Raw genomic sequence first — 72089 nt, forward strand, 5'->3', positions numbered from 1 at the left:
CTGTAAGGGAAAAAGTATTAAAGGGGAAGAGATCATTTTAATCAGATAGGCCTTGCCCACAAAGGACAGTTGAAATGATTTCCAGGATTGTATTTCCTGTACAACCGCAGTGATGAAGGGTCGAACATTCAGTTTATAAATGTCAGTGGGGTTTGAGTGTAGGTAGACCTCAAGATAATGCAGGGAGTCTCTCCTCCACTGAAAGGGTAGACCACCGATTCTGAGGAGCTTTGAAGATAGCTAAACCATGAGATTTGTTGTAATTTATGCAAAATCCCGAAACTGCTCCAATCACGTTAAAGGCATCCATTATAGAAGGAATGGATTCCTTAGGGTTGGCTATCATGAGTAAAACATCATCAGCAGATGCCAATGTTTTAAGTGTATGGTGACCGATCCCAATACCCCCAAAAGGAAGGGATCATCTCCAGGTATCTCAGCAAAGGGTCCAGGGCAATATTAAATAACAGAGGTGACAGGGGACATCCCTGCCTCGTACCCCCAAAGATGGAAAAAGAGGTTGACTGAATACCATTAAGCCAAATTGAAGATTGGGGATTGGTGTAAATTGTCCTTACAAAGTTAAAAAAGGTAAAGCCAAACAATCTATACTTTAGGTTTCGAATGACGTGAAACCAAGACACTCGATTGAAGACTTTATCAGCATTAAGGCTGACCAGTATATGCTGCTTGGCCTTAGCCTGATGACTATGTGTAATGGCAGCCAATGTCGTTCTAATATTATAAGTGATAGACCGACCATGGACAAAACCCGTTTAAGATGAGGTGAGAATATCAGGAAGTATAGACTGAAGTCTATTAGCCATGATTTTGAGAAGCAATTTAAAATTAACGTTTAGGAGGGAGATCAGATGGTACGAGGCAGGGAGGAGCTGGTCCCTGCCTAGCTTTAGCAACAAAGATAAACAAGCTTCATTGAATCAGTCAGGCATAGAACCCGAATAATATGATTAAAAAGAAAAGTAAGGTGGGGAATGAGTAAAGGTTGTAACATTTTATAAAATTCAACTGAAAAACCCATCCGGGCCATGTTTTTTAAGCAACTTTGAAGACTTGATGACTGATCCCACCTCCCCAGGAGAAATTAGCTGATTTAAAATGTCATTTGAAGCATTTTTAATGTGGATTTGCAGTAAAATCTGCATTGAAAACCTTGTTAAAAATGTGTAAATAGGCCCTAAGTAAGAAAAGGTCATGCATACACATGTATCTCAACAATAGATCATGAGTTTTTTCCTTACTGTCTGTTATTTCAGAACTCCCATAAACTACAGTGGAGCCACAGGCTTAGCCACCTGTCTAATTCATATACTACTTTCAGAAGTACCAAATGTGTTAGGAGACCCCATTCTCCTGATGTATGAGACATCCACAGATGTCTACACTGGGCACCATGAGTACTTGGCATTCCCTGCTTCTCAGCTGCTGCCACTGGTCCTCTGTGTGTGGCTGCTCACATATTGTAAATCTGTCAGACAAGCATTTTTTGGTCCATATGATTGGCGGCTGCACAAAATGGCATCACGGGCCACATATTGCCCCAGGATCAGATGTTGTGCACCCCAGAGATAGATGATACACAACACATTTCCATATCAGGGATGTCCAGTGTAGGAAGACCCTTGTTTATGAAAGGTCTGTCAGAGACCGTCAACCCAAAAAGGATACTGTGATGCTAGTCACTACTCACGAACAAGCAGCCAGACTGCATAGTCAAGAGGTCCAAAGTCAAAAGCCAGGAGGGTATGTCATAGAAAGAGGGGTGAGACAAAGGCAAGGTTAGGTCACAGTCCGGGGTCACAATGCTAAGAAGGTAGCAAATTACGACAAAAGGGCTAAGCAAATACAAGGTCAAAGGCAAATTCTAGGTCATGCAACAAAGATCAGAATACAAGTAGACAAACACCTCTTGAGCAAAACTACAAGTGGCAGTAATCTAAGGCAGAGAGCTGGCTAAATAACTAGGTAATTACTACAAACATGAGACATGGATGGATCCCTGGCCCTGATTGGATGGCTAAACTGTCACTCAAGACTCTGACAACTCAGCATGCCCCAGCATCCGATTGGACAGCTGAGATGTCAATCACCATACTGACAGCTCTGCACGCCTCTGCTCTGCCTAGATTGAATGACAGAACTTGTAATTCACTTTGTCCAGAAACAATGATAGTTAGAATTGTAACAGATACCTTGGAAATACTTGAAGCTATCCACTCCATGTATTAGGTACCAGAGAAACCCCAGACTTATACCTTATAACTCCTATACAGAGATCTGGACTTATAGCGGGTCTCAGAATGCAGGAAGTTTAGGAGGGTGCAGTACCACCTCACTGGTCACAGAAGGGAGTTGAATACTCCTGATGAGCTGCTGGACAACACACACTCATTGTGCTTGCATGGGCGGCACCACAGGTCCCAGCCATTCTAGTATCCAGAACATACTAGTATCCCTTGCTGTCTCCTCCAGCGCTCGCATGATGACCTTGTTGAAGGAAGAACTTGATCCAGCTTCTGATCCACACTTCAAAGACACGTGGTTTAAAATCCTGAAGTTTTTATTTCCGGAAGAGTTAAAAATCAATAGAGAAAATAAAAAATACAAATATAGGAAAGAAAATCCTCTGTGATTGAGGAGCATTAGGGGGGACAAAAAAAAAATGAGGCCACCAGACGCGTTTCGAACGCAAGTGGGTTCTTAGACTTGCTTTAAACCAATATTTTTAATGGTATGTCACTATGATGGAGAAGGACAAGAGCCGGGTAAAAGTCAGAAATGAGGTCTATGGCTTTTACGAATCACATCTACTTTCTCCCAAAAAGGTGAGAGTAGCCTACATGACCAAAAAATGTGTATCAGGTCACCTCCTCCGCGCATCTCTAACACATGGGGCTTGCATTTGGGATAATAGAATGTAATCGAGTAGTGGCTCTATACTATCAAGATAGTCATTTATATCCGGCTTCATGGAAGCGGGAGCTGATAGAGGATTTGTGCTGCCACTGGTCCTTTTACTACATTTTACATATTATTTTTAACCTAACAACTTAATTTTACCTTTAATGCAGTACTATTATAATAGAAATAAGACTCCATCACCTTTTTTATTCTTTATTTGTTCCTTGACCTCCTTTACATTACTTATACACAGTGTAAAGAATACATCATAGCTTATTTTTGATATATTTATACTAAAAGGTTGGCTTACCGTAATTGATCCACTTAAAATATATGTGTCACATAGCACAGTACAGCATAAACACATAGTACATATTGGATATTACACTTGATATTGCACAATAACATCTTGTGATTTTATAGTTATACATCTTTTCCTAATTGAATTATAAAGTTACATATTATTGGTTTATGATGGTTGTATTCATGGTTATGTTTGACTTGACAACAATGGCCATGACAAAGAACAAGGTAAAGTACTAAATAACAGTATCACGTATGCTATATTTATGCAAAAAATTTACAGCGCTGCTATATAGTCAAAAAGAGTATAAAGTTAAAAGTACTAAAGAATAACCCCTTCAAACAACTGGCAGGTTTAAGAGTTTAGGTGGTGAACAATCCGCATGGGATCAATTACATTTCTGTAGTTCCCCATTAACAATAATAATAATAAATTAAGATACAAAGTACACACATATACTGAAAACAGAATACTCCAACTAGCAATCCCCATGTTACTAAATTTCATCTCCTGGATGTAGTAAATATAAGTGACCTATCACACATTCGTCTGAGGACATCTGACCTATCTGGTCATCAATATCAGATCTGGGGGAGTTCAATAACCCCCCCATCACCACCGATCAGCTATTACCAGCTCCTGCAGCTGTTTCCTGTAAGCAATGTATGAAGCAGTACACCACAGTTCCATCACATTTTATAGTGGCAAGTACTCCTGATTAGCTACTATTCAAATGAATAGCTTCATACACTGTATACACTGCTGCCGTGACTGGTAACAACTGATGGGTAAGAATCAGGCCCTCACCAATCTTATACTGCCGACCTATCCCAAGGGTAGGTTATTAATATTATACTAGTTGAAAAACCCTTTCAGAATATTACTTTTAGTAAATTTTCATTACATAAATGTGGCAAATAAACTGACTGTACAATTATTCATACAAAATTAACCCCACATAATAAAACTGACTGTAAAGGTTTGTGCTTTAAATTATAAATTTAAAATACAATTCCCAAATGTCCCAAGATATCATTTTCATAATTATAGTGAAATCTCAAAAAAATGGCTATATATTTCGGTAAATCAAACTTGAATTTTTTTCTTATTTAATTATTGTATTATATTCAAAATGTGATTTGTATCTCTATTCGTTTGGCTAACATGGATTTGTCCACTTTTATTTTTTTTTAATACGGCACTTCAATTGTTGTTGTTTTGGTTGTTTTGGGTTTTTTTTTTTGTTAGATTGTTTGTTATTCAGGCACAAAAATGTAAATCTATGTGAGCGATATTATGAAGTGCTTAGACGTGGAGGTGACAAATCAAAGCCAACATCAGGTAATGAAAATGTATCATTGAGAAAAGAAGAGAATTTTGATTGAGAAATGTCCCTTCTCTTTGGTGAGTTAAGGTCTATGTCAATATTCGCAGGAGGCACACTAACGTTTATGTCATCTCCTGGTTCTTCTGTTTGACCATGAAAAGGCTTTTTCCACTTAGGAGCATTCATTTGTACAGAAGGCAAATTTACATCATAAGAAGCGTCATCATTTTGGTACATTTGCAGCCTAGGTGGTGAAGCGTTAATGTCACCTCTTACTTGTGGAATGTCAACATCAAAACCTGGCCCTTCTGTTTTGCCAGGGAAAGGCTTCTTCCACTTTGGTTCATTCATATGTACAGAAGGAAGATCGACATCTATGTCCACATCATCTAGCCCATCACTATTCAACCTTGGAGCAGACATACTCACATCTGGCATGGTCGGGGTTTTTATTTTTGGTGCTTTGATGTTTGCCGATGGTAAGCCTGTGCTGAATTTTGGTGCCTTTATTTGTGGTTGAGATATCTCAAGACCGGGTACTTTCACTTGGCCATCAGGTATGTCAAATTTCGGACCTGATATTTTAGCAGAAGGTAATGAAATATTTCCTTCTGAGGGTTCTAAGCTAATTTTTGGTGCCTTTGCTTGAACATTGGGCATAGTAACTCCACTTTCCAGCTCTGGTACTCTAATTTTAAAATCTGCATCTTTTCCTTTAAATTTTGGAGGTTGGATGCTGGCACTTGGTAAGTTTGCATTCAATTCTGGAGTTTTTAGCTGAACACTACCCCCTGGCAAAGAGGCATCAGGTTTCTTCATTTTGAAATCAATATCTTCTCTAGATTTTCCAAATGTTGGCATTTTAAACTTTGGCATAGTCATCTTCTTCTCAGATGACTTAAGAGTGACATTTGGTACACTAGCATTCATGTTTGGCAAAGTTGCTCTTCCTTGGAAATTTGGAGGTGAAACATCATACTTAGCAGACTCTAGGCCTAAATCAACATCAGGAAAACTTGGTTTAGTGTGAAAGATACGCAAAGTTGGAAACTTAAATTTTGATTCTTTGGTTTCAAAGCGTGGTGCCTGTAACTGTGGACCATCACCTGACATATTAACTGAGGGCATTTTAAATTTGGGTGGGTTAATTTTTTGCTCAGTTCCCTTCAAATTAATTTGAGGAGCATTTATTTCTGCTTGAGGAGCCTGAAATGACCCATCTACTTGAACCTCTGGAGTTTTTACATTTGGTCCTTTCATTTGGAAGGTAGGCATTTTAAGTTTGTGGTCAGGTCCTTTTACATCAATCTGTGGAACATTTATATCCATTTTTGGTACATTGAAAGATCCACTAGTGTCTACATCAGGTGTTTGCAAATGTGGACCTGTCATTTGGATTGAAGGCATTTTAAATTTTGGAGCTTTTACTTGTAGTTCTGGGCCTTTAGCATCAATATTTGGTGCCTTTATATCCATATTTGGAGGCTTTAAAGACCCACCAACTTCTAAATCAGGCGATTCAAAATTTGGACCAGATGATTGAAATGAAGGTAATTGAATTGATGGCATTTTGAATTTTGGAGCATTAATCTTTGTGTCAGGGCCTTTCACATCAAGTTTGGGACCATCAAAATCTACTTTTGGTGTGTTTAAGGAGCCACCAATGTCTACATCAGGTGCTTGTACATTTGGGCCTGACATTTTAATATTTGGCATTTTAAATGTTGGGGATTTTACTTGTGCATCTAAACCTTTAACATTAATGTTGGGGGCATTCAGATCAACTTTTGGAGGTTTTAGGGATCCATCAACTTCTATTTCAGGGGCTTCAATCTTAGGACCAGACATCTGGAATGAGGGCATTTGAAATTTAGGTGTATTTATATTTGCATCTGGAGCTTTAACATTAATGTCAGGTGAATTAATATCTACCTGTGGACCCTTCAATGATCCATCCATCTTTAAATCAGGCATTTTTAAGTTTGGGCTTTTCATCTGAAAAGAGGGAAAATTAAATGTGGGTTTTTTAAACTTTGGAACACTTAAATCTGCTTCAGGGCCTTTTAAGTTTACTTGTGGTGCATTTAAATCTACTTTTGGAGCAGACAAAGATGCATCGATACCTACATCAGGAGTCCGAATGTTTGGCCCAGATATTTCAGGTCCCTTAACATTGAATGAGGGCAACTTGAATTTGGGACCCTTTATATCTGGAAGGTCAATATCTACATCTGGGCCTGTAAGATCTCCCTTTATTTTTGGAACTGACACATTTACATTAGGGGCATTTAGATCTGCATTTAAAGCTCCAGTTTTGACTTGCGGAGTTTTCAAATTTAGCTCAGCATCAGGTAGACTTTTTTTGCTGCTGAATAGGTTAAAAGAAGGCATCTTAAATTTTGATTTTGTTTCTAGTTTTGGGACCTCGAGATTAACATCTGGAGTATTTAATGTTGGCATTTTTATGGCACCTTCTGGGCTCTTAAGCTGAGGAGTCTTTACATCCAATTTAGGAAGATCAATATTAACATCTGGAGTCTTTAATTTGGGCATCTTTAAGTCTGCTCTTGGAAGGTCCACATTAACTTCTGGACCTTTTAATTCTGGAAGATTTAAATCTGCTTTGGGAATATCAACATTTATACCTGGGGATTTAAGTTTGGGAGCTTTTATGTCTAATTTGGGCAAATCAAAATTTACATCTGGAATTTTCATTTTTGGAGGTTTTATATCAGCAGTTGGTAGGTCAACACTGACATCTGGACCCTGAAGCTTGGGAATGTTTAAATCTGCTTTTGGAACTTTTATGTCTACTTCTGGACCTTTTAGTTTTGGGATTTTGATATCAGCTTTTGGAAGATCAACATTGATTTCTGGTTTCTTGAGTTTGAGACTTTGAGGCATTTCAAGATCAACATCAGGAAGTCCCATATTTACATTGGGAAATTTAAGATGAGGAGCTTTTATATCAGCATTGGGAAGATCAACATCAACATTTGGACCTTTGAAGTTTGGTGCTTTGATATCAGCTTTAGGAAGGTCAATGTTAACATCTTGACCCTTCAACTTTGGCAATTGTAAATCTGCTTTTGGAAGATCAACATTTAACTCTGGGAATTTCATCTTTGGCAAGTTTATGTTGGGTTTTGGCATGTCAAACTTCATATCTGGAAATTTAGGACCTCTAAAATTACCTTTTGGTAGGTCAACATTAATTCCAGGCCCTTTAACCTGAGGGCTATTTAAGCTAACATCAGGGAGGTCAGCACTGAGATCTGGGCCATTTAATTTGGGAATTTTGACATCTGTTTTAGGAAGGTCAATATTCACGTCTGGACCTTTCAGTTTTGGAATGTTTATGTCTGCTTTAGGGACATCAAAGCTGACGTCAGGCAACTTTCCTACTTTCATATCCATTTTTGGAAGATCTACATTAAAGTCTGGTGCCTTGATTTTAGGAGCCTCTAGGTTAATTTTGGGAACGTTCATATTCATGTCTGGACTTCTGAGGTTTGGAAGGTCAACATTTACCTGTGGACTTTTGAATTTTGGGCCTTGTATATCTGCTTTAGGGAGAGACATATTCAAACTAGGGCCTTGGACATTTGGCAGATCAGCATCAAGGTCAGGAACATTGACAGATCCAGATAGTTTTGGAACATTAAAGTCCCCATCTCGATCAGACTTTTTAGAACTGAAAATGTTTAGTGAAGGAGCTTTAAACTTTGGCCCTTTGATGTTCATGGGATTAATGTTTACATCAGGACTATTCCATTTGCCTGAAGCACTTGGTGTTGTAAGATCCATTTCTGGAAAATTTGTTCTACCATCTACCTCTATATTAGGAAACTCCACATTTGGAGCTCTCAGATCCACATCAACATCTGGAACACCATTTTGTCTCATATTAAATGAAGGTGCTTTCAAGTCTGCTTCTATATTAGGGGCATTTATTTTTGGTCCTGAAACATGAACAGATGGCATTTGATAGCCTGGAAAACTCCCTTTAGCATTGATTCTTGGTGCTTTGATCTGTACATCATGGTTTTGGTTTACATTTGGAGCATTGAAATCTGGATATGGAATTTCAGAAATCTGTGATGATGAACCAAATGCACTCAATTTGTAGTCTGTCATTGATGGTTTATATTGTCCTTCTCTAATGCCTGGTTTGGACAAATCTTGCATAGAGACTGAACCTTTAAGGTATCTGCGAATCTTGCTGTTGAAGAGTTCATCATATGCTGAAGTATTCACAGCCTATAAAAATTAAAATAAATGTTAATGTTACGCTGGTGGAATTTGTGTATTATGTCAGATTAGTTTGAGGCTTACTCACCACGTTATCTGTTCTTAGAGATTGTGCACTGACTTGAGGCAGTGTTTCGTTTTTTGTATGCAGCTGCAGACTAGTTTTGTAGGGCTCTGTAGCTTTCAAAATATCTAGAACTTCTCCTTTGTGAAGGTTATCAAAATATATGGTGGCCCCAAGAAGCTCATCTCCTGAATAAAAATATGGATGCTCGGTTAAAACTTGAACTGAGTTATTATATCTATGTAGGTAATTATATAACACCTTCATTCAACTATATAAAGCATGTAATGCAGGATCAAGATACTGATCCATGGCATAACATCTTGCTATATGCACATAGTCCTTCCACATTCCCTTCCATTCTTTGTTGTAGAGAAGGGTAGTAATAAACTGTAAGGGTATGTTCACATGGATGCGCTTTTGGTGCGTTTTATTTTATTTGTAAATTTTAGCTGCGTTTTGCAGTACCAGTATGTCTATGAGATTCCAGAAATCTCATGCACACAACTGGGTTTTTTCATGACCTCTACAGACTGGATGTACTATACATCTTGTAGAAAACTTGGCACTCAGGTAGACGTTGTACACAGATAATGTGCATGTGCTGCTAATCCTGAGCGCTCGCTTCTGCCTGTAACCCTGTGCACACTGCAATTTTTTGACTGATGAACGTCATTGTAGGACCGAAACGTCTTCTTTATTTCTGGATTGCCTGCACACAATAAAATTATCTGCTTACAACATTTACCTGAGTGCCTAGTTTTCTACAAGATTTACATGGGATGGGATCCTCCCTGGGCACCATCCACTGGAGTGCCGTAATTACCAATTTGGATGTACTACACATTGAAATTCTATTTAATGGGAAGCTGTCACCAGGTCTTTATATGTAATCCGAGAGCAGTATGACGGAGAGGTAGATACCCTGATTCCAGCGATGTGTCACTTACTAAACTGCTTGCTGCTGAGTCGCCCACCAGGGCAATGGAGATACTTAGCACCGGGTCCGGTCGCTTAAAGGGGATGTCGCGGGGGCTGCGACCCAGTCCGTGGCCCTTGGACTCACTGTAAAAAGGGGAAGGGTCTTTAAAGGGAATTGTGATAAAGTCTGTCATGACGCCACCTGTGGTGTTCGGTCAATAGGGGGACCGACACTGCTTTAAAGGGGTCCTTTGAGGGATGTTGTCGCAGCAATGATGGCAACGCTTCCCACAGGTGAAGCGGGGTCCCCAAGGGTCCTAAGGTGTGTGGCAAGGTGGTGAATGCCGACGAATAAGTGGAGGACACAAGTTGTAAAGTCTTTACCTGGTTTACTGTAGATGTAGCAGGCCTCAGTACCAGGTACAGGTGTAGTTAGGGTCCGGCCAGCTTGGAGGCAATTGGGGAATCCCTCTCCCAGGTTAGGTCCGTAAGCCTTTCCAACTAGGGCTGTCCTATGAGGTCCCTGCTGCTTGAAGCTGTTTAGCAAAGTCCTCTTTTCCTCCTGTCCTAATACAGGTACCTGCATGACGGGCAACTTGAGCCGTTTTATAGGGACTCTATCATGCCCCAGGCTCTTCAGGTGCTGCTGCGTCTCAGGTGTGGTGTGGGCCAATCACATAAAGTTCTTAGTCCTCCGGCTCTGCCAAGTGTCCTACAGTTCCACTAAGGCCTCGGGCTCCCGGTACCCGGCTTCTGCGCTCTGGCTCTGAGGGTGTCCTGCCACTGTTCCATTGCTGAACCCTATTCCACTCCTGTGCGCCTTTCCTCTGTGCTCCACTGCACTTCACCCTTCAGGTTCTCTATCCTTTCCTGGAGCTGCAGCACTTCACTGCCTGCACGGCTCCGCATCTCTCCTAGACGGCTGCTCTCCTTGGTCTCCCTGGACCAACTCTCTAACTCCTCCTCCAGGCCAGAACACATAAAGTTGGGGGACGCTCCCCTGAATCCGGGTTCAGAGCTCCCCCTTCTGGCCTGGATTCAGAATGTGGTGCATGTGTGTGCTTACCTGGTAAAGAGAACCCCATTGCCTCCAAGCATGATATCGCCCTCCCAAAAAGGAAGGCAGCATCACTGTAACAACCGGTCCCCTGGGGTGTTACACTGCCACTTTAATAAAATTACTTTTTTCTCTGGTGCAGACCTTCTAATTCTCTGAATGCTGAGCTCTGTAAAACCCAGTGTACTCCACTAATTAGCAGCTTTCTGTGAACATTTTACATTGACAGAAAACGTCTATTCACTGCTGGGGGGGGGGGGGTTACACAGAACAGGAGGACTTCATGACATGAGACAACTAGTCCTCTACTGATAATCTCATACTGATAAAACACTGATTTTATGGAAACTTCAACAAGCAGCCCAGTAAGTGACACATCACTGCTCTCAGATTACATAGCAACAATCTGCTGGCAGATTCATTTTCAATTAAACCTGTTACAAAAATGATTTTTAGCTTATTTTATAAATAATATAATAAAAGTTCCAAACTCTGGCATTTTGTATGGCGTGAAAAACTATCCTAGCCCTATATAAGGATGTGACATACTCCCATGTGATCTATTCATTCCCTATAGGGCTGCTATAGGGCTGCAGAGCGCTGCATACTTAAATTCCATAAAGAATAAATAGAGTGGCAGCCTGGCATCCAACCTGCCATCCCATTTTGTTACGGGGATAAAAGTTTCCCGCTGGGGGTAAAAATTCCTCATTTTGTTAATCGGTGCAGTATATGTCTCAGTTGTGAAATACACATGGATCAGCAAGTCAAGATCTATCCTGTGGATAGGTAATAACTTGTTTTCACTGGACAACCCCTTTAAGATATTGCCCTCCTGGGTGCACTTCCAGGGACCAATGGAATACTTATAGGTTTTTACAAACAAAGTAATGGTCAATGTTTAATTGTAGTATTTTATAAACTATATTTAATTATTGCTATAAGTATAGAAATGTACATACTATATATTTTTTTTTAGTCGGCCACAAAATACTTACTAAGGCCTGTTTCACACGTCAGTGACTCCGGTACGTGTGGTGACAGTTTCCTCATGTACCGGAGACACTGACACACATAGACACATTAAAATTAATGTGTCTCTGCACATGTCAGTGATTTTTCGCAGACCGTGTGTCCGTGTGCAAAACACGGAGACATGTCTACGTTTCTCCAGCAGCACGGCCCGCAAAGCGTCCCGCACACGTGCACACAGAGAACAGTGTGCACTCTCCTCCGTGTGCACGTACCGCCGCAGGAGAAACAGCACTAGAGTTAAGCGCTGTCCCCTGCTTTTGGTGCTGAAGCTGGCATTCATTCCTTCTCCCCAGTAGCGTTCGCTGGAGAGAAGGAATGAAAAATCAAGGTTTTTTTATTTTTTTATGTTTAAAATAAAGTTCGTGGTCACCTCCCGCCTCCCACCCCCTGTGCGCCCGCCCGCTAGGGGTGGAGCCGCATATTCATCACTGTAATGAGAGGTACCACGTGACCGCTCACACAGGACAAGTTGCCGGCGCTGAGAGGAGGCATCGCGGGAGCTGGGTGAGTATTTTAATGCAAGCGGGCGGGCGCACAGGGGGTGGGAGGCAGGAGGTGACCACGAACTTTATTTTAAACATAAATTTATTTTTTTTTAAAAACTTGATTTTTCATTCCTTCTCTCCAGCGAACGCTGCTGGGGAGAAGGAATGAATGCCGGCTTCAGCACCAAAAGCAGGGGACAGCGCTTAACTCTAGCGCTGTCTCCTGCACGGTCCGTGTGGTCCTCAGTCGGCACATGGGCGGCACACGGCTGCCGCATGTGTGCCACACTGATGTGCCACGTGAGCACACAGACACATGGACACGGATAACTCTGGTACCGATTTTTCCGGTACCGGAATTATCTGGACGTGTGAGACTGGCCTAAGAAACTAGAGAATTTTACATACCTTCTTTGAGTCCCAGACTACTAGCAACGGGGTCACTATGTTTAATCCCTGCAACAACAACGCTCCCATTATCATCATCCAATGTCAACACATCAGAAATGCTCCCTGGGCGTCCGGTGAGGAGCACCTTATTGTTTTCCATCGAGTAGCTCTGAAAAAAATAATAGAGTAGTATAGAAATCGGCATATGTTGTTTATATTTATAGTATCTTTTAGAAAATGAATACTATACTATGAGTACTATACTATACAATTTATTATTTCTTATAGGATAGTCTACTAATATGTTAGTGCCAGTAGCAGTTGTTACTCTGGAAAGTATTTGGAGCAAGTAAAAGTCCATCCAACAGATGTAAAATCTGAAGTATTGAACAGTAACATATAATTTATAATAGATCATTGAAAGAGATTCTCAGAGAACGAGATAAAATGGCATGCTTGATATAATTCAGCCCGTCCTAGTCTCATCCTAGTCAGGTGCCAGTATGAGCTACAAACTGAAGACCTACAGATCCTGAAACCAGCATCTCAGCTGAGAAGGCACACATACCTCAGTAGGCGGTTGGGAACACCTTTGTTATATGTTTATATGTGAAGAAATATATCTGTTCCTCGCTGAGCAAAAAGGAGGTCTTCTCCAGCCTCATCCTCTTCAATGTCAATTTGTTTTGGCAGGTTTGGCGGTGCTCAGTTGTGCGGGTGGCTCCACTGACATTTTGTGAAACCCCGGAGCCCCCTGCACATCCATTGCTGCAATGCGGGAAAATGGCCTCTGGGAAAATGGCTGCCGGAGATTCCACATGCGCAGACTGAGCTCTTGGCACCAAGATCTCATCTCCCAGGCTTTCACAAAATGTCCGAGGAGCCCCTGCACCACCGAGCACCCCCAAACCTGCCGCACCAGCCTGGGATGGGAGTAAGATAATCATCACGTCACTTAATGACTAACTGCCTTGTACTGCCACCAGAAATTTCCTGGAAATGACTGGAGTACATTTCTGGCATTATTTCCGATTAGTAGCATAATGTGTGACGAATTTGACACCCCTTCTCGCCCATACTATGCCAAAATTGGTGTAGCTGGCTGAGACTGGCATATAAATGACAAAAATCACAATATTTATGTGCAACCTTCGAGTTGCACTAAAATATTGTGACTTATTAAGATGTGTTACTCCAGAGTTCTGGTTAACGTGCCATAAACAGGTTGTCTGGTCTTGGAAAAAGTGTTTATGTGACTTAAAAGTTCTGAATCCTTACAGCGCGTGCACCACACGCTGTCAGGATTATTTGGTGTTGCTGTTGAGACTGGGTAGATCACATGACCGCAAGTATGCGATTTGTATACTTTTGGCCACATTTCGACTAGACGTGCTCGGCCTTACTCAATACACTTGTATTGAACAAGGCTAAGCACGTCTAGTACAGTAGGTGAGTGACTGCATGTAAGCAAATTGTATACTTGCAGTCATGTGACTGCCAATCTCGGCAACGACTCCGTAGAATCCTGACAGTGTGTGGTGTGTGCGCTATAAGGATTAAGAAGTCTTCTATCACATAGCGTGACTTCAGACTTTCATCACAAGACCGGACAAAACCATTAATGAATCGGGGCTTTATTGTCCTTTAACACATGTACAGCACAATGTTTAGCATACTCTTCTTTCACCAGTAGCATTCAGGTTTTACACTATTGTCATGTTAGCCAAGAGCATATTTTCCAATATGATCACACAAGATAATATGCGTGTAATGAGTCAAAATAAGGCCTCAGGCACAACATACCAGTCACCTTTTCTAAGGTTTTGTTTTAGTAGTATTTACATACTCACCATTTTCTGTACAATGTCACAATTTCATAGTACGCTGGATCTTCTTACATATCTATCAAAACAAACAAGAGAACCTTAAATCAATACATCAGCTATATCCTGAAATGTCATAGTTATGGTATGTGTTTATGACTATGAGATATTCAGACTTTCAACAATGAGCTCTGCAGTAAGTTGCTCACAGAGAAAGTAAGAAAAAGCCAAAAACTGCAATGATTTCATGGCCTGGATACGTCAAAATCTATTCAATGGGATTGTTTACCTCAACCGATTCGTGGCGTTAAATGATCAGTGGTCATTTAATAGCCTGTCAGACTGCTCTTTATGATGCAACCTAAACAATCTGTATTAGCGCGCTCACTGTGCTTGGGTTGCCATTGGTGTCAGCAGCACAAGTCTTGTTTACACAGGACGATGCACCATTGAAAATGGTGATCTGTTGTGCAGCTTAAAAGAATGATTCACCGCCTTTTGCTCCTTCATCGGTGATCAATGGCCTGTTTGCGCTGTAAGATTATTGCGAAACGACTCTTCCTAAAAAAGCTCCTTCCCAAAATTCTTTCAGTGTAAATGCACCTAAAGACTTCCATGAGATAATAGAGATGAGAACCGGGTCAGACTGGCTCACTGGAGTAGAAAAGGATCTTCTGGTGGACCTAGTGTTTGATACCATGAGGAGCCCTAAAGGTTATGCAGAAGACAAATCTATCTAAAGCTAACTTTGAAGCCAGTCAATTAACACTAAGATTTTCTCCTTATTTATTAGACGACAAGATCCATCTGGTTGATGGGGTTGAAAAAAGCCCACTCAACAGTGGTGGCTAAATTTTACAATTTTCTGGCTAAAACCTTACAAATATCACAATACAATACAAATATCTCTCCGAGGATCTGTTTATACCAAGGAAGGTGATGGTCACAAGGGTGTATTCTCTGCGTCTGGAAGAAAGAAGGTTTTTCCACCAACATAGAAGAGGATTCTTTACTGTTAGGGCAGTGAGAATCTGGAATTCCTTGCCTGAGGAGGTGGTGATGGCGAACTCAATCGAGGGGTTCAAAAGAGGCCTAGATGTCTTCCCGGAGCGTAACAATATTGTATCTTACAGTTATTAGGTTCATTAGAAGGATGTAAATCCTGTCGGAATATAGGCTGAACTGGATGGAGAAATGTCTTATTTCGGCCTTGCTAGCTATGTTACTATGTTACCTTCAAAATCACCCCAGCCTTTGACTATTGCAAGTGTGCGGGTGGGGTTTCAGCTGTGTGTGGTCGATAGACTGAGGTTTTGACCACGTAATATTAGCCTCAGTTTTGTAATGATAATATATCATGTGGGTAATAATAGATATATGTTGTGTGGGTGCAATGATAAAATTACACCCTAAAGTGGAAAAGCACTATGCAATATTCTATATATAGATGAAGGGCTTTCAGAATCATTTACTCTGAAAGGTCATGTTCCCAGGGTTGGGCTGAGATGTTGTCCTAAATAGTCATTAGGGGACAACTATATTAGGTGCAGGAAAAACTTACAGTCTCACCAAGACTTGAGAACATAGGTTGTCCCAAGATGCCTATATGAGAAGACCAACTGTGTTAAAGTCCCTTTGGAAAATTTGAATTGGGGCCAATGAGCTTCAAGTCTTGTATCTGCTTCCCATCCTGCTAAAGTGTCATTCCTTGTATGAGATCCTTATAAAATAAAGATGATTTATGTTAGGGCACATTTCAGACTATAATATCTACTAGTGACTGCTTGAAAGCAGTAATCAGAAATGACCACTATACTTTGTCAGCTTTCAGACACTATGATCTTTGTGATGTAATTGCCTCATATAAACATAATTGATGCTCTTATAACAAAGGATGTATTTTAATCTGTGAATAAGAGGGTGTAAGTAAATTATCCCTCCAAGATGAAATAGCGCACTTCTCACCTGCTCTAATTTACAGCACCAATCCAGGGTTCTTTTTTATTTCAGCGCTAGAGTGATGTTACTAATCTTAGCTCCCTACTTAGAAATTGCACTTCCCAGGGCAGCTCCAGTCCCATGGCCCTATTTCATGAGCTGAACTACCTACTGACCAGGAGTCAGAGGTAACAGTCACAAGCTCACAATTTAAGTCTGTGGGAGCGACGTTCTAGCTCTCAGATTTACCCTGAGTTGTGACTTCTGGATCTCCCAGCAGACACTGAAGCAATCCACAGGTCACGGACTGCTGGAGACCGACTGGAGCGGTGCTGGTAAAAGATCAAGATGGTGGCTGGTAAATGTAAGACTATGGGTAGGGAACTTAGACTAGTAACACCACTTTAGCACTGCAATAAATAAAATGCTGACGTGGTGCTTTAATTTCTATAAAACTGATTATATTCATTGTTTGGCCCATCACTAAACAATGTCATTGTTCTGGCTGGTCTGTGCAAAACAACAGAACGTCCGGAAGGCATTCCTGGAAATCTGTGATGTGTTTACGCAAGAAAAATGGAGTACAAGCCTTGATCAACTTACCCCAACAACACAGGGGTCAGGATTTTTTAATACTCTTGTAACATGGTGCGGGGCGGTAGCTGTGGCGATGATGTCGGTGACTTTAGCTGGTCAGGACCAGATGGTGTAAAGTTCAATGAGGGAGACCACCACTCGAAAATAGTCTTTTACTTAACATTAACTTAGTGGGATAACTTCTCAAATGTTTCCTTTCCAATACGGAGCATCATCACACACATTCTCTCTATGTATTCTAAGCGTACTTGTTTCTGCATAAAGTTACTGTTTTCAGCACACAACCCAGCTCAGTACTGCAGTCCAGTAAATCAGAATCCTATACTTTAGCCCGCGATTCCACATCCTTATTTCCTCTCAGGGGAACTACTTTGCCACTATGGGTAATACTTAGCTTCTCTGCTGGATGAAGTCTTGGATCTCCCGCCTGGGGCATTCTCTTCATCTCGTTTACCCTGCTCCATCCTAGTTCATTGCCTCTCTGAATTTTAAACTCAGGGCCGTAAGGTGCAAAGTGCCCTATCCCAGGACCCATCTCTGTCCTTCAGTCACTTTCCTTCCTCTACTCTGGATCTGACTATAAACTGTCACTGTGACACTAGTCACTATTCACAGACAAACTGAAACTTGGGTAGTCAAAGAGTCCGGGGTCAGATACCAAGAGGAATAGTTGTATACAAAGGGGTAAATCAAAGGGTGTAGCGTAGTAAGGTCACAGTCCAGAGTCAGATTTCCAAGGTCAGGGTGCATCAAGACAAAAGGGGTAATACAAACGGGTATTCAATCCAGAGTACAGCAACAAAAGGTCAGAAGTCAGAGCACAAGCCACACAGAGCTGTACCAGATGGCTGCCAGTTGTAGCAGAGTTCAGCAGCTGGGCAGTGACCTGGAACAAGGAACACTTTATGGAAGCTCAGCACCTCCCAGTACCAGATTGGACTGCTGAGCTGTCATTAAAAATACCAACAGCTCAGCACGCCCCTGCACTACATTGGGCGACTGAGCTGTCACTGCGTCTCTACTCACGTGGGGGACATCCACGCCATGCAGCTCTGCTCACTATTCAGACCATAGGTCTGCTTCTGGTTCACATTGGGCCCTATCTGTCTTCTTGACAGGAAACTGTCTCTGTCCCTTCAACTTAGCCCTTCCCACTCTGGGCTAGTCCCAAACATTAACCCTAACTTTCCCTATTGTCGGGTGGAATGCAGCACTTTCACTACTACTAGTGCATGTCCCAATACACATTACAAGTCATAACAGTACTCGTGTTTTCAAGCGGGAGCGTGAGCAGTATGTCAATCTCCTTACACCCTCTTCCTTATTGGAGATACAATATTCTTCCAGGAGTATAGTGATGGCAGTCACACCCAGGCTTAAAGACCCCTCTGTAATATAAGATGACTTCTGACAAGCTTCTAAAGGATGTACCCCTGTATTGCTTTGTACTCTCTTGTGACAGTGACACAGTGCATTCTTTAGTATTTACAGTACAAAATTCTTTATGGGATACACCTCAGCTTGAGGACATTTCTTGGCCCGCTTATATATTTAAAGTAAATCCTGGCTTTAAATGTAACCATGCCACATTCCTGAACCTTCACGAAATGGACCCTGTGATTACACATAAATGAACACACCTCACTGTAGCAAGTATAAGGGCATTATTATCTGTTGCTGTCACTTACATTGCATGGGAGTTCAGTCTTCTTAAAAGTCCAGCAAGGACTGAACTCCATTATAATCCCCAAGACATACTGCCATTGATAAGTGCACCTTGTTATGTTTCAACTCATAATTCCAGAGGAACAACTATCTAAATCACAGAATATTATTACCTCTTAAGGACACAGCTAATTTTAGCTTTTGCGTTTTTTTCAAATAGCCATAGCCATTTTTTTAAAATTTTTCCGCTGACATAGACACTGGAAGGTTTGTATTTTTTGTGTATTAGTTGTTTTGAATTACACCATTCATTTTACCATATAGAGAAGGGAAAATTCCAAGTGAGCTGAAACCATGAAATAAAATAAACACATTTCCATCCCTATTTTTCAGGTTAAATTATTCAGATATTAATCGTGCAGTAAAAATTACTTGACAAAATTATTTTCCAGGTCATGTTGATGCCAAAAGTGTTAGGTTTCTTTATCTATTTTAGTGGCTTGAAAAAATTCTGAACTTTATAAAAAAAAGAATTTGGGTTAAGCCACCATTTTCGGAGATAAATTTGTTTCATTGTGTGACATGCTGGCGTTTATATTGCTACCATTTTCGGAGGCATAGTGAGTTTTGATAGCCTCTTCTTAAATTTTTTTACTGTGTTGATGCGACCTAACAATTACAATTCTAATGTTTCGATTTTTTTTCGAGATTACATTGTTTGCTAATCAGATTAATTGATTTTGTATTTTGATAGATTGAACACTTCCGAACATTGTGATATCAAATATCTATATTTTTTACTTTTTACCTCTCTACCGCTAATTATGGAAAAGTGGAGCATGATTTGATTTTTTTATTTTTTTCTATATTTTTAAAAACTATTTTTTTTTCACTTTATTTGTTAGTCCTCTTAGGTACTTGAACCTGTCCATACTGGGATATTGCTGTATTTAATAAAGACTAGTGTCTCCTATGACAGCCAGCCTATCGCCTATTGCTGGACGTCAAAGGTGAAATTGCCTGACTTACACGGAGGCCTAATGGTGGCCGTCATAGCAACCCTTTGGCTTCCAGCAATTACTGATGGAAAGCAACATTTACGAGGTTAACAGCAGTAATCAGCAGTATCACAGATCTCTTCTATTAAAGGCAGATGACGGCTATCTAATATTGCCGGCATCTGCCCTGTCTGTAGCGGTCTCAGCTTCTGAGCCTGCTCAAAACACCCTGATGCACTACATGATGTAAGAGGACATTAAAGGGTGAAAGAATATTTCAGAAATATTTCAGTTTCTGCTGCCCCTTAATATTTGTGCCTTTGCCACCAGGGAAACAATAGTGTAGTGTTATGATTTTCACATGTACACTTAGCTAATGTTCTCAGCAAATTGATATGTGAGAAATCTTACAGACAATTCGTTCTTTGTTGCTTTGTTGAAGAGAACTGGACGACTTATGAAACATAAGACATAAAGAAGATCACAATGACCCATGTGACTCTTTAAAGCGACCCTCTGACAACCTTTTTTTTTTAAGGGAAAATGTTTCATGTAAAGTTAAAATACTTGTTGCCCTAATTTTGAATCTTCATTGGGCAGTTGCCTCAATTACTAATCCCTTCTTAGTTTTTGCACAATTGTTTCCAGCTTCTCAGGCTATTCTGTGTACATTATTCTTTGGTTTCTCACCTCCTCCCTGATCCATCTTGGATGGACCAGCTGAAAGCTGAGGGTTCTAGGTAAATAAACTATTTGTATTGCATTTTTGGTGCAATACACCTCAGGATTTTCCATTTTTGTATTTTCAGTTTTTTCGCTCCCCTTCTTCCCAAAGCCATAACTTTTTTATTTTTCAGTCAATATGGCCATGTGAGGGATTGTTTCTTGCAGGACGAGTTATACTTTTGAATAACACCATTGGTTTTATCATATAGTGTACTGCAAAACAGGATAAAATTGCGAGTGCGATGAAATTCCAAAAAAAAGTGCAATTCAACAATTGTTTTTTTCTTTTTTTACCATGTTCACTAAATGTTCGATCTGACCTGACAATATGGTTCTCCAAGTCACTAGTAGTTTGTATATACCAAACATGTGTAGGTTCTTTTTTACTTAAGTGGTGAAAAATAAATCTAAAGTCTGTCAAAATAAAAAAAAAAGGCGCTATTTTCGAGACCCATAGCATCTCCATTTTTCAGAATCTGCCGCTGGGTGAGGGCTTATTTTTTGCGTGTCAAGCTGTTATTGCATTTTATTGCGATGTTGCAGCGACCAAAAAAAACATTATTTCTTGCGGTTTTATTCTTTTTGTCTTTATGCTGTTTACTGATCGGATTAATTATTTTTAAATTTTAATAGATCGGACGTTTCTAAACCCGGCGATACCAAATATGTGTATTTTTTGTTATTATTTTATTTTGAATGGGGCAAAAAGGGGGTAATTTGACCTTTTCTATTTTTAAAAAACTTTTTTTTAACTTTGCACTTGCTTCAATAATATCCTCAGGAGACTTGAAGGTGTGATCTTCTAATCGAAACCCTCCTATTTGTGGCAGAAATGATCATCTGCTTTGAATGCTGGCCACGGGGTGGCACTCACAGCAGTTCGGCAATGACAACCACAAGGGTCTCCTGCAAACCCCTGGTTGTCATGTCAACCCATCAATGCCCTGCAATCATGTTACATGGGTGCCAATGGGTGGGGATAGAGACGATCTTCCAGCACGTGCATGTTAAATGCTGCTGTCAAAGATTAACAGTGACATTTGACATGTTAACGGCCTTGGGTGGATCGCAATTCCACCCACGGCTGTTATGGGCAAATGACAGCTGAGCAGATCAGCTGTTATGTGCCTGGAAAGATGTGGGCTCAGTGTCGAAGTCCGTATCATAGTGGGGGTGGCGACCTATGAAGTACCTATACATCATAGGTCGTAAGTGGTTAAAGTGTAACTGCTATTTTATTTTTTTTAAATAAATAGTACACATGGAAATAAGAAACTTTGTAATATATCTTATCAGAATAGTTTGCTTTTTTCCCTGCCAAAATTGATCAGTCGTTATTAAAATTCTGAATTCTGAGGTTGATCTGTATTCAGTGAACCCAAACGTTTCCATTACTGAGCTAGGAGATGGCAGCTGCTACTGATAAGACTCTATGTTGCTAGAATGGGGAGGAGTGAAAGGAGATGGACATACTGCCATTGTTCCCCCCTGAAGACACAAGTACTGTATTGGTGTATGTGAATTATGATCTGCATTATTAGTGTTGGTGTTGTGTTGTTCTGTTAGGCTACTTTCACACATCAGTTTTTTGCCTTCAGGCATAATCCGTCTATTTTTGAAAAAAAACAGATCTGGTGCAAATTGTGAAAAACTGATGCGCTGGATCAGTTTTTTTGCTGGATCCATTTAGGTTTTTCAGGCATACAATTCTGACTTCCTGTTCCGGGGACGAAAGAGAGAGAGGGAGAGAGACTCTCCAGAATTGAAAATGAAGGAATGGGGCATGCTCAGTGCGAAAAAAATGGAATCGCTAGGCGGATCCAGTCAATACACCACACGTTTTGTCCGTTTATCGCTGGGACCGTCGCTGGGCGTTTTTTCGCCGGACAGAAAAAATGTTCATATGGACGTTTTCTCCGTCCGCCGGAAAATTAATTTTGGACGGATCCGGCAAAAAACGGATGAAACGTGTGGCTATCAGGCACAATCTGGCGCTAATACAACTCTATGAGACAAAAATGGATCCGGCGGAAAAAAACGGATCCGTTTTATTCAAAACTCGCCGGATTGTGCCTGACGGCAAAAACTTGATGTGTGAAAGTAGCCTTAGAGTTAATGATTGGACTGGCCTACAGCGGGAGGGAGGAAGGTGAAGGGACAGAGACAGTTTCCTGTCAGGAAGTTAAACAGGACCTAGCTTACAGCTAGAGAAGACCTAGGGTCTGGATGGTGAGCAGAATTACATGAAGTGGGTGCCCCAAAGTGAGAGGAGACAGAGACAGTGGATAGCGTGATCCAAAGTAAAGAGGAAGGAAAACTTCCCACCCTCACCTTCATGTAGTGTGCAACGGCATAAAAGACAAGTACCTTGCTCATGACTACCACACTGCGTCACGTTACAGGTCTGCATAGAATTGTATCTGTAGGAATTGCCATCTCCTATCTCAGTAATAGGAAAGTCTGTCTTCACTGAAAACAAATTTTGGCTACGTATCCACCTTCATTATTTGATCGGTATTTTACATCAGTATTTGTAAGCAAAACCAGGAGTGGGACAATCAGAGGAAAAGTATAATAGAAACATATGCACCACTTCTGTATTTTTCAGCCACTCCTGGTTTTGGCTTATAAATACTGATGTAAAATACTAATCAAATACTGGAGGTGGGAACGTGTCCTATACCTCAGAATTGAGAATTTTGATAATCACTGATCAATTTTGGCAGAAAAAGAAGCTATTTTTTTTATAAGATATACTACAAAGTTGTTTATTTTCATGTGTACTATGGAAAAATGTAAACGACGTTTACTCTTTAAGGGTCTTAAATGCCCTACCGCCACTTATGGGAAGTCTAGCGCTATAACTTATAATTGATAATTAGGGGTCCTGTCACAGATTTTGCATTGTGATGGGATACACCTCCGTTCTAACTGCATCTTTTTCCTTGTATAATTCCTGTCTGACCTCTGTGATGTTTAACTTTACTCCAACGGTAAAACTGTCAGAATAAAAACCATAAAACTGGAATCCGAGGACCCTAAACTTAGCTTATAAACATTTACTAAATATTGTACAGTTATCCTCTACATACAAGCCAGGATAACTTTAGACGGAGGTGTAGCTAAGCTTCCCATTCACCAGGGTAAATCCTAAGTGTGCGGTCTCGTGTCTGGATACCCTGGTCAAGGCTGAGTGGCTTGCGGGTGCCTCCCTTGCAGCTATTAGCCAGGACACATACTCTACCTCGCTTCTACCTGCTCTGCAAAGATTTTCTGTTATTCTAATAATGTAGAAGCTTTTATGAAAAGAGGATAAAAGAAGGAAACTCAAAGTCTGGACAAAACAATACAGCAAAGGCTTGGGAAATTTCATAATTTTTACTGATTCAAAGTTTTTAAAGATGGAAACATGTTTTAAAGTTGTAAGGGACGATGCTCCAACATTGTTATTTCAGGTAAAATGCTAATTTTGATCTCTCGATATTCTGATTCTATTAGGGTTTTACAAGCATTGTGTCCAGCAGGAAAACTTCTCATATCACAGAAAGGTACAAAATCAGATTAAATGTACTGTATGAGATCATGGGGTCCATGGACACATATAATACTGCAATTATTTGCAGGCAAAACACCATCAAAAGAACACTTAAAAGGGTTATAATTATATTATTATAATTAATAGATCATAGAATAAAAATGATTTCCACAAATGGATGTGTTAAAAAAATGTTCCTGTGCTGAGATAACCTTATAAATGTGCCCCTGCTGTGTACTGTGTAATGGCTGTGTCTGATGTTGTGAATTCTGTTCTCGGACTCCCTCCTGTGGTCGTGAATGGTACTTCGGCGAGTTCGGCCCATGGACTCCCTCTGGTGGCTGTGAGTGGAGCTGCTGGTTCTGAGGTTCCTTCCTCAGCTGACCTCGTTTAGTCCCAGGCTGGCTGCTCTATTTAACTCCACTCAGATCGTTACTTGATGCCAACTGTCAATGTTCTAGTACTGGTTCAGATCTCTCCTGGATCTTTCTAAGAACCTGTCTACTCCAGCGAAGCTAAGTTCCTGCTTGTTCATTTGTTACATATGTTTTTTTCTTGCTAAGTTCTAGTCCAGCTTGCTATCATGAAACTGCCTGGCTAGCTGGAAGCTCTGGGGGTGCAGAGTGGCACCACCGCACCGTGAGTCGGTGCGGGGGTATTTTTTGCACACTCTGCGTGGTTTTGTAGTTTTTTGTGTTGACCGCAAAGATCCCTTTTTCTATCCTCAATCTGTTTAGTTAGACTGGTCTCCCTTTGCTAAAGCCTATTTCATCCTGTGTTTGTGATTTCCTCTTAACTCACAGTCAATACTTGTGGGGGGCTGCTTTTACCTTTGGGGAAATTTCTCTGAGGCAAGTGAGGCTTTGTTTCCTTTCTTTAGGGGTAGTTAGCTCTTAGTCTGTGAAGAGGCGTCTAGGCAGAGTCAGGCACGCTCCACGGCTATTTATAGTTGTGTTGATAGGAGTAGGGTTTGCGGTCAGCAGAGTTCCCATTTCCCCAGAGCTCGTCCCGATTCCGTGTTTAACTATCAGGTCATTCCTGGTGCACCTAACCACCAGGTCCATAACAGTACAGCTGGCCCTTAAAGTGTTAATGCATCTCAATAGAGGGATAAGAGAAGTTCTGAGACCATTTTTTTTTTTCTGCAGTGTGTTTTGTCTTTCTTTTCCCCTTAATCTCTGGGTGGTTCAGGACACAGGTCCATGGACATTCAAGGTCTGTCCTCTTGTATGGATCAACTCACTGCTAGGGTACAAAGCATTCAAGATTATGTAGTTCAGAATCCGATGTTAGAGCCTAGAATTCCAATTCCTGATTTGTTTTCTGGGGACAGATCTAAGTTCCTGAATTTCAAAAATAATTGTAGACTGTTTCTTGCTTTGAAACCCCGCTCCTCTGGTGACCCCATTCAGCAAGTAAAAATCATTATTTCTTTGTTACGTGGCGACCCTCAAGACTGGGCATTTTCCCTTGCGCCAGGAGATCCTGCATTGCGTAATGTGGATGCGTTTTTTCTGGCGCTTGGATTGCTTTATGATGAACCAAATTCAGTGGATCAGGCAGAGAAAATCTTGCTGGCTTTGTGTCAGGGTCAGGATGAAGCGGAGGTATATTGTCAGAAGTTTAGAAAGTGGTCTGTGCTTACTCAGTGGAATTTTCAGAAAGGGTCTTTCTGAAGCCCTTAACCCCTTCCCGACATTTGACGTACTATCCCGTCGAGGTGGGGTGGGCCCGTATGACCGCCGACGGGATAGTACGTCATAGCCGATCGGCCGCGCTCACGGGGGGAGCGCGGCCGATCGCGGCCGGGTGTCGGCTGCATATCGCAGCTGACATCCGGCACTATGTGCCAGGAGCGGTCACGGACCGCCCCCGGCACATTAACCCCCGGCACACCGCGATCAAACATGATCACGATGTGCCGGCGATGCAGGGAAGCATCGCGCAGGGAGAGGGCTCCCTGCGGGCTTCCCTGAGCCCCCCGCAGCAACGCGATGTGATCGCGTTGCTGCGAGGGTCTTACCTCCCTCCCTGCCTGCTCCAGACCCGGATCCAAGATGGCCGCGGATCCGGGTCCTGCAGGGAGGGAGGTGGCTTCACAGAAGCCTGCTCAGAGCAGGCACTGTGAAGCAGCCTGCACTTCTCGCAGATCGGTGATCTGTCAGAGTGCTATGCAAACTGGCAGATCACCGATCTGTATTGTCCCCCCCTGGGGCAAAGTAAAAAAGTAAAAAAAAAAATTTCCAAATGTGTAAAAAAAAATAAAAAAAAATATTCCAAAATAATGAAAAAAAAAAAAAATATTATTCCCATAAATACATTTCTTTATCTAAATTTAAAAAAAAAAACAATAAAAGTACACATATTTAGTATCGCCACGTCCGTAACGACCCAACCTATAAAACTGCCACACTAGTTAACCCCTTCAGTAAACACCGTAAGAAAAAAAAAAAAAAAACGAGGCAAAAAACAACGCTTTATTACCATACCGCCGAACAAAAAGTGGAATAACACGCGATCAAAAAGACTGATATAAATATCCATGGTACCGCTGAAAACGTCATCTTGTCCCACAAAAAACAAGCCACCATACAGCATCATCAGCAAAAAAATAAAAAAGTTATAGTCCTGAGAATAAAGCGATACCAAAATAATTATTTTTTCTATAAAATAGTTTTTATCGTATAAAAGCGCCAAAACATAAAAAAAATGATATAAATGAGATATCGCTGTAATCATACTGACCCGACGAATAAAACTGCTTTATCAATTTTACCAAACCCGGAACGGTATAAACGCCTCTCCCAAAAGAAATTCATGAATAGCAGGTTTTTGGTCATTCTGCCTCACAAAAATCGGAATAAAAAGCGATCAAAAACGGTCACGTGTCCGAAAATTTTACCAATAAAAACGTCAACTCGTCCCGCAAAAAACAAGACATCACATGACTCTGTGGAGCAAATGTGGAAAAATTATAGGTCTCAAAATGTGGAGACGCAAAAACTTTTTTGCTATAAAAAGCGTCGCTGGTTTCACACTTGCGTTTTTGTCTGCAGCGTTTTTTGCACAAAAAAACGCATGCGTTTTTTCCCTATATTTAACATTGAAAACGCATGCGGTTTTTTTGTACGCGTTTGGTCGCGTTTTCAAACGCATGCGGTTTTTTTCTGCATGCGTTCATTTTCAGAAATACAACCTGCAGTATTTTCTTGCGTTTTTAAGCACATGCGTTTGTTTGCGTTAAAAACGCATGCATTTTTATCGAAAAAAACAGAAAACACACTGAAAAGCCACCCACCACCATCAAGGTGATAGAGATCCAAACCCTAACCCTAACTCTACCCCTAACCTCACCCCTAACTGTTTAATGAACATTTTCTGACAGTCATAGTGCCACGTATTTCAGTGCCACGTATTTCAGTGCCACGTATTTCAGTGCCACGTATCACGTATTTCAGTGCCACGTGTTTCAGTGCCACGTATTTCAGTGCCACGTATCACGTATTTCAGTGCCACATATTTTAGTACCACGTATTTCAGTTGCACGTATTTCAGTGCCACGTATTTCAGTGCCACGTATTTCAGTGCCACGTATTTAAGTGCCACGTATCACGTATTTCAGTGCCACGTATTTCAGTGCCACGTATTTCAGTGCCACGTATTTCAGTGCCACGTATTTCAGTGCCACGTATTTCAGTGCCACGTATTTAAGTGCCACATATCACATATTTCAGTGCCACTTATTTCAGTGCCACGTATTTCAGTGCCACGTATTTCAGTGCCACGTATTTCAGTGCCACGTGTTTCAGTGCCACGTATTTAAGTGCCACGTATCACGTATTTCAGTGCCACGTATTTCAGTGCCACGTATTTCAGTGCCACGTATTTCAGTGCCACGTATTTCAGTGCCACGTATTTCAGTGCCACGTATTTAAGTGCCACATATCACATATTTCAGTGCCACTTATTTCAGTGCCACATATTTCAGTGCCACGTATTTCAGTGCCACGTGTTTCAGTGCCACGTATTTAAGTGCCACGTATCACGTATTTCAGTGCCACGTATTTCAGTGCCACGTATTTCAGTGCCACGTATTTCAGTGCCACGTATTTCAGTGCCACGTGTTTCAGTGCCACGTATTTAAGTGCCACGTATCACGTATTTCAGTGCCACGTATTTCAGTGCCACGTATTTCAGTGCCACGTATTTCAGTGCCACGTATTTCAGTGCCACGTATTTCAGTCACGTTTAGGGTTAGGGTTAGGGGTAGGGTTAGGGTTAGGGCTAGGGTTGGAGGTAAAGTTAGGGTTGGGGCTAAAGTTAGGGTTGGGGCTAAAGTTAGGGTTAGGGTTTGGATTACATTTACGTTTGGATTAGGGTTGGGATTAGAATTATGGGTGTGTCAGGGCTAGGGGTGTGGTTAGGGTTACCGTTGGGATTAGGGTTAGGGGTGTGTTTGGGTTAGGGTTTCAGGTAGAATTGGGGGGTTTCCACTGTCCAGGCACATCAGGGGCTCTCCAAGCGCGACATGGCGTCCAATCTCAATTCCAGCCAATTCTGCGTTGAAAAAGTAAAACAGTGCTCCTTCCCTTCCGAGCTCTCCCGTGCGCCCAAAAAGGGGTTTACCCCAACATATGTGTTATCAGCGTACTCGGGACAAATTGAACAACAACTTCTGGGGTCCAAGTTCTCTTGTTATCCTTAGGAAAATAAAAATTTGGGGGGCTAAAAATCATTTTTGTGGGAAAAAAAAGATGTTTTATTTTCACGGCTCTGCATTATAAACTGTAGTGAAACACTTGGGGGTTCAAAGTTCTCACAACACATCTAGATAAGTTCCTTGGGAGGTCTAGTTTCCAATATGGGGTCACTTGTGGGGGGTTTGTACTGTTTGGGTACATCAGGGGCTCTGCAAATGCAACGTGACGCCTGCAGACCAATCCATTTAAGGCTGCATTCCAAATGGCGCTCCTTCCCTTCCGAGCTCTGTCATGCGCCCAAACAGTGGTTCCCCCCGACATATGGGGTATCAGCGTACTCAGGACAAATTGGACAACAACTTTTGGGGTCTAATTTATCCTGTTACCCTTGTGAAAATACAAAACTGGGGGCTAAAAAATCATTTTTGTGAAAAAAAAAAAAGAATTTTTATTTTCACGGCTTTGCGCTATAAACTTTAGTGAAACACTTGAGGGTTCAAAGTTCTCAAAACACATCTAGATAAGTTCCTTGGGAGGTCTAGTTTCCAATATGGGGTCACTTGTGGGGGGTTTGTACTGTTTGGGTACATCAGGGGCTCTGCAAATGCAACGTGACGGCTGCTGACCAATCCATTTAAGTCTGCATTCCAAATGGCGCTCCTTCCCTTCCGAGCTCTGTCATGCGCCCAAACAGTGGTTCCCCCCCACATATGGGGTATCAGCGTACTCAGGACAAATTGGAAAACAAATTTTGGGGTCCAATTTATTCTGTTACCCTTGTAAAAATACAAAGCTGGGGGCTAAAAAATCATTTTTGAGAAAAAAAAAAAAAATTATTTTCACGGCTCTGCGTTATAATCTGTAGTGAAACACTTGGGGGTTCAAAGCTCTCAAAACACATCTAGATAAGTTCCTTAGGGGGTCTACTTTCCAAAATGGTGTCACTTGTAGGGAGTTTCAATGTTTAGGCACATCAGGGGCTCTCCAAACGCAACATGGCGTCCCATCTCAATTCCAGTCAATTTTGCATTGAAAAGTCAAATGGCGCTCCTTCCCTTCCAAGCTCTGCCATGCGCCCAAACAATGGTTTACACCCACATATGGGGTATCAGCGTACTCAGGACAAATTGCACAACATTTTTTGGGGTCCAATTTCTTCTCTTACCCTTGGGAAAATAAAAAATTGGGGGCAAAAAGATCATTTTTGTGAAAAAATATGATTTTTTATTTTTACGGCTCTGCATTATAAACTTCTGTGAAGCACTTGGTGGGTCAAAGTGCTCACCACACATCTAGATAAGTTCCTTAGGGGGTCTACTTTCCAAAATGGTGTCACTTGTAGGGAGTTTCAATGTTTAGGCACATCAGGGGCTCTCCAAACGCAACATGGCGTCCCATCTCAATTCCAGTCAATTTTGCATTGAAAAGTCAAATGGCGCTCCTTCCCTTCCAAGCTCTGCCATGCGCCCAAACAATGGTTTACACCCACATATGGGGTATCAGCGTACTCAGGACAAATTGCACAACATTTTTTGGGGTCCAATTTCTTCTCTTACCCTTGGGAAAATAAAAAATTGGGGGCGAAAAGATCATTTTTGTGAAAAAATATGATTTTTTATTTTTACGGCTCTGCATTATAAACTTCTGTGAAGCACTTGGTGGGTCAAAGTGCTCACCACACATCTAGATAAGTTCCTTAGGGGGTCTACTTTCCAAAATGGTGTCACTTGTAGGGAGTTTCAATGTTTAGGCACATCAGGGGCTCTCCAAACGCAACATGGCGTCCCATCTCAATTCCAGTCAATTTTGCATTGAAAAGTCAAATGGCGCTCCTTCCCTTCCAAGCTCTGCCATGCGCCCAAACAATGGTTTACACCCACATATGGGGTATCAGCGTACTCAGGACAAATTGCACAACATTTTTTGGGGTCCAATTTCTTCTCTTACCCTTGGGAAAATAAAAAATTGGGGGCGAAAAGATCATTTTTGTGAAAAAATATGATTTTTTATTTTTACGGCTCTGCATTATAAACTTCTGTGAAGCACTTGGTGGGTCAAAGTGCTCACCACACATCTAGATAAGTTCCTTAGGGGGTCTACTTTCCAAAATGGTGTCACTTGTAGGGAGTTTCAATGTTTAGGCACATCAGGGGCTCTCCAAACGCAACATGGCGTCCCATCTCAATTCCAGTCAATTTTGCATTGAAAAGTCAAATGGCGCTCCTTCCCTTCCAAGCTCTGCCATGCGCCCAAACAATGGTTTACACCCACATATGGGGTATCAGCGTACTCAGGACAAATTGCACAACATTTTTTGGGGTCCAATTTCTTCTCTTACCCTTGGGAAAATAAAAAATTGGGGGCAAAAAGATCATTTTTGTGAAAAAATATGATTTTTTATTTTTACGGCTCTGCATTATAAACTTCTGTGAAGCACTTGGTGGGTCAAAGTGCTCACCACACATCTAGATAAGTTCCTTAGGGGGTCTACTTTCCAAAATGGTGTCACTTGTAGGGAGTTTCAATGTTTAGGCACATCAGGGGCTCTCCAAACGCAACATGGCGTCCCATCTCAATTCCAGTCAATTTTGCATTGAAAAGTCAAATGGCGCTCCTTCCCTTCCAAGCTCTGCCATGCGCCCAAACAATGGTTTACACCCACATATGGGGTATCAGCGTACTCAGGACAAATTGCACAACATTTTTTGGGGTCCAATTTCTTCTCTTACCCTTGGGAAAATAAAAAATTGGGGGCAAAAAGATCATTTTTGTGAAAAAATATGATTTTTTATTTTTACGGCTCTGCATTATAAACTTCTGTGAAGCACTTGGTGGGTCAAAGTGCTCACCACACATCTAGATAAGTTCCTTAGGGGGTCTACTTTCCAAAATGGTGTCACTTGTAGGGAGTTTCAATGTTTAGGCACATCAGGGGCTCTCCAAACGCAACATGGCGTCCCATCTCAATTCCAGTCAATTTTGCATTGAAAAGTCAAATGGCGCTCCTTCCCTTCCAAGCTCTGCCATGCGCCTAAACAATGGTTTACACCCACATATGGGGTATCATCGTACTCAGGACAAATTGTACAACAACTTTGGGGGTCCATTTTCTCCTGTTACCCTTGGTAAAATAAAACAAATTGGAGCTGAAATAAATTTTGTGTGAAAAAAAGTTAAATGTTCATTTTTATTTAAACATTCCAAAAATTCCTGTGAAACACCTGAAGGGTTAATAAACTTCTTGAATGTGGTTTTGAGCACCTTGAGGGGTGCAGTTTTTAGAATGGTGTCACACTTGAGTATTTTCTATCATATAGACCCCTCAAAATGACTTCAAATGAGATGTGGTCCCTAAAAAAAAATGGTGTTGTAAAAATGAGAAATTGCTGGTCAACTTTTAACCCTTATAACTCCGTCACAAAAAAAAATTTTGGTTCCAAAATTGTACTGATGTAAAGTAGACATGTGGGAAATGTTACTTATTAAGTATTTTGCGTGACATATGTCTGTGATTTAAGGGCACAAAAATTCAAAGTTGGAAAATTGCAAAATTTTCAAAATTTTCGCCAAATTTCCATTTTTTTCACAAATAAACGCAAGTTATATCGAATAAATTTTACCTTTAACATGAAGTACAATATGTCACGAGAAAACAATGTCAGAATCGCCAAGATCCGTCAAAGCGTTCCAGAGTTATAGCCTCATAAAGGGACAGTGGTCAGAATTGTAAAAATTGGCCCGGTCATTAACGTGCAAACCACCCTTGGGGGTGAAGGGGTTAAGGATGTTATGGTGGGATTTCCCACGCCTGCTGGTCTGAATGAGTCTATGTCCTTGGCCATTCAGATCGATCGACGCTTGCGTGAGCGCAAAGCTGTGCACCATTTGGCGGTATCTTCTGAGCAGAGGTCTGAGCCTATGCAATGTGATAGGACTTTGACCAGAGCTGAACGGCAAGAACACAGACGTCAGAATGGGCTGTGTTTTTACTGTGGTGACTCCACTCATGCTATCTCTGATTGTCCTAAGCGCACTAAGCGGTTCGCTAGGTCTGCCACCATTGGTACGGTACAGTATAAATTTCTTTTGTCCGTTACTCTGATTTGCTCTTTGTCATCCTATTCTGTTATGGCATTTGTGGATTCAGGCGCTGCCCTGAATTTGATGGACTTGGAGTTTGCCAGGCGCTGTGGTTTTTTCTTGGAGCCCTTGCAGTATCCTATTCCATTGAGAGGAATTGATGCTACGCCTTTGGCCAAGAATAAGCCTCAGTACTGGACTCAATTGACCATGTGCATGGCTCCTGCACATCAGGAGGATATTCGATTTTTTGGTGTTGCATAATCTGCATGATGTGGTCGTTTTGGGTTTGCCATGGCTACAGGTCCATAATCCAGTATTGGATTGGAAATCAATGTCTGTGTCCATTTGGGGTTGTCAAGGGGTACATGGAGATGTTCCATTGTTGTCAATTTCGTCTTCCACTCCTTCTGAAGTCCCTGAGTTTTTGTCGGATTACCGGGATGTATTTGATGAGCCCAAGTCCAGTGCCCTACCTCCTCATAGGGACTGTGATTGTGCTATTAATTTGATTCCTGGTAGTAAGTTTCCTAAGGGCCGACTGTTCAATTTGTCTGTGCCAGAGCATGCCGCTATGCGGAGTTATATAAAGGAGTCCTTGGAGAAAGGGCATATTCGCCCGTCGTCGTCACCGTTGGGAGCAGGGTTCTTTTTTGTGGCCATGAAGGATGGTTTTCTGAGACCTTGTATAGATTACCGCCTTCTTAATAAAATCACGGTCAAATTTCAGTACCCTTTGCCGCTACTGTCTGATTTGTTTGCTCGGATTAAGGGGGCTAGTTGGTTCACCAAGATAGATCTTCGAGGCGCGTATAATCTTGTGCGTATTAAGCAGGGCGATGAATGGAAAACAGCATTTAATACGCCCGATCACCTGGTGATGCCATTCGGGCTTTCTAATGCTCCATCTGTGTTTCAGTCCTTTATGCATGACATCTTCCGAAAGTACCTGGATAGATTCATGATTGTATATTTGGATGATATTTTGGTCTTTTCGGATGATTGGGAGTCTCATGTGAAGCAGGTTAGAATGGTGTTCCAGGTCCTTCGTGCTAAATCCTTGTTTGTGAAAGGGTCTAAATGTCTCTTTGGAGTTCAGAAGGTTTCATTTTCGGGCTTCATTTTTTCCTCTTCTACTATCGAGATGGACCCTGTTAAAGTTCAGGCCATTTATGATTGGACTCAGCCTACTTCTGTGAAGAGCCTTCAGAAATTCCTGGGCTTTGCTAATTTTTACCGTCGCTTCATCGCTAATTTTTCGAGTGTTGTTAAACCATTGACTGATTTGACCAAGAAAGGTGCTGATGTGGTCAATTGGTCCTCTGCGGCCGTTGAGGCTTTTCAGGAGTTGAAGCGTTGTTTTTCTTCTGCCCCTGTGTTGTGTCAGCCAGATGTTTCGCTCCCGTTTCAGGTCGAGGTTTGATGCTTCTGAGATTGGAGCAGGGGCTGTTTTATCTCAAAGAAGTTCTGATGGCTTGGTGATGAAACCATGTGCTTTCTTTTCTAGAAAGTTTTCGCCTACTGAGCGCAATTATGATGTGGGCAATCGAGAGTTGTTGGCTATGAAGTGGGCATTTGAGGAGTGGCGACATTGGCTTGAAGGAGCCAAGCATCGCGTGGTGGTCTTAACGGATCACAAGAATCTGACTCTCGAGTCTGCCAAGCGGTTGAATCCTAGACAGGCTCGATGGTCACTATTTTTCTCCCGCTTCGATTTTGTGGTTTCATACCTTCCAGGTTCTAAGAATGTGAAGGCTGATGCCCTTTCAAGGAGTTTCGTGCCTGATTCTCCGGGAGTTCCTGAGCCGGTTGGTATTCTCAAAGAGGGGGTAATTTTGTCTGCCATCTCTCCTGATTTGCGCCGGGTGCTGCAGGAGTTTCAGGCTGATAGACCTGACCGTTGTCCAGCGGAGAAACTGTTTGTCCCTGATAGATGGACTAGTAGAGTTATCTCTGAGGTTCATTGTTCGGTGTTGGCTGGTCATCCTGGAATCTTTGGTACTAGAGATTTGGTGGCTAGATCCTTTTGGTGGGCGTCCTTGTCACGGGATGTGCGTTCTTTTGTGCAGTCCTGTGGGACTTGTGCTCGGGCTAAGCCCTGCTGTTCTCGTGCCAGTGGGTTGCTTTTGCCCTTGCCGGTCCCGAAAAGGCCCTGAATGCATATTTCCATGGATTTTATTTCAGATCTCCCTGTCTCTCAAAGGATGTCGGTCATCTGGGTGGTTTGTGATCGCTTCTCTAAGATGGTCCATTTGGTACCCTTGCCTAAATTGCCTTCCTCCTCTGATTTGGTTCCATTATTTCTCCAGCATGTGGTTCATTTGCATGGCATTCCGGAGAACATCGTGTCGGACAGAGGTTCCCAGTTTGTTTCAAGGTTTTGGCGGTCCTTTTGTGCTAAGATGGGCATTGATTTGTCTTTTTCTTCAGCTTTCCATCCTCAGACAAATGGACAAACCGAACGAACCAGACTTTGGAGACATATCTGAGATGCTTTGTTTCTGCTGATCAGGATGATTGGGTGTCCTTCTTGCCTTTGGCTGAGTTCGCCCTTAATAATCGGGCCAGCTCGGCTACTTTGGTTTCGCCTTTTTTCTGTAATTCTGGTTTCCATCCTCGTTTTTCTTCAGGGCAGGTTGAGCCTTCGGACTGTCCTGGTGTAGATTCTGTGGTGGACAGGTTACAGCAAATTTGGACTCACGTAGTGGACAATTTGACATTGTCCCAGGAGAAGGCTCAACGTTTCGCTAACCGCCGTCGCTGTGTTGGTCCCTGACTTCGTGTTGGAGATTTGGTTTGGTTGTCGTCTCGTTATGTTCCTATGAAGGTTTCTTCTCCTAAGTTTAAGCCTCGTTTCATTGGTCCTTATAAGATTTCTGAGATTCTCAATCCTGTGTCATTTCGTTTGGCCCTTCCAGCTTCTTTTGCCATCCATAATGTGTTCCATAGGTCGTTGTTGCGGAGATATGTGGCGCCTATGGTTCCCTCCGTTGACCCTCCTGCCCCGGTGTTGGTTGAGGGGGAGTTGGAGTATGTGGTGGAGAAGATTTTAGATTCTTGTATTTCGAGACGGAAACTTCAGTACCTGGTCAAGTGGAAGGGTTATGGTCAGGAAGATAATTCCTGGGTTGTTGCCTCTGATGGTCATGCTGCCGATCTAGTTCGTGCCTTTCATTTGGCTCGTCCTGATCGGCCTGGGGGCTCTGGTGAGGGTTCGGTGACCCCTCCTCAAGGGGGGGGTACTGTTGTGAATTCTGTTCTCGGACTCCCTCCTGTGGTCGTGAATGGTACTTCGGCGAGTTCGGCCCATGGACTCCCTCTGGAGGCTGTGAGTGGAGCTGCTGGTTCTGAGGTTCCTTCCTCAGCTGACCTCGTTTGGTCCCAGGCTGGCTGCTCTATTTAACTCCACTCAGATCGTTACTTGATGCCAGCTGTCAATGTTCTAGTACTGGTTCAGATCTCTCCTGGATCTTTCTGAGGACCTGTCTACTCCAGCGAAGCTAAGTTCCTGCTTGTTCATTTGTTACATATGGTTTTTTCTTGCTAAGTTCTAGTCCAGCTTGCTATCATGAAACTGCCTGGCTAGCTGGAAGCTCTGGGGGTGCAGAGTGGCACCACCGCACCGTGAGTCGGTGCGGGGGTATTTTTTGCACACTCTGCGTGGTTTTGTAGTTTTTTGTGTTGACCGCAAAGATCCCTTTTTCTATCCTCAATCTGTTTAGTTAGACTGGCCTCCCTTTGCTAAAGCCTATTTCATCCTGTGTTTGTGATTTCCTCTTAACTCACAGTCAATACTTGTGGGGGGCTGCTTTTACCTTTGGGGAAATTTCTCTGTGGCAAGTGAGGCTTTGTTTCCTTTCTTTAGGAGTAGTTAGCTCTTAGTCTGTGAAGAGGCGTCTAGGCAGAGTCAGGCACGCTCCACGGCTATTTCTAGTTGTGTTGATAGGAGTAGGGTTTGCGGTCAGCAGAGTTCCCATTTCCCCAGAGCTCGTCCCGATTCCGTGTTTAACTATCAGGTCATTCCTGGTGCACCTAACCACCAGGTCCATAACAGTCTGACCGCACAGGAACATGGTCTGATCATACCACATCTCCTGGGCAGGGGAGAAAGCAAAAGAGTATACAGACAGGACAGAACGGGATCACAGCTGATTCTTTGTGAGGTAAAACAAGTTTTAAAGAGGCAGGGAAATGTTTTTCCTCACAGAAAGCAGCAGATGTGATCCCGTGCTGTCCTGTCTGTATACTCTTTTGCTTCCTTCCAAGCCCAGGGGATGTGGTGTGATCAGACCATGTTCCTGTAAGGTCAGACACAGCCATTACACAGTACATAGCAGGGGCACATTTATAAGATTATCTCAGCACAGGAACTTTTTATTTTACTGGAAATTATTTTTATTACAAGATCTATTGATAAAAATGTACTTTGTTCATGGGAAAAAAAACCCTTAAATAAAGGGTAGAGCACTACAATGACGTGAGGTGTGCATGAGTCACTAGTACTGATCGGATAGGCAGGCACTACCTTATGGATTGTATACACTGGACCAAATATACATGTTTTGACAGTTCCTTTAGGGTGAGTCTCCTTGTTAGTTGCAACTCTTTAGATGTTGAGTCATACTTTACTATGATTGTGGGATACTTGTATTTTGTTTTCTATGTATTATGTATTGCCAAAATATGCAATTTTGCTATATGAGAATATGAATGTGTAAAGTTATACTGACCGGAGTCATTGTAACCATGCAGGAAGGCAATGTATTACGAAGAGGCAGGGTATTATTACAGCTCTCATGATTCTATGGAATCTAGATTAAGACTGCGACACAATAATGTAGTTTTATTGCTGGATGTCATTGAGGATCTAATTTATGAGTATTTCAGGCCTGTGATTTTATTACTGTGTGTTTACATTACACATACTAAGGGATTTGTACTTTTTTTTATTATGTCCCTGATTGGCAGCCAACAACAATGTATGACATATTCAGTTCTGTATATATATATATTGCTACGACAATAAGCTAATGCCTATAGGCAGTAATGGAATAGACACGTCTCAACTTAAATGTCAGCATTATTTTTTATTTTTTTTACTAAAAGAGGATGAGATATAATAAAATCTGCGATGATGTTTTTTGTTTTACATTTACAACATCACTATATTACCAGTATTTGACTGTTGTGCCAAGGGCCCACCAGTAACCAACTCCAGGGCCCCACTTTTTAGCTACATGCAAATGTGACATTATCCTCAATCCCAAATTTACATAGCAATGAACTGGGTAGATTGTTAAATGAATAAGATATTCCCTTTGTCTGTACGTAGTGATTCAAGTGTATGGTGCCAAGTATTGCTCCTATAAGAGGGTGATGGCCGCTCCTGCACAGGGGCCCACGGGAGGATTCTCCTGCTCTCCTGTGGGCCAGTCCGAGCCTGCATATAACACTAAGTATGATCCATAAATAGAATATTACTCCTGTCCTAAGCATGTCCTCTTCTTAAAATGGGTTACAGATGTATCCTTAAGCTCAATAGAGACTACATCTGCATGCCAACTTCTAACGATGTGAAACAATTCAAATTTACCATAAGAATCTATTCACATTGTGTATGCAGAGAAAATTCAGCACGTACACTGGGAAAACATAGTTCATGCTCTGAACAGAGCCATAGGGCCCCATTGACCACCAAACGCCAAGAGTGTGTATTTTTTACATTTTGTTGTGGCAGTAAACAGTACATAGGTTTATTTTTTCTTTTTTGCAAGTGTATGGAGTAGTATGGTTGACTACACTATTCCCTACATCGGCATCTAGTAGAAATCGCATACCGCACTGTCTTTATTATAGTAATGTGGAGGCTTATAGGCATCATATGATACTGATTGCCCCTGCAATGGCATATGTCAGTGCTATACATCAGGAAATGAGCGAAGCAGCATCCAGAGTTTAGTTCTGAAGGTTACTGTATTAAATTAGTGATATATTTACAAAGTTACTGAATTTTAGACATAAATTTACACTGTGAACTTATCAGTTATGCCATGTTGGGTAGTTACTAAGAGACTATTATCAATGACTGGTCTGTGTAAAACGCAAAAAAAAAATCTTTGACAGCGGAGCTAGCATGGGTTTGTGCTATAATTATGGCAATCTGGAATAATTTTTGGCATTATCTATTATACCTTACACTAAGCTCCACAAGCTTTCCTTACCATTTTTTTTTTAAATGTGAAATGGTACAAAACAGCAAAAAATCCTTAAGGCTTATATCAAATATGATGAAATAAATAATGCTTAAACGATTACCATTTTTATTCCATAAATTAATTGCACACATTAAAATATGCAACTTTGTAATAGATGTTATCAGGGAACTTTGTGTCTTTCAGCTAATGGACTGATCTTTGATTCTCCGTTTATGGGTAATATCTGTGTTCAGTGAAGACAAATATTCACATTACTGACATAGAATTTTAAAAGCACCAGCTGTCACGTTACATGGAGATTGGAGGAACTAAAGGCAAACACACAGTCTGCTGCAAGTTCTTCTGAAATGACAGTTACTATTCTCCATAGAACTTTATGAGCACCAACTGTCATCTTCTAACTCGATAATGGAAAAGTCTGTCTTTCCTGAATACAGATTTTTCCAGTGAATTGAGAATTTTGAGAAGGAAGGATCGTTCCTGGTGGAGAAAAAAAGTGGATTTGTCTAATAATATATATTACAAAGTTTCTTATTTTCATGTGTACTATTGATTTCTGAAAACAAAATTAAACATTGTTTACTCGTTAAAATCGCAACCTATATTTTGTTAACTAAAATAAGTTGCTAAATACAGCTAAAACTGCCAGTACTAAGAATGTGTAACACTATGTAATTATTGAAAAATGATTTTCCCAGTGCTGCTCTTCTCTATTGTTGCAAATGCTCTTATTTTATGGTATGGGAAAGTGAAATTTAACGTCAATCTACCTTTTTGTGTCACTTATGACAGACCGTCGTCATCTGGAAAGAACTTGATTGTATTTAAGATTTCCATCTAGTAGTCGCTAATCCATAAAATATCTGTCCTAAAATGTTCCCAGAAAGATTCTGTGTTCTTTTCATGGTGTCATTGAACTTGCACCGTTAAGTTTCATTTTTCCATAACAAGAGTCTTACTTTCCTTAATTCTATCCAACAGATACAGAATTGTGCAAAAGTTTTAGGCGGGTGTGGAGAAAATGCTACAAAGTGACGATGCCTTCAAAAAAGTATTGTTAATAGTTTATTTTTATCAACTAACAAAATTCAAAGTGACTGTACAAAAGAGAAATCTAAATGAAAATAATATTTGGTGTGACCGCTCTTTTCCCTCTAACCAGCATCATAGCATCAATTATTTTAGGTATAGATTGTAAACCCATGAGGGCAGGACCCGCTACACTTCTGTACCAGTTTGTTTATATATATATATATATAATATGTACAGTATGTAACACTTTTCACATGTAAATCACCCTGGAACCCCTTTAATGGTGCTTAAAAAATAAATACTACTACTACTAATAATAATAATAGGTACACTTGCACACAGTTTTTAAAAAGCTCGGCAGGGAGATTGTTCTAAACATCTTGGAGAACTAACCACAGATCTTCTGTGGATGAAGGCATGCACAAATCCTTCTGGCTTTTCATATAATCCTAGACAGACTCAATGATGTTGCGATCAGGGCTCTGTGGGAGTCATATCATCACGTCCAGGGCTCTTTGTTCATATCTACACTGAATGAAGTTCTTAATGACACTGGCTACATCTTTGGGGTCATTGTCATGCTGCAGAATACATTTGGAGCCAATTGGATGCCTCCATGATGGTATTTCATGATAGATAAACATCTGCCTGTATTTCTCATCCTTGAGGAAACCAAGAGCTGGGCCAGATTGTGGACCATAGACGCAGTGGTCGGCCAACTTAGTGCAGCAGATGAAAGACACATTATGCTAACTTCACTTTGAAATCGGAAGATGTCCAGCAGTGCCATCAGTTCAGAATTGACAGCAACAATTTTGACCCAGCTACACCAATCTACTGTTTGGAGAATTGTGGCCAGAAATGGTCACCATGAAAGCACTGTGAGCAAAAAGCCATACCTTCAATATGGAAACAAGTGACTCAACTACGCATAAAAATTAGGAATTGGAGTGGATAAATATGGCAGCAGGTGCCCTGAACTGATGAGCCAAAATGTGAAATATTTGGCTTTAAAAGAAGGCAGTTTGTTCACCAATGGGCTGGAGCGCGGTACAACGACTGTCTGCACACAACAATTGGAGTGGAGGCTCCTTGCAAGTTTGGGGCTGCATTTGGAGTTGGGAATGTAGTCAGGATTAATGGTGTCTTTGATATTTATAAACACAGGCAGATGCTTATCCATCATGACATACCATCAGTAAAAAGCCAGATTGACTCCAAATTTATTCTGCAGCAGGAGAACAACGGCAAACATACAATCAATATCGTTAAGAACTAGTTTCAGCATATAGAAGAACAAGGAGTCCTGAAAATGATGATATGGCCACACAGAGACCTGATTTCTGTAAATCATTGAGCTTGTCTGGGATTACATGAAAAGGATTGGCGCAAGGATTATGCATTCATCCACAGACCTCCAAAATGTTTGTAACAACAGCGAGCAATAAATGTACTAAGAAGAATTGATGCACTGATGATGTTTTGAAAGCAAATGCTGTTCACACCAAATATTGATATTTCTCTCTTGTCTTTTCACTTTGCCAGGTGAGAAAAATAGGTATTAGCTCTTGTCCATTTTTTAAAGCATTCTTACTTTGCAGCATTTTTTTCACATTTGCCTACAACTTTTGCTGTACATGTAATTATATCTAACAGTGTCGTCACAGCATGGTGTACTGCAGTTTAAGCCTCTTTCACACTTCCGTCGGTACGGGTCCGTCGCAATGCATCGGGCCGATGTACCGACGCACGTTGTGAATTTACTGCACGACGTGGGCAGCGGATGCAGTTTTTTTACGCATCCGCTGCCCATTCTGCAGTCCGGGGAGGAGGGGGCGGAGTTCCGGCCGCGCATGCGCGGTCGAAAATTGTGGACGCGACGTACAAAAAAATGTTACATTGAACTTTTTTGTGATGACGGTCCGCCAAAACACGACGCATCCGTCGCACAACGGACGCGACATGTGGCAATCCGTCGCAATCCGTCGCTAATACAAGTCTATGGGCAAAAAACGCATCCTGCAAGCACATTTGCAGGATCCATTTTTTGCCCAAAACGACGGATTGCGACAGATGCCAAACGACAGAAGTGTGAAAGAGGCCTTACCGTGTGCATTAGTTGTAGTTCACAGTGCGGTCATTTAACCCTTGTTATGCATAGTCCTTTAGTGTGGATGGATGTTTTGCCATGGACTTACCTGACAACATTCCTGACCTTCATTTCCGTTATCTCAAATCATTAATCAATCCTTGTAATGTTTTTGCAATGACACAAAAGCATTCTCACTTTTCACTCCCCCTTGTCTCTGCATTGATCACATACTTTAGGTCGTACTCATCAGTTTCCAAATTATGACACATATTTTATGTATGGCAGCCTGGACATAGCAGGCATACTTATGCCTGCCACGCCTAGCATGGTATCTGGAAAATGGAACCACAAGGCCTCCATCAGGTAAAAAATGATTGGTACATTTAGAGTCCTGTAGAGGTTACCACAATTTTTTTTCCTTTATGCCTTCATAGGAAATCAGTCAGAAACATATGGAGATATGGTGCCAATATGACCACCTTACTACTATTCTGTACAACCTATGCCTTTATATACAGAGCCTATAAGATCTGCCATCAATAACATTCTTATGACATCTATAATCGAGCTCAAAGAGGTTGTCTCATCATCACATATCTTCAGGAGCGCACCGTTCCCTTTCCTCCCTACATCTCGCATGTCGGGGGGGACAGTGAACTCCTGATTGATTGACAGGTTGGACCAGCAGCATGGATGCTCTCCTGGCCTGAACTGGGCGCAAGATGAGGCAGCTCCGTAGCTGCTTAGGACTACAGTGTCACTATAGTTGGCCGAATCCATTGATTCGACTAGCTTCAGAGCAGCGCTTACAAGCTCTAGAGAAAATATAAAAAATAGAAGCATCCCTTGCGATTTTAACCATTTATGATGTTGAGAAAACCCCTTTAATATAAGTGATAAGACAACCTAGCAAACTACAGTTAGACTAAAGTTTTTTGAAGCTGTCCCAACCCACAGTCCCATAGCATACACCTGCTTTATACTGAAAACCTTGCAATGCTACAAATGGTATCTCCACATAGATATCTTGCTAGATTTGGTTCACTGAAAGTTATTTGCTATGTTGCAATAAATCCTGAGTATTTTTCTCATAAGGCAGCTAAGGCAATGACTACACAATATTGAATGCCAAAACTGGAATACGCACTCAACCAAGTAAGCTGGGCATACATTTTAGATACTGCTTTCTAAAAAAAAAACAACACATCATTCACGGTTGGTCTACGAAGGTTGACGACTTCGGTGACAGTGCCGTAGGATTAAATAAGAATTAGGGAAAATCTATTTCTGTGATGATCTGTGGACTAGCCAGGTCTTCCATTAAAAGGAAGCATATCCTGTATGTCATTCAGCAGAAATAACATTTTAACAAGAACTGTCAATAACGAAAAAATTAATCACGGCAACTGTTGAAAAGAATTATCTGCCATCCCATGTGTTACACCCATTCTTGTCACAAAAAGGCACCCATGATCGGCACATAGTCTAAATTGGCTTTTTCGGCAGTCCGCAATAGGGTGCATGGTCAGAAATGAAGTGTCCATTAGTTACAGTGAATTCTGCGTAGCTGCTTCCTTGCATTTCTCTGCTATGGAAGTAAATCTGTGTCTGAGAGAGCAACATGCTCAATACACTTTCCTGGAGGGTGGGGGAGTTTGTCCTGTATCCAAATCCATTCAATATAGTAGAAAACCGCCTGACCTTGCAGGTTCATTTTTCTGATACAGAGATCCAATTCTCTGAGTGACCATAATGAAATTATAAAATTTGGGATAAATGCTGCCATCACTACTTGAGCTTAGGAGTTTACTTCATATTGATTCAGCATTGAGTTTTCAGTTGAGGGCACGAGCTTAAAGCGCCTCCTACTGTTACTAGTGGGTGTATGCAGGAGCGGACGCAGGCAGAACGGGACCCCTGTGTAAAAACAAGATATGAGCCCTTTGCCGTGTAAACAGCTTAGGTGGAGGTGGGTCCCATTACCTCTTGGGCCCCAAGTTGCATCAATGATAGGTCCACCCCTGGCTATTGGCAGTCAAAATTGTGTACTTATTGTATTTGGAGGCATGTTGAAAAAATATTGAGCTCTTTCTCCTATAAAGATATATTAAATCAGTACATCATTTTGGAACCTCTACTACTGTATGTGTTAGTGAAAGACAGTGCGAATTGACACCGAAAACAAGCAGCCATACTTAGTGTACCACTATCTGGTCACAATAATAATGTGCTGCAGGATGCAGCCACCTGCAGCATATCGGTATTGTGACCAGGTATTGGTAAGAAGAGCTGCTTTCTTACTGTGATGTTTTCTTTGATTTATGTCCTTTTCAGCCTATTTTAATAGTCCCACATTAGTAATGAAGGTTGGGGAGATATAGAGCTATTTAGATTTCTAGACTTCCAAATTATGTTCATACACGTTATCTGGAATGGGGAAGGAGACAGACAGAAGAGGGTTCCTCTCTATGGGTTCCTTGCTCTCCAATATGATACACCCCTTTTTTCTTTATAATTTACTAGTCTCAGTGGGCCATGAAGTTCATTATCTCAGTCTTTTACAAGCACTCATAAACAGTAAGAAGCTAGCTGCTTCTTGGCTGGCAACCGGACACTTTACTTACTGGGCTATACTGTGCTTCTGCCCCTAATCCTAAATCTCCAACAGATCCATGGAGTATTAAACTTTATCACAGAGGAAAAAAAAGTGACATTTCATCTACATTATGCACTGTCCATAGGCTCTGACACCTAGATCATATAAATACAGCAATACACAAATGGAAAACGCCAGCTGACCCTTATCCAAGACATTTGAAATAGATTGTGTTTTATTTTATGAAGCATCTCTAAAAAGCCTTTTAAGAAATATGGCCAGTTAATGGCTATCCTAAATGCTGAAACGTATATTCTAATTTTCTTTATGGCTATATGCACACAGTTTTTCGAAAAGCTTCTGGAACGAAAACTGAGAGGTTACCCTTCAAATCCTCCTCCAAATCTCAAAATCTTGAGTTTCTGATGAGTTTCATCTCTGAAAACTTTGTAAAAAGGCTCTATGTGCACATACCTTATCTCTGAGAATAAAGAGGGGTATCCCCAGGATGCCTGCAGATTTATTATGTGAATTGGAGGTAAGAACTCACAGCGCTTGTGATAACAGAGCACCCAACTCGGTCCAGTGGTTAAAAATATGGTTGTAGAGCGTTCATACATGATATTCAATATGTATTCAAAGCGGTGATTTCCTTTTCCATCTCACAATAATTATTTAAGATTCAATTAATTAAATCAAATACATGAATCTGTGAACATAGGTGTCCGAATATTTACCTTTTCGAGATGCCCACGGTGAAGTCTCTGGAGATCCAGACACCAGGGAAATGAGCTCTTGACACTTGTCACAAATGGTCCTGTAGTTTAAAGAAGCCAAACAAGTATTGCAAGCTGAAGTATGCTGGGCGGATACAACTGTGTGACAGAAAGGGAAGGGCAGAGAAAATATGAAGCAGGTCCCCAGTAAATTACATCAGTAACACATGCAAACGCAGAGTTGTTCACAGCGAAACTAGAAACGTTACTGAGGAGTCACCAATGAGATGCACCTCTCCCTTAATCTGAAAACTGAGTGTACTGGTCAGCCTACAAAATTACCTTCTGAAGGTTTCTTAATATAGGATCTGGGTTTGGCAATAACTAATATGGCTTTCTAGTGCATTAATGTCATGCCTGTAACCAGGGTGTTACATAGAGGAGATCCCAGTCTCCAAAAAAAATAAAATTAGTTCCTTTGTGATGCTGGTTTACACAATTTTATTTCAGATTTTTGAGCAGGGACATCTAACATTTTACAGCAAGTTTAATGTTTCAGAAAATCCCTGTCCTCCAGCTTTGGTAAAAACAATCTAAGCTTTACTCACCCTCCCTGGGTCCAAAACTGAGTTTCTTCTGCTCCAGGTGTCTGTTACTGTCTGCAGGGCTGATGTCACTGAGCTCTTTCTGATTGGACAGCACGAGCCACTCAAGGGCAAGGAGCCTTGTTATTGGCTGTTGGCATGAGATTAGCGCTGCAGGCAAAAACAGACATCCGGAGCAGCAGTGGAGACTCAGCGCTAGACCTAGGGAGGGTGAATAAAGTTCAGTTTGTTTGTTTTTTTAAGAAATTGCAGTCAGGGAACTAACTTAACTATAATGACTGTCTCAACCTACTTGTTGTTTTTCCTCCTGCAACTTTCATGATAGCTAATATATTACTTACAGTAGGAATTAGGGATGAGCGAGCGTACTCGCCACTACTCAATACTCAGTCGAGCATTGGGATGCTCTGGTACACACGCTACTTGATCGCGGGTGCTCGAGTGCCATGCTCGAGTCCCCGCCCTGCATGCTTCACGCCTGTTAGACAGCCAATAAACATGCGGGGATTTCCCACCATAGGCTGTAGTGTCCTATCCATATGACCAAAAATGAGTATGGGTGTCGACAGATGACAATGACAAATTGACTTTCCACTCTTTCCCCCTCCACCGCTTCTCTCACCGATTGCTTCTTGTATTATTATTGTATGTACTGTTTGCTAATAAATTTTGATACTGTTTTTCTCAATCCTAGTTTTTTCTTTTGGGATTCTTATATAGTATAATTCCACAAATGTATACAATTCATACCTAGTCATTTATCAACACCCATGCTCGTTCTTGGTCATATATTCTTTTCCTAGGATTTTCTATAGGTTGGAGTCACATAGCCATGTTGGCTACTTAACAGGTGTTTGTAGTTTTTATTATTATCAATATCAAACAGTGATTGCACAAAAGACACAACAATAATTAAAAACATTTAAAAACACAATGTGAACTGCTCTATAGTCATGCTGTGTGATATAGGCAATGACCAACCACAACAAATTTCTCAGACTAAATGTTATATACACTGGCTAGAGTTACACGTTTAGGCAGGAAATATATATTAATGTATACATATATATATAAACACTGCACATGTGCACATATAAACTAGTCGACTAATTCACAATATTATGTTAGATAGGAGATGAAGTTATCCACTGACAGATGGCATATATAGGATCATAGATCGAGTTTGTTCAGGAGTCCCTACAATTCTAGGACCCTGAAAAAGACATGCAAAAAACATGCAAAGAACAATATGGTCAGAGGTATATAACCATACAAAACCTGTATCCACCAAATGGCAAGGAAAGGAGACCAGAACTCAGACCCAGCAATTAAGGAGAAGATATATCCAATAAAGAGCCATGTGAGCTGAGAAAAACAGGAGTGGGTGAGCACCCCACGCGTATCGCCACAGCGTTGTGGCTTCTTCAGGGGAAGAAAGCGTGCAGTGCCCAGCCGGTGCAAGGTATATATGACATCACTAATTACATAATAAAAGACATCTGGAAGCATACTGACCGATAAAGTTACGGAACGAGCAAGGAAAAGGTGGTCGCGGCCATCTTGTTAGGAGCAGTGTGATGTCATTGTCAATAAAGTTGATCCAAGTCCTAACAGCGCAGGCGTCAGATAAACTGCGCTCAAGCACGCGCACACAAAAAGCAAAAAGAATCCCAAAGTGAAAAGCAACGCGCAGGCGCCATATAGTAATGTGGAATTCATGGTACAAACAAAGAGAACTTAGAACCACTCCCCTGGTCCCCTTACGTGGAGAACTATGGAACGCACGCTCCGTCTGCAACAAACTACCATTTATCCATGACCTCTTCATCACCAACAAACTCTCCTTCCTTGGCATCACTGAAACCTGGCTCACCCCCTCTGACTCAGCCTCTCCAGCTGCGCTTTCCTATGGTGGATTCCACCTCTCTCACACCCCTCGCTCCAGCAACAAACACGGTGGAGGGGTTGGCTTGCTCCTGTCCAACACCTGCTCCTTTACTCCAATCCAGCTACCACCCTCTCCTACCCTTCCTTCGTTTGAGGTGCACTCCGTCCACATCTATTCCCCCTCCAACCTCCAGCTGGCTGTCATCTACAGCCCCCCAGAACCAGCCATCTCCACCTTTCTCGACCACTCCACCACCTGGCTACTACATTTCCTCTCTGCTGACATCCCCACTATCAGCATGGGTGATTTCAATATCCCCATTGACACTTCCAGCTCAGCTGCCTCTAAACTTTTATCACTGACTGCCTCCTTTGGCCTCACTCAATGGTCCTCTGAGGCCACTCACAAAGATGGCCACATGCTGGACCTCATCTTCACCCGCCTCTGCTCCCTTACTAATCTCATTACACACCCATCCCCCTGTCTGACCACAACTTACTGACATTCTCTTCCCTCTCCTCTCCTAGTGTGCAACCCCCACTCCACAAACTCACTCACCCTCGCAGAAATCTCAAACATCTCAACTTACAATCACTCTCTGAGTCCCTTCTCCCTCTTACAGACATAACTTCCTTCCATGACACAGATGCTGCTGCCGCTTTTTATAACACCACAATAACAGCAACACTCGATTCGGCCGCCCCGCTCATGCATAGCAAAACTCGTACGCTCAACAGGCAGCCCTGGCTGACCAGCCTGACGATCCCGCTCTGCCGACCACTTCACTGCATACAAGCAGTCCCTCGCCAGCTTCAAGTCTATGCTCACTGCCGCAAAACAAACTTACTTCTCATCTCTCATATCCTCCCTGTCTCACAACCCTAAACAGCTTTTCAACACTTTCAATTCTCTACTCCGTCCCCCTGCACCCCTCCCTCCCCTCTCATTTCTGCTGAAGACTTTGCCTTTTTCTTTAAACAGAAGATCGATACGATCAGAGAAAGCTTTGGCCCACAGTGCCCAATGCCCCTCTTAGCTGCTCAACCCTGCTCCTCCAAAACCAGCTTCTCCACCATGACAGAAGATCAGCTCTCCACCCTCCTGTCAAGATCACACCTCACCACCTGCATGTTCGACCCGCTCCCGTCCCACCTCATCCCTAACCTTTCCACGGTCTTCATCCCAACCCTAACGCACCTCTTCAACCTCTCACTCAAAACAGGTGTCTTCCCCTCATCCTTCAAGCATGCCAAGATCACACCCATCCTCAAAAAGCCCTTCCTCGACCCATCCTCTGTGTCTAGCTATCGCCCGATATCTCTTCTCCCTTATGCCTCCAAATTACTGGAGCAACACGTCCATCTTGAACAGTCTTCCCACCTCTCCTCCTACTCCCTCTTTGATTGGTTACAATCTGGCTTCCAACCCCATCACTCAACTGAAACTGCCCTAACTAAAGTCACCAACGACCTTCTAACTGCCAGGAGCAAGCAACACTACTCTGTTCTCCTTCTCCTGGACCTGTCTTCTGCCTTCGACACTGTGGACCACTCCCTTCTGCTACAGATCCTCTCATCTCTTGGCATCACAGACCTGGCCCTATCCTTGATCTTGATATATCCGGCAGACCAAACATTCAGTGTCTCCCTCCCCCACACCACCTCCTCACTTCGCCCCTTGTCAGTCGGTGTTCCTCAAGGCTCTGTTTTAGGACCCCTACTCTTCTCCATCTACACCTTCGGCCTTGGACAGCTGATAGAATTCCACGGTATGCAGTACCATCTCTACGCCGATGACACGCAGATCTACCTATCCAGACCTGACCTCACCTCCTTACTGACCAAAATCCTGCACTGTCTATCTGCTATTTCAGCCTTCTTTTAGGCTCATTTTCTAAAACTGAACATGGACAAAACAGAATTCATCATCTTTCCCCCATCTCACTCTACCCCTCCACCAGACCTATCCATCAATGTCAATGGCTGCTCACTTTCCCCAGTCCCACACGCCAGGTGCCTTGGGGTGATCCTCGACTCTGCCCTCTCTTTCAAGCCACATATCCAAGCCCTTGCCTCCTCTTGCCGTCTCAAACTCAAAAATATTTCCCGGATCTGCGCATTCCTTGACCGCGACACCACAAAAACACTAGTGCATACCCTTATCATCTCCTGGCTTAACTACTGCAACCTCCTACTCTCTGGACTCCCCTCTAGCACTCTGGCACCACTCCAATACATCCTACACTCTGCTGCCCGACTAATCTACCTGTCTCCCCGCTATTCCCCAGCCTCTCCCCTATGCCAAACCCTTCACTGGCTTCCTATCACCCAGAGACTCTAGTTCAAAACCCTCACAATGACATATAAAGCCATCCACAACCTATCTCCTCCATACATCTGTGACATGGTCTCCCGGTACCTACCTACACGCAACCTCCGATCATCTCAAGACCTCCTTCTCTACTTCCCTCTCATCTCTTCTTCCCACAACCGCATCCAAGACTTCTCCCGTGCTTCCCACATACTCTGGAACTCTCTACCCCAACACATCAGACTCTCGCCTACCATAGAAACCTTCAAAAAGAACCTGAAGACTCACCTCTTCTGACAAGCCTACAGCCTGCAGTGATCCTCAACCTACTGAACTGCCGCAGAACCAGCTCTACCCTCTTTCAGATAGAGGCCGGACATTATGTTGGAGACTGCGGAAAGACAGTCATTGGCGTTCTGTAGTACAGCGGGGGTAATGTCAGAGGATGACGTGTATAGTTGTGTGTCATCAGCATAAAGATGTCACTAAAAGCCAGATCTGCTGATGGTCTGTCCAGTTGGGGCCGTGTAGAGAGAGAAGAGTAGGGGGCCAAGGACTGAGCCCTGAGCAGGGCCGTATTTAGAGTTTATGTTGCCCTAGGCAATTTTAGTGCTGCCTCCCCCATTGGTGAGTATGACTAATGCAGGCACTGTCAGCAGTGACTTAGGCTACTTTCACATCAGCGATTTTTGCCATTCACAGCACATCCGTCAGTTTTTCCACATCTGCTGCGTAACAGATCACTTACAGCAACACTGCATTCAGCCTCATTCATTCCCTATGGGGGAATGAATGAATTTTTGGGCCCCCTTGAGACTCAGCCCAGGCTCCACCCATGCTCTGCCTCCACCGTCCCACCGCCAACTCTTGGAAAAACTCAACTTCTCCATCACGTCCTCACCTATCAGATATTAACAGTTCCCATCAAACACCAGATCACACATATAAACAGCAGCTTTTGCTCTGGCCAAAATAATTTTTAAGCTGCCACCATAACCCGGTAGACTCTTTTGGCCGGGCCCTACTCTACTGTAAACTATTTAAAAAAATAACGCGGTGTAATGCAGTCCGTTAACGCTGCCATTAACCCTGTAAGTGTGACAAACTTTTTTTCTATTGATGCTGCCTATGCAGCATCAATAGTAAAAACATATAATGTTAAAAATAATAATACAAAAAATCATTATATTCTCACCTTCCGGCGTCCACGGAAGCCTTTCCTGCCCCTTGCAACGCTCCGGTCCCAAGAATGCATTTGTCAGGACTCTGAACATTTTTATTACCTTTTGTGCATTACTGCCCTTTTCCAAGATGGCGTCTTTGGTCTCATGTGCACTGTGTCTTCCTGCTATAAAACTCCACCCCAGCCTTCAGTCTGTGCTAGAGTATTCTGCCTTGCATCCAGCTCCTGACTCTGGTGACTCCTGGCTATATACCTGCTCCTGTGAACCTGTGTGGTTATCCTGCTACTCTGCTCTGAGTTCCTGTTGCATACACCAGTTTCCAGTAATCCTCCTTCATCTGCTGCTCGTGTTTACTTCCATCTGCATTTGCTGGACATGTAAGCTGTTGCTGCTCTGCTTAGGATACTGTCTCACAGTGGCACTTTTGTCGCTACGACGGTACGATCCGTGACGTTCCAGCAATATCCATACGATATCGCTGTGTCTGACACGCAGCGGCGATCAGGGACCCTGCTGAGAATCGTACGTTGTAGCAGATCGTTTGGAACTTTCTTTCATCGCTGGATCTCCCGCTGTCATCATTGGATTGGTGTGTGTGACACCGATCCAACGATGCGTTCGCTTGTAACCAGAGTAAACACCGGGTTACTAAGCGCAGGGCCGTGCTTAGTAACCCGATGTTTACCCTGGTTACCATCGTAAAAGTAAAAAAAACAAACAGTACATACTCACATTCCGGTGTCCGTCAGGTCCCTTGCAGTCTGCTTCCCGCTCTGACTGACTGCCGGCCGGAAAGTAAGAGCAGAGCACAGCGGTGACGTCACCGCTGTGATCTGCTTTCACTTTACGGCGGCACTCAGTCAGAGCGGGAAGCAGACGGCAAGGGACCTGACGGACACCGGAATGTGAGTATGTACTGTTTTTTTTTTTTTACTTTTATGATGGTAACCAGGGTAAACATTGGGTTACTAAGCGCGGCCCTGCGCTTAGTAACCCGATGTTTACCCTGGTTACCCGGGGCCTTCGGCATCGTTGGTCGCTGGAGAGCGGTCTGTGTGACAGCTCTCCAGCGACCACACAACGACTTTCCAACGATCACGGCCAGGTCGTATCGCTGGTCGTGATCGTTGGAAAGTTGCAGAGTGTGACAGTACCCTTAAACCTGAGATTATCACACAGGCCTTCCTGGTTAAGATAAGACATTGCTTGAACTGCCTTATAAGCATATCTATCTGTGTTTTGACTAAAACAAGGACTTATTCGTGTCAAGTATCCTCAAGAATAACTGTGCTTCATAGACTTTCTGCGTGATTGCATTTTCCTCTGAAGTTCCCTATAGACTGCTAAGCTGCGTTTAATATTTACACTGGTTGCAAGGAAAGGTTCCTGCAGCTGTTGGAGAGGACAGGGAGCTTCTGACAATAATGCTTCTTAGATTTGGGGCTGCCTAAAACACAGTAGTGGGGGTCTGGAAAAATGGATCGTAACCTGGCATCTTTTTGTAGTTTAACTGTATAAACTCTTGTTTTAGTGCGAGTACGATCCACACTTGCACACAATGATGGAGGTAAGAACGAATCCTCCACTATTATAGGCAATCAATAAGTGATTTTTAAAATATTGAGAATCTTGAGTCTCTATTTTAGTCTCTTATTGAGTTTTATCATTTAAAGTTTATATGTTTTTATATATTTTGCCTTTTTTTTACCATGTAGGGAGACAATCAGTTTACGTCTTCATCACAAGCAGCTAACAGCAAACATTCAGAATCCACCTCTTCTGATTGACACAAAGCTTCCAACATGTATTTTCCAGGTAAATATTTCTGTTTTTCCTCTATTTATATATGTTCTTCATGTTAATACTAAATCATTGTAACAATTATGCAGCGCCCCAAAGTCCTGATCGTTGCAGTACTGATGCTCCTCCGCTAAGGGGGGCTATGCCGCCGCCAGCATCATCCATCGACCCACGCAGACACTCATCGCAGCGCACGACCTGGTCGTGCAGAAGACCCGAACCCATGGGGTACACCTGGCATCGGGAGTAGACTTGAAGTCCGGCCTGCCTGGGCCGCAGAGGGCCACCTGCCAGGTAAAGCCTCGGTGGGGGCAGCCAGAAACTGAGTAAGCAAGAATGCTTCATCATTTGTATATAGTTAACTGTTTGTCCTTTTTGTGTTTTCTCTGCTGCTACAACCCGGCTACTCTTAAAGGGATCCCTTCGTTTACCCGGGATCCCTATTTCTGCTTTTTGTTTTTGTTTCTCGTTTATCATTGTTGAAAGAACTGCTGGATCATGAACACTGCATGATTACAAACTCATTGTAAATAGTTTGCACCTTTTTAAAGGTGCCCTCTACTGGTTTTACAAAGAAAAGGACTCTTTGCTAAGAAACTGTTCCTGGAAACAGTACCGGAGTCCTTGCTGCCTACGGACTTGCAGCTTGAGAAGTTGCACTACCTCATAGAGACTTGGTCCCCTCTTAAAGGGAACGTTCGCCAATAGCACTTAAAGTCGAATAATGCTTACATGTAAAAGTTATATGTAGTTAGCTAGTTAATTGTAAGAAATGTTTAATAATGTGTTAGAAAATGAGGACAGGAAGTGAACCCGTACGGGGTTAGTCGGTGAGTCCTCCTAGGAGCCATACAGAGATGGCTCAGTGATCTTGAACTGAGAGAAGGTTGATAAGTTCTATACTGTGTATAGTAGCAGAAAGGCAGTAGGCCCGGGCGGAAAGGGGCGGTCCTGCAACAGAACGAGAGGCAGTAGGCCTGGGGCAGATAGACAGGCGGTCCTGCAGATGTAAAGGTGGAAAATGAAGAAAAGTTGATTAGCCTTATAGTATTTTATAAGAAGGTCTTTAGTGGATTCAGTGTGTACGTCCTTAAAGGCAACGTTAAATTATTGTTCAAAAATTTGCACTTAGTAGAATACCCGGTTGGGTAATAAAAGTTATTTATAGTATGTTATTTAAAGTATTTAACCATGTTTGTAACGTTCAAGTGTCCTCACCTCCCATAAAGGGAAGCTCTGTTCAAATTTGCTTATTGTTATTGCATTTCAAAATTGTATGTATTTTTGCTGACATGTATTGTTGTTTTCTTCCCAGTCCAGGAGTACTGGATTTAACCGGGGGGGAGTGCAGAGCCCCAGAGTCCTGGTCATTGCAGTACTGATGCTCCGCCGCTAAGGGGGGCTTGGTATGTCTGATGGCACTGAAGGAGTTCACCTGACCAGGTATCACAGACACCAATACACTTCACAGTCTGGCCTCCAGGGGGAGCTAAGGGTGCTATGTATTAGGCCACTAGGCTGACTGGGTTGGAACCAGGCAACATCCTGTGGCAGACGGTGTTGCAGGGGGAGATTCAGGGGGGTCCCTGTCAGGGGTGGGATCCTGACAGAGGCCTAGTGAACAGAAAGAACGTTACGGGACCGCGCCTGCACTTCATCGCGGCGGTACCCCAAGAAAGGACAAGAAGCGAGGTTTATTGTGCTGAGTGAGAAACGAGATCAACACAACAAGGAGAATTACCAGTAGGAGTCGTGCTGTAAGACGAGGCAACATCCTACTGAGGCACGTAGCCGGTGGCCGGAACGCCAAGGAAGTATTGAGCTCCAGGCCTTACTTCAAACCTACGGCAGGACAGTCAGTTATAGGCGGGCTGTCTCACTCAAATCACCTAAGAAGACATAGGGGGCAACAGTTGGAGAGGGGCGACACTAGGGTCCCGGAAGAGCTCCGAGCCTACCCGTCATACGGGTGCGTCCTAGCCATATCATCTGGGGGGACGAAGAAGAACATCAAAATCGAGTTGTGAGGGAACTTCAGAAACAGACACAACAGTTGTGGGGACTATCCCGTAAGCACAGCAGGGGAGGACCACAACACACAAGCGCTAGAAGGTAGGCACAGATTTCCACCTGCAAAGGGAACTCTGGAGGTGCCATCGGACCGGCCGGACTCACGCAGCCCGGTTAACCGTATTCCGGACTGAGGATCCTGAAGCCTTCAGTAAAGAGGTAAAGAGACTGCAACCTGGTGTCCTCGTTATTTACTGCGACCTGCACCGCACCACAACCTCATCACATCCTCAACTTTCACTGGACGCCCCTCAGCAGGGTCACGGACCGGGCCCAGCTACCGTGACAACCCCAGAACTGAGACAGAGAGGGCCGGTACCGGGTACCCCTCGGCCCTGCGGCAGTTGGGGCGCTCCAACTATTCTTGCTTTCAAGAAGTGAAACAGTGAGGACATGATAATGTAAGCAAGGTGTAATAAGAGAAGAAATGCAATATAGTTTTTATTATTGGATTTATTTTCAACAATTATTATTTTTTCTTGCTGTACAATTATTTAAATCTGGTTGAGAAAGGAAGTAATCGATGAAAGTTATCAGCCTACTGCTGCGGAAGAATCGCCAACACACAATCTGACGGGCAAGATAAGTCCCTCAAACATTACATGCCGTATAGATCTATTATGAGTACACTCATCATAATCATATGGTCAAGTTTTTAAAAACATGTCTTTTAATTCTTTCCATGTTAATGAGAAAGGTGACTTATCGCTTCTATACAGGCATGACACATCTTGGAAGAAAAAGGCGAATACCTGCACCGACCTGCGCTGAGAACTCCATCAGATGCAGTTTCCAAGAACTGGAGAATCTCCACGTGTGTTTCTTTCAGTGCTGCCCAGCAATGGATATGGCGTTGGAAATTTGAACATTAATAGTCAAAACTTGTTATTCCAATTTTTCTGAGTTAGATATAAATAAAAATTAAAAATAAATTAAATAAACTTTTAACTAAAAATAAATTAATTAATTCTCTCTAGTTTTGGACTTTTGTTCTGTAAAATGATATCCGTTGCTAAACATATTAAAATCAATGTTGTCTACTTGTGTTATTCAGCCATCATCTAACTCGAACAGCCGAGAGGAGCGGACCTCTGTCCGTGGCTGTTAAACTGTTAAATGTCACTGTCAGCATTTAATGTGCATCGACAGGGGGGGCACACCATTCTATTCATCCATTGGTGCCCCAGGGAAGTGAATACCAATATGGCCGGGAGTCTGATGACCCCGGTGTCTGTCATGATGGTACTACTGTGAAAACCAATCCGTGGCTGGCGTCCATAGGAGACCGCAATTTTTGCTATATATAGAATTCTGTGGCTTTGCTGTGCATAGCACAAGCGATCAGATGATTGCAAGTTTGGTAGTACACACAAAATATGGTGGCCTGGTATAATTGTACAGCATGAGTGCATGTGACAGGACTTGGACCAGCATTTTTAGCTTAAACATTCATTGGAGACGCAGTTTAGCTTAGAGGGGTTTTCTCCCAAAGTTAATTTTAGAATTGATTTTAAGCAATAGATCTTGGAATAATAATAAGTTCTACAATTGGATGTGTTTTTAAAAAATTGTCCCTGTGCTGAGATAATCTTAGAAATGTGCCCCTGCTGTGTACTGTGTAATGACCGTGCAAAAGGGAGGAAGCAAAATAGTATACAGACATTACAGCATGGGATCACAGCTGATTCTTTCTGTGAGATAAAGCATTTCCCTGCCTGCTTTTAAAAAATGTTTTACCTCAAAGAAAGAATTTGCAATCCTATACTGTAATCTCTGCATTCTCTTCTGCTTCCCACCTTCCCCAGGAGCTGTGGTATGATCAGACCATGTTCCTGCACAGTCAGACACAGCCATTACACAGTACACAGCAGGGGCACATTTATAAGGTTATCTCAGCACAGGAACATTATATGTAATCACATCCAATTATGGAACTTATTATTATTCCAAGATTTATTGATTAAAATAAATGTTGTTCATGGGAAAACCCCTTTAAGTAAAGTGCACAATTGTAGATATTGTCAGGTTCTACAAACGGTGAAGAATATGAAGGAATCAAATAACTTTCACATCACCTCTCATAGAGAAATTGATTACTTATTGATGGTTTCCCATTCAAAAAAATCTATCTTATAATGACAACCTTGCATATAATATACAATATGCTATAATGTAATAAATATATTTATATGATAATAACTAGAGATTACAGGTATAATTTTATATCTGAGAGTAAGATTATTGTATGGAGTAAATATTAGAGTCACATATATGAATATACATTTGTGGGATGTCAATCAATAAATTCATAAATTGACCAGGTTGATCCATTGGTCCCATTATTTTCACCAAGCATTATACAGAATGAAGGGGAAAGTTGACAATACTTGTAAACTGTGTAAGAAACATGGGTGGATTTGAAACATTTATCAGAGGGTATGAAGATATAGAGAGGAAACTGGGGACTCAGATCTGCATTGAAATCATGTCAACAATTGTAAAACTGCTCTTTGGAGCGAAAGAGAAGAAATGGGGAAGAAGTGTCTTAAGTAGACGGCTTTATATTGCAAGTGTGGATTTCATTGGGAAATGGATAAGGAAAAAATGGAGCATTACAGAATAGAAGAAATTTCATAAGAGAGTTATGAAATATGACAGGGTCTGGTTTTGCCACTCAGAGAAATTTGAAAATTGGGAGACAATTGGAAAAAATGTAGTGGAGAGAATAAAACTCGGTGGAGAGACAATCAACAGATTAAACACCAGTGGGGTTTTCTTTATTTTATTATTATTTTTTCTGAACAATTGGGAAAAGGTCGGGAGTGAAGGAATTAGGAAGATTGTTGTTTTAATCTGATTTCCTTTTTTTGTATTTGTACAGTATATTTTGTATAATTACGTTGTAAAATACAAAAAATGAGCAAACAACTACAGCATTATAATGACGTCACAAATGGCTGGACGATATAGAACGGCTCCGTCATCCAGGTTTCCGTTGAGGGTTTTTGTAGGCGTTTGTGGAGAGAGGAGTGTTGTGACTTGTGCAAATATGATGCGAAAAAAGCAATTTAAGCGTATTATAGTTCTCTCTGACACCGAGGACAGCAGCGATGATGACGATTTACATCACGTGAGCATCATTTTATATTCTTAAATAACTAAAATATATTTGGGATAAAAGTTCAGGAAAAAGATGGTGGGACCGAAAATATAGCTCCGAGAAGATGGGGTGATAATTTGGATCATGTTTGCAGAGAAAAGACTGCCCTCACTTGTAATATTTGTGACAATATGTCCATGTACAGGATACATAATAATATTGTATGAAGACACATAAATGTCACCACCGCCCCTATCCATATCCTAACCATAAGTGTCCGGCACACCCGTCATACGCTGTACGTGAAATAAGCACAGGCCGATGGAAACCACATTCATATTGGTGTCTGCCTGGTATCAGTGGAATATGGAGTAAGATTATAAATTGGAGAAGTTCATGGTTATAGAATCTATCTGACATGTTTGCCATTCTTCAGTCTCAACCAAGAAAGAGGCCAATACCAAGGTCTCCAGGCCAAGATAACATCACTGGCTTCAATTCGGGCCCGACCCCGAGTTTACCAGGTACTGTACCCCTAATCCAGTAAAGGCTCTGATACATATCGATGTCACATTGTAGTCATTGGGTGCAGATTGTACCTTGTGGTCAGGGCTTGGATTTAATTCTATTGTCCGCCTACAGTAAATAAGCTCATATTTACCATTTATTTTCAGTATTTGGTCAGGGATAATCATGCAGGCATTATAAAGTCAGAGAAAAATGGGATTTGGGGATTGCTTCTCATGACGGCCATGCCCTGGGCAGGTCACTGTAGCTTAATGTGATTTTTTTGCCTCATGTACATATAGGGGTACACTGGATACTTTATTAGGATTTATGTCTTTTGATATTGAGCCTCAGTCTTTGCTATTACAATATTCTAATGAGAGATTTATGTTGTGTTGCCCCCACAGATCTGATTGTACGACCTTCAGTAGTATATAACAAAACCTGGCACTCAACTTGTATGCAAGTGGTTTTATTTTACAGCAACAAAAACGTTTCGGTCACAGATTGACCTTCATCAGCTACTGTGCGACCTTCAGATCATGGTCCGGACAGTTCCACCTGGTAAGACCCACGTCTCCACCATTACTAAGCACATGATGGGGATTAATGATTAATGGTGGCTCATAATCTGTTACATTTATTCCACAGCTCCTATGCCATCATTCTTATTGATGATGATGATTCCAATAGGGCAGGAACTTCCACGCATAATAGTAAGTTATTATTTCTAGATACCATCCAGGGTTATGTGATTTTTTTCTCCATGTACTTATAGGGATGCACTGGATACTTTATTAGAATTTATGTATTTGATATTGAGCCTCAGTCTATTACAATCTAATATATAATTGCCTAGAATACTACTTCATGCAATTTGTGCCAACTTCCGTGGCTTTGTCCGGAGCTAATGTCCGGAGATAATGTCCGGAGCTAATGTCCGGAGCTAATGTCCGGAGCTAATGTCCGGAGATAAGTGACGTCACCAGTGTCCTACACCCAGGCAGAGCACAGGGGCCCCAGGCAGCATATGGGGCCCCAGGCAGAGCACAGTGGCCCCAGGCAGAGCACAGGGGCCCCAGGCAGCATATGGGGCCCCAGGCAGAGCACAGTGGTCCCAGGCAGAGCACAGGGGCCCCAGGCAGCCTATGGGGCCCCAGGCAGAGCACAGTGGCCCCAGGCAGAGCACAGGGGCCCCAGGCAGCATATGGGGCCCCAGGCAGAGCACAGGGGCCCCAGGCAGCATATGGGGCCCCAGGCAGAGCACAGTGGCCCCAGGCAGAGCACAGGGGCCCCAGGCAGAACATGGGGCCCCAGGCAGAGCACAGGGGCCCCAGGCAGAGCACAGGGGCCCCAGGCAGCATATGGGGCCCCAGGCAGAGCACAGGGGCCCCAGGCAGAGCACAGGGGCCCCAGGCAGCATATGGGGCCCCAGGCAGAGCACAGGGGCCCCAGGCAGAGCACAGGGGCCCCAGGCAGCATATGGGGCCCCAGTCAGAGCACAGGGGCCCCAGGCAGAGCACAGTGGCCCCAGGCAGCATATGGGGCCCCAGGCAGAGCACAGTGGCCCCAGGCAGAGCACAGGGGCCCCAGGCAGCATATGGGGCCCCAGGCAGAGCACAGTGGTCCCAGGCAAAGCACAGGGGCCCCAGGCAGCTTATGGGGCCCCAGGCAGAGCACAGTGGCCCCAGGCAGAACATGGGGCCCCAGGCAGAGCACAGTGGCCCCAGGCAGAGCACAGGGGCCCCAGGCAGAACATGGGGCCCCAGGCAGAGCACAGGGGCCCCAGGCAGAGCACAGGGGCCCCAGGCAGCATATGGGGCCCCAGGCAGAGCACAGGGGCCCCAGGCAGCATATGGAGCCCCAGGCAGAGCACAGTGGCCCCAGGCAGAGCACACACCAAATCGGAGGCCGAGGGTCCCCGCCCACCAAATCGGAGGACGAGGGTCCCCACCCACCAAATCGGAGGCCGAGGGGCCCCGCCAACCAAATTGGAGGCCGAGGAGCCCCGCCCACCAAATCGAAGGCCGAGCGGCCCCGCCCACCAAAGCGGAGGCCGAGGGGCCCGGCCCCGCCCACCAAAGCGGAGGCCGAGGGGCCCCGACCACCACATCGGAGGCCGAGGGGCCCCGCCCACCAAATCGGAGGCCGAGGGTCCCCGCCCACCAAATCGGAGGCCGAGGGTCCCCGCCCACCAAATCGGAGGCCGAGGGTCCCCGCCCACCAAATTGGAGGCCGAGGGTCCCCGCCCACCAAATCGGAGGCCGAGGGGCCCCGCCTACCAAATCGGAGGCCGAGGGGCCCCACCAACCAAATCGGAGGCCGAGGGGCCCCGCCCACCAAATCGGAGGCCAGGGGTCCCCGCCCTCCAAATCGGAGGCCGAGGGGCCCTGCCCACCACATCGGAGGCCGAGGGGCCCCGCCAACCAAATCGGAGGCCGAGGGGCCCCGCCCACCAAATCGGAGGCCGAGGGGCCCCGCCCACCAAATCGGAGGCCGAGGGGCCCCGCCCACCAAAGCGGAGGCCGAGGAGCCCCGCCCACCAAATCGAAGGCCGAGCGGCCCCGCCCACCAAAGCGGAGGCAGAGGGACCCGCCCACCAAATCGGAGGCCGTGGGGCCCCGCCAACCAAAGCGGAGGCCGAGGGTCCCCGCCCACCAAATCGGAGGCAGAGGGACCCCGCCCACCAAATCGGAGGCCGAGGGGCCCCGCCCACCAAAGCGGAGGCCGAGGGTCCCCGCCCACCAAATCGGAGGTCGAGGGTCCCCGCCCACCAAATCGGAGGCCGTGGGTCCCCGCCCACCAAATCGGAGGCCGAGGATCCACACCAACCAAATCGGAGGCCGAGGGGCCCCGCCCACCAAATCAAAGGCCGAGGGGCCCCGCCCACCAAAGCGGAGGCCGAGGGTCCCCGCACACCAAATCGGAGGCAGAGGGACCCCGCCCACCAAATCGGAGGCCGAGGGGCCCCGCCCACCAAAGCGGAGGCCGAGGGTCCCCGACCACCAAATCGGAGGCCGAGGGTCCCTGCCCACCAAATCGGAGGCCGAGGGTCCCCGCCCACCAAATCGGAGGCCGAGGGTCCCCGCCCACCAAATCGGAGGACGAGGGTCCCCACCCACCAAATCGGAGGACGAGGGGCCCCACCAACCAAATCGGAGGCCGAGGAGCCCCGCCCACCAAAATTAAGTGCGGCCCCAAAAGTAAGTGCGCCCCCAGGTGCAAAAGTAAGTGCGCCCCCGGGTGCAAAAGTAAGTGCGCCCCCGGGTGCAAAAGTAAGTGCGCCCCCGGGTGCAAAAGTAAGTGCGCCCCAGGGTGCAAAAGTAAGTGCGCCCCCGGGTGCAAAAGTAAGTGCGCCTCCGGGTGCAAAAGTAAGTGCACCCCCGGGTGCAAAAGTAAGCGCGCCCCCGGCCCCGGGTGCAAAAGTAAGCGCGCCCCCCAGTCCCGTGTGTGAAAAGTGCTGCTGTAAAGCTGGTAGCGCTGTTCAAGCACCATGTATTTCCTTCAGGAAATGCCCATCTAATATATAATTGCCTAGAATACTACTTCCTGCAATTTGTGCCAACTTCCGTGGCTTTGTCCGGAGCTAATGTCCGGAGATAATGTCCGGAGCTAATGTCCGGAGCTAATGTCCGGAGCTAATGTCCGGAGATAAGTGACGTCACCAGTGTCCTACACCCAGGCAGAGCACAGGGGCCCCAGGCAGCATATGGGGCCCCAGGCAGAGCACAGTGGCCCCAGGCAGAGCACAGGGGCCCCAGGCAGCATGTGGGGCCCCAGGCAGAGCACAGTGGTCCCAGGCAGAGCACAGGGGCCCCAGGCAGCCTATGGGGCCCCAGGCAGAGCACAGTGGCCCCAGGCAGAGCACAGGGGCCCCAGGCAGCATATGGGGCCCCAGGCAGAGCACAGGGGCCCCAGGCAGCATATGGGGCCCCAGGCAGAGCACAGTGGCCCCAGGCAGAGCACAGGGGCCCCAGGCAGAACATGGGGCCCCAGGCAGAGCACAGTGGCCCCAGGCAGAGCACAGGGGCCCCAGGCAGCATATGGGGCCCCAGGCAGAGCACAGGGGCCCCAGGCAGAGCACAGGGGCCCCAGGCAGCATATGGGGCCCCAGGCAGAGCACAGGGGCCCCAGGCAGCATATGGGGCCCCAGGCAGAGCACAGTGGCCCCAGGCAGAGCACAGGGGCCCCAGGCAGAACATGGGGCCCCAGGCAGAGCACAGGGGCCCCAGGCAGAGCACAGGGGCCCCAGGCAGCATATGGGACCCCAGGCAGAGCACAGGGGCCCCAGGCAGAGCACAGGGGCCCCAGGCAGCATATGGGGCCCCAGGCAGAGCACAGGGGCCCCAGGCAGCATATGGGGCCCCACGCAGAGCACAGTGGCCCCAGGCAGAGCACAGGGGCCCCAGGCAGAACATGGGGCCCCAGGCAGAGCACAGGGGCCCCAGGCAGAGCACAGGGGCCCCAGGCAGCATATGGGGCCCCAGGCAGAGCACAGGGGCCCCAGGCAGCATATGGGGCCCCAGGCAGAGCACAGTGGCCCCAGGCAGCATATGGGGCCCCAGGCAGAGCACAGTGGCCCCAGGCAGAGCACAGGGGCCCCAGGCAGCATATGGGGCCCCAGGCAGAGCACAGTGGTCCCAGGCAGAGCACAGGGGCCCCAGGCAGCTTATGGGGCCCCAGGCAGAGCACAGTGGCCCCAGGCAGAACATGGGGCCCCAGGCAGAGCACAGTGGCCCCAGGCAGAGCACAGGGGCCCCAGGCAGAACATGGGGCCCCAGGCAGAGCACAGGGGCCCCAGGCAGAGCACAGGGGCCCCAGGCAGCATATGGGGCCCCAGGCAGAGCACAGGGGCCCCAGGCAGCATATGGGGCCCCAGGCAGAGCACAGTGGCCCCAGGCAGAGCACAGGGGCCCCAGGCAGCATATGGGGCCCCAGGCAGAGCACAGTGGTCCCAGGCAGAGCACAGGGGCCCCAGGCAGCATATGGGGCCCCAGGCAGAGCACAGTGGCCCCAGGCAGAAAATGGGGCCCCAGGCAGAGCACAGGGGCCCCAGGCAGAGCACAGGGGCCCCAGGCAGCATATGGGGCCCCAGGCAGAGCACAGTGGTCCCAGGTAGAGCACAGGGGCCCCAGGCAGCCTATGGGGCCCCAGGCAGAGCACAGGGGCCCCAGGCAGCATATGGGGCCCCAGGCAGAGCACAGGGGCCCCAGGCAGCATATGGGGCCCCAGGCAGAGCACAGTGGCCCCAGGCAGAGCACAGGGGCCCCAGGCAGAACATGGGGCCCCAGGCAGAGCAAAGGGGCCCCAGGCAGAGCACAGGGGCCCCAGGCAGCATATGGGGCCCCAGGCAGAGCACAGGGGCCCCAGGCAGCATATGGGGCCCCAGGCAGAGCACAGCGATATTTTGGACCACTGTGCGGTGTTTCAGACCCCCTGTGTGATGTCTGGGGCCCTGTTCTTAAGTATATTAAAGATTAAAGTAACGTATATTAAAGTATATTATAGATCAAATTTGACACGTTTATGAGCACCATTGAGTGATATACTCAAGAATGACATAATTTTTCAACATTTTATGGTTTCAAACTGTAAACACTCAGAGTTTTTTTTTACTTCAACCAGAAAACCTTAACGGTTCATAAAAAACTTGACTGTTCAGGATATGATAAAAGTCATAGTATTCTGAATCTTTAACTTATAAAGATACCTTTACATGGGGTGATTATTGGTTCCAGAGAGGCTTTCGGCCGATAATCGTACACATGGCTGGTGACAGGACAATACAATATAAACGTTCAAAGGTAAACACTGATAACATTAAAATCTAATATATAATTGCCTAGAATACTACTTCCGGCAATTTGGGCCAACTTCCGTGGCTTTGTCCAGAGATAATGTCCGGAGATAAGTGACGTCACCAGCGTCCTACACCCGCTCAGGGTGGACAAAGATATATGCCTTCGTGGTGCGCGGCACTTTTCTGATTGGTTGCCGCCTGCCGCGAGCGACCAATCAGAAATGTGCCGTACTGTCAAGAATTGTCAAGAGCTGGTGAGTGCAGCCATTTTTTGTTCTTTCTTACTATTATTTATTAATTGTATTATTCTTACATTTGAATAAATAAAGTATATATGGATTCTAGACTCCCGATTCTTTAGAATCGGGCTGCCATCTAGTAGTCTAATAAGAGATTTATGTTGTGTTGCCTTCACAGATCTGATTTTACCAACTTCAGATGATACGGACAGTTCCACCTGGTAAGACTTACATCTCCTCCATTACTAGATACATGATGGGGATTAATGACTAATGGTGGCTCATTATCTGTTACATTTATTCCACAGCTCCGATGACATCAGTAATACTGATGATGACGAATCAAATACTGGAGGAACTTCCACGTATACTAGTAAGTTATCATTTCAAGACACAATGCAGGGTTACTGTAGAAAGAACACTGAATTTTCTGTACTGTCACAAATCATTTCCAAATATAACAATTAAAGGCAAATTGTAGAAGGGTTTGTGCATTTTTAAATTAAAGATGGATTAAAGGGATAATCCTATTTTAGACAAGCTTTATTGGTGCGGGTCCAATGTCTGGGACACTCTCATATTAGGAGAAAATCATTTGTTTTCAGAATTTGGTCAAGAGCATTATTCATAAATTTGCTCTATATCAGCCAGAAATGGGATTTGGGGATTGTTTCTCATGGCGGCCATGCACATTGCGGGTTACTGTAGGTAAATGTGATTTTTTGCCCCATGTACATATAGGGGTACACTGGATACTTTTTTAGGATTTATTTATTTGATATTGATCCTCCGGCTTTGCTATTACAATAGTCTAATAAGAGATTTATGTTGTGTTGTCCCCACAGATCTGATTTTACCACCTTCAGAAGATCCGGACAGTTCCACCTGGTAAGACTTACATCTCCTCTATTACTAGATACATGATTGGGATTAATGACTAATGGTGGCTCATATTCTGTTACATTTATTTCACAGCTCCAATGCCATTAGTAATACTGATGATGACTTATCAAATACTGGAGGAACTTCCACGTATACTAGTAAGTTATCATTTCTAGACACAATCCAGTTTTATGTTATTGTAGAAATAACAAGTTTTCTGTACTTTCACAGGTCAGTTTACAAATCAATTACAGGAATTGGAACAGCGAGCCACCTGGGAAATGTGCTGTAAATGCCATTGTCAGAGAATGACAGCAGTATTTAACAGGTTAACACAAGCAGGCAGAACTCCAATCCACTCTCGGCTGTTAGAGGCAGATGATGGCTGAACGACACAACCATCATCTGCTGGGAAAGAGGTGGGCTCAACTCCCGAGCCATCTCCATTCATTCTCTACTGATGAGCACTGTACATGGTTGATAAAGGGTTACATTAAAGATACCTTACAGAGGTAATCCTATTTTACACATGCTTGATTGGTGTGGGTCCTATGTCTCGGACACTTCCACGCCATGTTGACTTATGGCCATTATTGTCCCTATAGAATTTATTACAGATGAGCAATACATTTGCTTGTCTCTTTTCATAAATCCAATAGACAAAAAAAGAGAAAGCCCTGCACAAGGAATCCCATATCTCCATTATAAACAATGGAGGCTACCATGAATCAGCAAATGCGGTGATAGGACCTCTAGTCTTATTTTACATGAAGGCCCCAGAGAACGGACCCCTACCATTTGAGGGTCCACCCTCCAACCATTGAGGACACGTTCACTCCTGATCTTCTACACTCTATATTTACAGACCCCTCTCTAGTACGGACCTGCATACTAACTAATGTCTGATTTGAGCCTTATAAAATGTATTTTGACTCTTCCATATTTCTGTATAGATAATATACCATCTGATAGCGAGGAGAGCTCTGCTACAGAGGAGAGGTAAGTTATGCCAGATGCATCTACCTCTATATAAAGCCATGAACTAGGTAAGATGTTTCCTGTGGATTTATATATGATTCCTTATCTTTCCTAGGACACCACTATGTAACATCCCCGGCTGTTTCCTGGAAGACATTGTTTCTCCAACTTCCATCTATGTTACCCACTTCCAGGAAACAAAGAAAACAGGAAACAAAGAAGGAGCTGGTGGAGCGACAATACAATCTATACAACAGGGCAGTCTTCAGTAATAAGGTATCACATCTTATCGTCGGTTTCTGGGTGATACATGACTTCCCTATTATCTCCCCCTTTAAACAATAAATTCCAAGATAAATGTCTGTAACTTAGTGAAAGGCATCCTAACCCCTTTGTCATGTTTCTGTAATATAGTTATTGAATATCTCCGGTAAATCTCACCTGTCAACACCTTCTTCTTATCTGTGGGATGAGTGGAAACCTCAGATGATCCACCATCCACCATGCAGAGACAAAAAGATTAGCAACTTTTGGCTTGAAGTTCACATGATTTTTACATTTATATTTAAAAATCATTTAGTTGATATCTGGACATTTTAGAAAAAGTTTATTTTTATTTTTGTTCTCTCATCTTGGACTTCTGGGAAGACCCCATGCCCCATACAATAGACCGCTGCTGTAAATAAAAAATGAGAGTTGGGTACTTTGTAAGATTGGGGTGAAAGAGTTTACAGATGCAATGGAATTTGTTTCCTCTATTTTAGCTCCCTGCAAAAATGGAGATTTCGTGGAGCAAGAGGCCAACATCAGCATCCGGCCAATGCAGGCAAAAGCTGGATAACAACCGCCACTACTCAGTGATTGAGCTTTCTGAAAAAGTCTGCGATTCTGCCGGTAGGTTTCACATCACATCCATCCTCCAGCTTCATAAGACAACCTGTATACAGGGCAAAAAAACTGCTACTTGTGATGTAGTACATCTTATAAACTCACTGTACATACTACCATAAGAAAATCTAAGTACACCCTATTTGAATTCTAATATTTTACATATCAGGAGAAAAAAAAAACATCAGGTCCTCAGAAGGTCCTAAAAGTAGGGAAATAGAATCTCAGAAAACAACATGATAAAAAATACTACAAAATACTACATCATTATTTATTTTAAAAAAGAAGCCAAAATGCAAGCGCAATGTGTGATAAATTAAGGACACCATTGATGCAACTTCAAGTTATTGCTGCTAAAGATGATTCTAAAAGCTATTGATTCATGGGGTGTACTTATTTTTCACTCTCTGCTTCTGCAATTTGATGCAGTTTTTGGTGAATAAATAATGGCATGGTTGACTTGTCACGTGTTGTTCATCTCAGGATGTATTTTGTATTTTGTCCTGATATGTAAAACCAAACAGTTCAATCAGGGTGTACTCAGATTTTCTCAGAACTGAATAAACTCTTGTTTTAGTGCGAGTACGATCCACACTTGCGCACGAGTTGTGCCATGCCGCCTGTTGGATATGCTTCGGTGAAGGCAGAGACAACCATGGCCCGTTATGGCAGGCTGTCACAAGAAGGGTAAATGGTATCCATCCCGAGCTGCCAAAAGTGACAGAACATCACAGTTCTACCATCCACTATAAGTACAACTACAAATGCTCGCTGTGTGATAAAGAGTAAGTGGATTTTATTATTCATCTCCTCATGAAACACAATCACTGCGGAGAGACGTCAGTGCGGTTCTGTTGGTATAATGCCTTTATACTTTACTATCAGAGCGGACCAACGTCGGGGGCTTATTCACAACAATAGGTGGATATAGACAAACCACAACTGAGTATAATCCTAAAATGTTAATTTTATTACAAAAAATCAAGAACAATAAATAACAAAAGCAATAAAATAAGAACCACTGGAAACCAAACGTCGGGGGCTGTAGGGTTTAGGATGCTACATGTTGTATTTTCTGTGCTGGGACCAGTTCTTAATATATTGGTTTCAATTTCGACTTTTAATATAATCCTTGGTATTAATGAATGTTCATTCCAGTCCGGTAACCAATGTTTCTCTTATCTTTGCAGAATTGGGTGTTTTTAACCCCTTCCCGACATTTGACGTACTATCCCGTCGAGGTGGGGTGGGCCCGTATGACCGCCGACGGGATAGTACGTCATAGCCGATCGGCCGCGCTCACGGGGGGAGCGCGGCCGATCGCGGCCGGGTGTCGGCTGCATATCGCAGCTGACATCCGGCACTATGTGCCAGGAGCGGTCACGGACCGCCCCCGGCACATTAACCCCCGGCACACCGCGATCAAACATGATCGCGATGTGCCGGCGGTGCAGGGAAGCATCGCGCAGGGAGAGGGCTCCCTGCGGGCTTCCCTGAGCCCCCCGCAGCAACGCGATGTGATCGCGTTGCTGCGAGGGTCTTACCTCCCTCCCTGCCTGCTCCAGACCCGGATCCAAGATGGCCGCGGATCCGGGTCCTGCAGGGAGGGAGGTGGCTTCACAGACGCCTGCTCAGAGCAGGCACTGTGAAGCAGCCTGCACTTCAATCAGATCGGTGATCTGTCAGAGTGCTATGCAAACTGACAGATCACCGATCTGTATTGTCCCCCCCTGGGGCAAAGTAAAAAAGTAAAAAAAAAAATTTCCAAATGTGTAAAAAAAAATAAAAAAAAATATTCCAAAATAATGAAAAAAAAAAAAAAATATTATTCCCATAAATACATTTCTTTATCTAAATTAAAAAAAACAAACAATAAAAGTACACATATTTAGTATCGCCACGTCCGTAACGACCCAACCTATAAAACTGCCACACTAGTTAACCCCTTCAGTAAACACCGTAAGAAAAAAAAAAAAAAAACGAGGCAAAAAACAACGCTTTATTACCATACCGCCGAACAAAAAGTGGAATAACACGCGATCAAAAAGACTGATATAAATATCCATGGTACCGCTGAAAACGTCATCTTGTCCCGCAAATAACGAGCCACCATACAGCATCATCAGCAAAAAAATAAAAAAGTTATAGTCCTGAGAATAAAGCGATACCAAAATAATTATTTTTTCTATAAAATAGTTTTTATCGTATAAAAGCGCCAAAACATAAAAAAAATGATATAAATGAGATATCGCTGTAATCGTACTGACCCGACGAATAAAACTGCTTTATCAATTTTACCAAACCCGGAACGGTATAAACGCCTCTCCCAAAAGAAATTCATGAATAGCAGGTTTTTGGTCATTCTGCCTCACAAAAATCGGAATAAAAAGCGATCAAAAACGGTCACGTGTCCGAAAATGTTACCAATAAAAACGTCAACTCGTCCCGCAAAAAACAAGACCTCACATGACTCTGTGGAGCAAATGTGGAAAAATTATAGGTCTCAAAATGTGGAGACGCAAAAACTTTTTTGCTATAAAAAGCGTCGCTGGTTTCACACTTCCGTTTTTGTCTGCAGCGTTTTTTGCACAAAAAAACGCATGCGTTTTTTCCCTATATTTAACATTGAAAACGCATGCGGTTTTTTTGTACGCGTTTGGTCGCGTTTTCAAACGCATGCGGTTTTTTTCTGCATGCGTTCATTTTCAGAAATACAACCTGCAGTATTTTCTTGCGTTTTTAAGCACATGCGTTTGTTTGCGTTAAAAACGCATGCATTTTTATCGAAAAAAACAGAAAACACACTGAAAAGCCACCCACCACCATCAAGGTGATAAAGGGATCCAAACCCTAACCCTAACCCTACCCCTAACCTCACCCCTAACCGTTTAATGAACATTTTCTGACAGTCATAGTGCCACGTATTTCAGTGCCACGTATTTCAGTGCCACGTATTTCAGTGCTACGTATTTCAGTGCCACGTATTTCAGTGCCATGTATTTCAGTGCCACGTATCACGTATTTCAGTGGCACGTGTTTCAGTGCCACGTATTTCAGTGCCACGTATCACGTATTTCAGTGCCACATATTTTAGTACCACGTATTTCAGTTGCACGTATTTCAGTGCCACGTATTTCAGTGCCACGTATTTCAGTGCCACGTATCACGTATTTCAGTGCCACGTGTTTCAGTGCCACGTATTTAAGTGCCACGTATCACATATTTCAGTGCCACGTATTTCAGTGCCACGTATTTCAGTGCCACGTATTTCAGTGCCACGTATTTAAGTGCCACATATCACATATTTCAGTGCCACTTATTTAAGTGCCACGTATTTCAGTGCCACGTATTTCAGTGCCACGTATTTCAGTGCCACGTATTTCAGTGCCACGTGTTTCAGTGCCACGTGTTTAAGTGCCACGTATCACGTATTTCAGTGCCACGTATTTCAGTGCCACGTATTTCAGTGCCACGTATTTCAGTGCCACGTATTTCAGTGCCACGTATTTAAGTGCCACATATCACATATTTCAGTGCCACTTATTTAAGTGCCACGTATTTCAGTGCCACGTATTTCAGTGCCACGTATTTCAGTGCCACGTATTTCAGTGCCACGTGTTTCAGTGCCACGTATTTAAGTGCCACGTATCACGTATTTCAGTGCCACGTATTTCAGTGCCACGTATTTCAGTGCCACGTATTTCAGTGCCACGTATTTCAGTGCCACGTATTTCAGTCACGTTTAGGGTTAGGGTTAGGGGTAGGGTTAGGGTTAGGGCTAGGGTTGGAGGTAAAGTTAGGGTTGGGGCTAAAGTTAGGGTTGGGGCTAAAGTTAGGGTTAGGGTTTGGATTACATTTACGTTTGGATTAGGGTTGGGATTAGAATTATGGGTGTGTCAGGGCTAGGGGTGTGGTTAGGGTTACCGTTGGGATTAGGGTTAGGGGTGTGTTTGGGTTAGGGTTTCAGGTAGAATTGGGGGGTTTCCACTGTCCAGGCACATCAGGGGCTCTCCAAGCGCGACATGGCGTCCAATCTCAATTCCAGCCAATTCTGCGTTGAAAAAGTAAAACAGTGCTCCTTCCCTTCCGAGCTCTCCCGTGCGCCCAAAAAGGGGTTTACCCCAACATATGTGTTATCAGCGTACTCGGGACAAATTGAACAACAACTTCTGGGGTCCAAGTTCTCTTGTTATCCTTAGGAAAATAAAAATTTGGGGGGCTAAAAATCATTTTTGTGGGAAAAAAAAGATGTTTTATTTTCACGGCTCTGCATTATAAACTGTAGTGAAACACTTGGGGGTTCAAAGTTCTCACAACACATCTAGATAAGTTCCTTGGGAGGTCTAGTTTCCAATATGGGGTCACTTGT

The 72089-nt window shown here is 43.6% G+C and overlaps 1 protein-coding gene and 1 long non-coding RNA gene across 2 annotated transcripts; one reads left to right on the forward strand and one right to left on the reverse strand.

Annotated features, from left to right (window-relative positions):
• Positions 1-4368: 4368 nt before the first annotated feature.
• On the reverse strand, positions 4369-45615 carry LOC143804645 (uncharacterized). The gene is made up of 5 exons (XM_077282926.1): positions 45491-45615; positions 14607-14658; positions 12775-12925; positions 8893-9056; positions 4369-8813 (listed from the first exon to the last, which is right to left on the reverse strand). Exons 2-5 carry the CDS (start codon positions 14607-14609, stop codon positions 4521-4523), a joined length of 4611 nt encoding a protein of 1536 aa, XP_077139041.1. The 5' UTR covers positions 14610-14658; positions 45491-45615; the 3' UTR covers positions 4369-4520.
• Positions 45616-59458: 13843 nt separating this feature from the next.
• LOC143809180 (uncharacterized) lies at positions 59459-65180 on the forward strand. The gene is made up of 3 exons (XR_013222120.1): positions 59459-59497; positions 59585-59649; positions 65151-65180. It is a non-coding gene; the product is annotated as an uncharacterized LOC143809180 (long non-coding RNA).
• Positions 65181-72089: the final 6909 nt, after the last annotated feature.

This window comes from Ranitomeya variabilis, chromosome 2 (assembly GCF_051348905.1).
Source record: "Ranitomeya variabilis isolate aRanVar5 chromosome 2, aRanVar5.hap1, whole genome shotgun sequence".
Lineage (NCBI taxonomy): Eukaryota > Metazoa > Chordata > Amphibia > Anura > Dendrobatidae > Ranitomeya > Ranitomeya variabilis.

What these genes read in the sequence shown, in the direction of transcription:
- LOC143804645 (XM_077282926.1), bottom strand. An exon ending in TAGTCTGGGACTCAAAGAAG is followed by an intron (nt 9,057 to 12,774) that starts GTATGTAAAATT and finishes ATTTTTATTCAG; the next exon opens with GAGATGAGCTTCTTGGGGCC. An exon ending in CTCTAAGAACAGATAACGTG is followed by an intron (nt 8,814 to 8,892) that starts GTGAGTAAGCCT and finishes TAATTTTTATAG; the next exon opens with GCTGTGAATACTTCAGCATA.